The sequence below is a fragment of the Homalodisca vitripennis genome, chromosome 5, assembly GCF_021130785.1.
Source record: "Homalodisca vitripennis isolate AUS2020 chromosome 5, UT_GWSS_2.1, whole genome shotgun sequence".
Classification (NCBI taxonomy): Eukaryota; Metazoa; Arthropoda; class Insecta; order Hemiptera; family Cicadellidae; genus Homalodisca; species Homalodisca vitripennis.
In genome coordinates this window covers 50,183,445-50,255,533 of record NC_060211.1, presented here as the reverse complement: position 1 = coordinate 50,255,533, position 72,089 = coordinate 50,183,445, and the positions used below count along the sequence as shown (strand labels likewise).

At 31.1% G+C, this 72,089-nt stretch overlaps 4 protein-coding genes and 1 long non-coding RNA gene across 8 annotated transcripts in view; 2 read left to right on the top strand and 3 right to left on the bottom strand.

The window, feature by feature from the left end:
• LOC124362148 overlaps positions 1–11,939 on the top strand; it is a 13,369-nt gene extending 1,430 nt beyond the window's left edge. The window contains exons 2-7 of one of the 4 annotated variants that reach the window (XM_046816381.1): positions 628–754; positions 1,324–1,435; positions 7,946–7,998; positions 9,480–9,602; positions 9,951–10,192; positions 10,911–11,939. In XM_046816381.1, the coding sequence (XP_046672337.1) occupies positions 632–754; positions 1,324–1,435; positions 7,946–7,998; positions 9,480–9,602; positions 9,951–10,192; positions 10,911–11,310 (1,053 nt within the window). In that variant the 5' untranslated portion in view covers positions 628–631 and the 3' untranslated portion in view covers positions 11,311–11,939. Of the gene's footprint in view, positions 1–571; positions 755–1,323; positions 1,480–2,882; positions 3,125–4,379; positions 4,914–7,945; positions 7,999–9,479; positions 9,603–9,950; positions 10,193–10,910 lie in introns of those variants that run through there. The other 3 variants (XM_046816380.1, XM_046816382.1, XM_046816383.1) reach the window with 3 other exon arrangements.
• Positions 1,793–8,112, bottom strand: LOC124362149. Its single transcript, XR_006922443.1, has 2 exons — positions 7,904–8,112; positions 1,793–2,376 (listed from the first exon to the last, which is right to left on the bottom strand). It is a non-coding gene; the product is annotated as an uncharacterized LOC124362149 (long non-coding RNA).
• Positions 11,940–12,196: 257 nt separating the features above from the next.
• On the bottom strand, positions 12,197–24,490 carry LOC124363463 (heterogeneous nuclear ribonucleoprotein H2-like). The gene is made up of 9 exons (XM_046818712.1): positions 24,321–24,490; positions 23,298–23,380; positions 21,881–22,039; positions 20,389–20,532; positions 19,983–20,121; positions 18,252–18,376; positions 16,064–16,167; positions 15,982–16,032; positions 12,197–12,384 (listed from the first exon to the last, which is right to left on the bottom strand). Exons 1-9 carry the CDS (start codon positions 24,419–24,421, stop codon positions 12,217–12,219), a joined length of 1,074 nt encoding a protein of 357 aa, XP_046674668.1. The 5' UTR covers positions 24,422–24,490; the 3' UTR covers positions 12,197–12,216.
• Positions 24,491–33,024: 8,534 nt separating this feature from the next.
• On the bottom strand, positions 33,025–67,609 carry LOC124362147 (heterogeneous nuclear ribonucleoprotein H2-like). Its single transcript, XM_046816379.1, is given in 10 exon segments — positions 33,025–33,425; positions 36,780–37,002; positions 38,030–38,238; positions 40,120–40,207; positions 40,209–40,305; positions 46,546–46,684; positions 53,857–54,000; positions 61,990–62,148; positions 62,507–62,613; positions 67,473–67,609. Coding segments are annotated over 9 exon segments (1,242 nt in total). The 5' UTR covers positions 62,598–62,613; positions 67,473–67,609; the 3' UTR covers positions 33,025–33,333.
• A 2,413-nt stretch (positions 67,610–70,022) lies between these two features.
• LOC124362146 (proteasome assembly chaperone 2-like) overlaps positions 70,023–72,089 on the top strand; it is a 15,738-nt gene continuing 13,671 nt past the window's right edge. Inside the window, exon 1 of the mRNA XM_046816377.1 lies at positions 70,023–70,245. Coding sequence (XP_046672333.1) covers positions 70,195–70,245 — 51 coding nt within the window. The 5' untranslated portion in view covers positions 70,023–70,194. The remainder of the gene's footprint in view (positions 70,246–72,089) is intronic.

The window sequence follows — 72,089 nt, the reverse complement described above, 5'->3', positions numbered from 1 at the left end:
TTATATGATATAACTAACTAAATTCAAATTTTAAAACTAATATTTTAAACATTTTATCTTCAATTATTTACATTATCTCCAAGGTTATACTCTTTAAAATTAAATTAATTTATTTTTAATAGTAAAATATTAGTAGTGAACATGTTAGTAAAAATTTTTCTATATTCAATTGACATTGATAACAGAACTTAATGTTATTAAATAGCGAGAAAATATTTGTTATTTTTATTAATGTTACATTAACTTTGTAGGCTTTACTTTGTTTGTTATTTATAATCTATTTATTCCTTGTTATATTTATCCTTTTATGGCATGAAGTTTATAATTATTCTTTGTTATTTATATTTAACTTTTATTTATTGCTTGGTATTCTTTGATTGTTGTGTATATCTATATTCTTTTTTATTGCATTCAAGTTTATTTATTATATTCAAGTTAATATATTGGTTTATATATATTTATTTACTGCAAAATTGTCTGTTAATCCGCTCTATTAGACTTTCAGTAAATCTATTATGTCACAGAATGGCTGCTGATTATGTAAATACAATCACAATCACTACTGAATATCATCAGTGTTGATAACATGTTAAATTAAGTTATGATTAATTTTGTTATTGTTTACAGCAACATGAGTAATGCAAATAACCAATTAAATATTAAACACATCTACTCAAATGATATTCTACAAGAGATAAATTCAAGTGTTATAAACGAACTAAAGTCACATCTTAGGGGTTCACAGTGTTTAGTGGTAAGAATATTTTTATTTGCACATTACTAGTGCATAGTACATCATGTTAATTAATATCTTACGATGATGACTTTGTATCTTAATTTTTAATACTTGTAATGGAATGGATTCAAGAATTAATTGTATAGGATTGTAATAATAAGAGTAATATTGTTTATTATATATACTACAAATTAGTTATTAAAGACTTCATGAAACATAACTTGTGTACTCTCTGTTATGCTTTTACATTTTATATTACTTTATAAAAAGCTATTTTAAATAAAGCAAGGTAAACTGCAAAACAAAATAATTGTTGAATACAAAATATTTCTTATGTTTAATTAACTGCAATAAATTAAAGAAATACGGTGGGTGTATTTTTAAGCATACTTGCATGTGAAGTGGTCTAAAATAATTATTGCACTAATTCTTGTTCGTTTGATTTTTAAGAAGAAAATAAAAAAAGTTTCATGAATTTTCCCATTAAATATGATGCTGAAAATTTTATATTATATGTTATTATATTTGAAATCAATACAGACAGATAGAGAAGTTAAACATGACACCAGATCCATTTATTTTTGTAGGCATGTTGTTTTATTGATAACTTTATAAGATGGCTTTCCCTACCGTTTTACAAATTTGATGAGGATGAATATTGGAGTGATGCAGCTGAAGTAAAAATCTATTGTCCTGAAGGTAATATAAATTATGGCATAATAGTATCAACTGCTGAATACAAGGTAAGATGTATTTTATTTTAATTATGTAGCAGTAACTATTACATAAGAAATAATTTAAATTTTAAAATTTAGATAATGCTTTCTTATCACAATGGAACTTAAAAGAAAATTTGAACCAACTTAATAACAGCATGATCTTATGTGTGGCTAATTTACCAATGAAACAGTGATATGTTGTTCATTGTAAAGCCTCTAGACCAAAGATAATGTTGCTTAAATGAGAGTTAATTGAGTCTGATGATTACTCCTATTTAAATCTGGAGATAAATATTGGAACAATGTAACTCAGTAAAGGCAATAAGCTAATTGCAGGTAAGCAGATATGTAACCATCTTTATTAATAATCATACAATAAAAATTTCATATCAAAGGTTATATTATATGATTACAAAATGGTGTCGAAAATAATTACATTTAAAATTAATTATTGTTTATATTTTGGAAAGGTAGATTATAAGTATAGAAAAAAGAAAGTAACAATCTCTTTGTAGGTATTTTTCCAGTGAGTAAAAAAGGTTGGGTCTGTAGCCATTCTTGCAGTGCTGACTTCAGTGATTTCACAGGGAGTCTTTGATCGAAGCTCTGGTGGAAGGTGGTTGTAGATTTTCCGTCTGTTGTATGATGGTTTTCTTTCATACAGTTGAAGATGGTGATTTGGAAGGTTGTATAGGCCATCAGGTCTTGTATGATGTTAATGTATATCTCTACTTCTAAGCCATTCAAATGCAATACTAAATACTAACACGCAATACTGGACGTAAATTGCTACAACTGTTAGAATCCTCATGTTCTAGAACGGCTCTCTACAGCTCCATTCATCTGAGTCCAGCCAGAACCCTTATGGCCTTTTCTTGTAGGGTAAGTATGCTTTGAAAAATGTGTTGCTGATGTCCCACCCTATACAACAAACCCATATCTCAGGTGAGCTTCAAATAAGAATAAATATGCTGTTCTTGCAGTGTTGATGTCCCTTTTCAATCAATAGTTCCAGGGTAGATTGTATCTATTGATATAATAATAACACAACCAATGAATATGGATCACGTTCATGGCTTCAGCTGATTGGATGCATTTTGATGAATAGAATCATGAATGTGGCAACCAGTATTGCTAACATCTCAACATGTAATTTAGAGCATTACCTCCAAGCAGTGAAATGGGGTTCCAACAACAATAGTATCATTTTTATTCAATCTCTCTGTTGGTTCTGAAATTTCCTAAAAAATCTCTTAGATAACAACACAACTTTTATTGCTAAACTTTGTTCAGCAAACCAATTTTCAACTTATCAGCACTACATCAACGATTGTCATGCACCTTCATGAATTTATTTATTTCGATAAGCTTAGTTTATTGTTCAACTAAAAAAACAGCTTATACCTTAAAATGTTTTTTCTCTTCAGGATGGAAGATTATTTGTCATGCTGTATTGTGCCGATGAGAGCAATTATTTTGTTATGAAAGATGTTTTAATGGTAACTCGCGTTCTGAACTGGACAAGAAGTTTAACATTCGAGGGCGTACAAGAGGGGTTTATATCTATGTTAGAAGATGTGATTAGTTTAAAAAATACAAGTGTGATGTGCAAGTACGAGAAAAAACTGTTAGTAATGCCTGAGACATCTGCTCTCCAAGTGAAACTTGAGTAAGTATTTAACTTAAAATAAGAAAGATTTAAGTTGGATCAAAAATCAAAATTACAAATATTGTAGAAGTAATCAACTTGAATCCTATTTCGTTTCTATATTTACAACCCTGGATGTAAGTAATTTATAGTGAAGCTAAACTATGCATTTCTAATAATTCATTAAGTTTACACGTCCCTTACAAAACAAAGTCGTTAAAGATATTGTAAAATCTTATTGAGGAATATCATCAAAGGCATCGAATAACAGTCATATCTTCTCCATGCACTTCTCCATCTCTCCATCTTCTTCATATCATAAACAAGAGAAGACCCAGTTCCTATGCTAAGATAAATTGACGGATTTTTTATTTTTCTATAATTTAATTTATTTTAGAGTGTTATCAATAAAAATATTTATATTTTTTATGTTACGTAATGATTGTTCTATTGATTAGCATAAATCTGTTTGGAGTAAGTGATTTTTTTACTGCATTTATGTAACATAATCAATTCTCAGAATGTTATTAGCTTTGGAAATTCTTGTTATTTTTATTGATATCAAGTTTTAAGGAGACTGGTATGGTTATTCATAACCATTTTGCGGACTAAAACTTAAAATTTTACTGTAAATTTAAATGAAGTTCAATTTGATCAAAATTTTTAGATTAAACCTAGAATAAGTCATATTTATATTTTGAAATATATTAAGAAAGAAAGAAAATAAATTTTTTTAACTGTAACAGTAATTTTTTGAAACTTATGTTTTGTGTTACTGTTTCCCTCATAAATTAAAAACTATCAGAGCTACTACTAACAAATTGTTATAGATTATTTAGGACATGATCGTAACTGCAATTACAATCATCATTCTAAGTTCAATATAAATGTATTTTTGTTTTAATTATTCCCTTAAAAACTTTGACTCTTTGAGATAATTTAGAAAAAGTAATTTTTATCCTGATATGTGGTGCTGCCCAAACAATTTGGGTTACTTTTACTGCTTGTATATGAAAAACAAAATTTTATAAATTTGAATTAAAATTTTTGTATTATTTTTTGTTAGTTGACAACTATATATTTTTCACTTTCTCAATATATTTTTAAATATAACTTATTCTGGATTTAATCTAAAATGTTTTATCAACTTGGACTTAATTTAAATTTACAGTATCATTTTAAGTTTTAGTCTGCAAAATGGTAGCAAGTAACCGTACCGGCCCCCAATTGTGTACAGTAACTACACAATTAACGGCAATCAAATGGTACTTTTCAGATATCCACCTCCGGACATCTTTATTGGCAGACTCGAACTAAAAAGAAGCCACATCAAACTAGTAAACAATAACTGGGATGAGAAAACTGAACATTCTGATTTTCTTGTTGAAACATTGATCCGGAACAACAGAGGGGCTGCGATTTATTTACGCAATGACTCCAAGTTGCCCATATGTTGGGCTCTGCAACAACATTATGGAGGGATCGGCATGGTCAATATTACCCAATCTAACAAAACATATGGAAACAGAGAATTTCTGCAAATTTTACTCAAGTTTATGATACGATATTATACTATTGATGAAAATGTGCCATTTACTTGCCTATCGAAAGAACATGTACATTTAATAAATGTATTTGTTGAAGCAGGATTTCGCTATGTTTCGAATTTATTTTGGATAACCACTAGAGGGGTTACAGGGTATAAATATGTTTCTTATTTTCAAAAAGCTCAAATTAACTGATGATCTGGTAAAATAAAATATAAATAATTGTTTGACCAAATTCTTAAATAAAGAAATTATGATTTAAACAGAATTTGTTTATTATACACCAGTATAAAATTATTTACCAATTGACTCAAACAGAAACTCTGGAGATAAAATATACGAGGTGTGATCAAAAAGTTCCAGGACTGAATTTTTTATACATTTACTCATACAACATACAGGTTATTCGAATTTTTCTCCTTCAAAGTACTCCCCTTGGGAAGCTACACACTTTTCCCACCGGTGTTTCCACTGATCCAAGGCCCCAGAAAACTCTTCTTTTGTAAAGGTGTTTAGCAGCTCCGTCGTTTTTTCTTTAATATCGTCAACTGTGTTTGAAATCTTCGTCCTTTCAGGGGTCTCTTGAGCTTCGGGAAGAGAAAAAAGTCTGCTGGAGCCAGGTCAGGTGAGTAGGGGGCTGAGGAATGACAGTCATTGCGTTTTTTTACACAAAAGTCACGGATAACTAATGCAGAGTGAACAGGAGCATTGTCATGGTGAAGGACCCAATCACCACTTTGCCACAGCTCAGGTCTCTTCTTTCTTCTCACAGCATTACACAATTTTCTGAGGGTTTCAAGATAAACAAAACGATTAATTTTTTGACCTTGTGGAAGGAATTTATAGTAGACGACACCTTTACAGTCAAAGAAAACCGTAAGCATGACCTTCACATTTGATTTGACTTGACGTGCTTTCTTGGGTCTTGGAGACGTGCCTTTTGATGTCCATTGTGATGATTGGGCTTTTGTTTCCACATCGTAATTAAAAAACCCATGTCTCGTCTCCCGTAATGACATGATCCAAGAAGCTTTCATCGTCATTTGCCTTTTGAAGAAGTTCCTCAGAAACATGAATTCGGTGTTGTTTTTGGTCTTCAGTTAACAGTTTTGGCACAAACTTTGCTGCTGCAACACGACGCATTTGAAGTTTTTCAGTTAAAATTTCCTGAAATTACTCAAATGAAATGTTACACTCTTCTGCCATTTCACGGATTGTTAGTCGACGGTCTGATCGTACGAGAGCGTTCACTTTAGCAACATTGTCATCATTGATTGACGTTGAAGGGCATTCGGAAACGAGCATCGTCGTCTGTGGATGTTCGGCCATCTTTAAACCTCTTGAACCACTGATGGCAGCATGATCGGGTTAGACATTCTTCACAAAAAGCCTCTTGTAACATCAAAAAGGTTTCAGAAAACGTTTTGTTCAGTTTCACACAAACACGTTGCTCTTCTTTCACATTCATTTTCATTAAACAAAAAAATAGCCAAACTCTATAAAACTAATCTCAAACAAACTGTGCTAATGTTACTTCCAGTGATGTTATGATTGATCTGCAAACAGAGCTGTGTTACTGTTGAGTCAGGGAATACAATGCTGCCAACCGCAATCGCTGTGAGACATTGCATTCCCATTGTATATAAAAAGTCCTGGAACTTTTTGATCACACCTCGTATGTCTTATAAAAATTGTTAACTAGAAGAGAAAATGTGTTGAAGTAATAAAGTAATGCAATATGATACAAATAAGAGAAGTTAAAAGGTAAAATGTTGGGTCTTTGACGCTGTCTAGGGTTTCCCAGCACACTAACAGAAGTTTAGGCATTATAAGTATTTTCATACTACATTCTGAATATTTATTTTGGAGTTTTCCAGAAATACAAGTCAAGCCAGAGAAGAGGAGGAACAAGAAGTTTTTATTCAAAGTGTTAAGGTTCATTTATAAATCCCTGAAGTTAATTAATAATTCCTTGTATACCATTAATGTAACAAGTGCAGCAATAAGATTTTATGGTATTGAAATAAATATAATCCAGAGTTTTTATGTATTTTTTTAACCAAAATTTGCACAGCCGTGGAAAATATTTCTTAACTAGAAAATTATACGTAACTAAAATAAAAAGTAGAACTTTATTCAAAGTCTTGAATAGTAACTGAGCGTAAATTCCAGACAAAAACCAATATTTATGTTGAAAACCATAAACATTAAGTACAAGTAAGATCCACCCATAAGAGGAGATTTGAATTTAAGGACAATTTTAACAAATAGCTGAATATGATATAATAAGTCATATTCATCCTTTGTAACACTTAAATTAAGGTATGTGACATGTGTTTTTATGAAACAGTTTTAATACATTTACTGTTGTTAATTGTTTTCCACCCTGTACTAGAAATGCTAAAAAACTGTTATTATTCCAATTTTTAACAATGTTTTGCAGCATTGTTTAGATTAGGTTGTAGGTCAAATGAATATATGACCGGTATTTAAACAAATTAATTATGTTTAAGTAACATATGGGTTATTATAATAGTACCAGTACAACAAATATTTTTATAATATGATAATGTGTAGTTACTATTTTTTTTAAGTTGTGTAATTTTCATTATCACTTCTCTCTTGAACTGAAATTACAGCATAAAACTGAATCCCAGTTAGGTTTTTATACACAATGTTTTTTGTTATGGTCCAAAATTAAAAACTTTACTGATTCTTATCATACACATTGTTTTGATTTTTTTTATAATGCTTAATGATTACAAAACTCCTGTTATAAGACATACCAGAATTTCAAATGTAGGTGTGATGTTAATTTTTTATTCTGTTATAAACAATGGGGTTTGGTCAAGTTGGCCTCAAAATGCGCTGGGTTTTACAACTTTCCTAAATTTGTGCTAAATTGCTCACCTAACCAAGAACCCAAAGCCATAACCTCTTGTTTAGATAGCCAAAGTCATACCATTAGGCTGCAGAGATATCAATATTGAGTATTAGGTGATGTATTGATCACAATTTGTTTCCATTTAAGGTTAAATGTAGTCCTGTAAGTTAAGTTACAAGTTTAATAATTTTGTTACTGACTATATAAAATTAATGTTTAATCACTAAACAATTAAGATACAGTTTTTAATACTAAGACCCATTAGAATTAGTGCTGAGCCCTGATCACTGTGTACCAATTTAACTCTCAGAAGGAATAAAGGCATAGGCTTTTCTACTTTTAATTCTATAATAATGGTTCAATTCTCACCATTGACTGGAGATATCACATTAAAAAAGATGGATTTTTCAGATATCCCACAAGTATTTGACAACTTAAAGAGAGATTGGCCGCATTCTATTCATGTGAGTTAATTTTAAAATGTTAAATAATGAAGATAACATCTGATCAGTATTTTTATATAATACCTCTATTAAAACGTTCATATTAGAGGCTGTGATTAGATCATTGATGTTTGTCATCAAATGTATAAACCACTGTTACTTTTACTTGCTTACAATGTGCATACATCATAATTTATGAAACTTTTTTCTTTCAGTACATGCTCAAGACAATCAAATAATTATTTTCAGCTGTAGATTTATTTACAAATAGATATAATAAATCTTCCAGAACCTATCTCATTCAATTAAAGGATAAGAAAGGGCAATAACGTTACTTTTCAATACAAAAATGTTGCGTTTTACTTCATATCATTCTTTATTTACTTTTTTAATCCTTCAAGATAGTTTAACGAACACTACATGTCATCTAAACATATTACCAGCAGTAATTTTACAGATGATTTATTAAGAATCAGGGTATAGTGAAATCGTAAGTGAGTTATCTGCACATCCAAAACACTAAGTCAGGATGGCTGTATGGTCTAAGGAGTTACTCTCATAAGCGGGAGTTAGACTTGGAGTCAAGGGTTTGATTCCTGCGCTTAACGTTAGACATTTTTGTGGTCTGCTATACACTTACATGGGAGTATGGGATTCACTGGACTCTGGTAAAGCCAGCAGGAGGGCCCACCTTAAAACAGTGGCTGGCTTGAGTGGAAGTTGACTGGATCAATGTATTCTTGTATATGTGTACCAGACTCAAACACCTGTTTCTAATTTTTTGTCTTCCCTATTAAAAAACCATTCAATTTCTGTTATTTTATGTTGTAAAAGACATTTATTATTAAATCGTAATCATAATATTAGCTTTCAAGTGTTAAAATACCAATTAAACCATAACAACATCAAACCATGAAACCCTTTGTGATAAAACTACCACGTTGAAGGTTAAACTAGGAGAATGGTTTAATCCACTGAGGTACCTACATAGGACACCTCAATATGATATATTAAGTGTTATTATGCTTGTTATAGGTTTTTAACCCTATAAAAAGTCAAAATTAGAAGCATATTGTAACTAGAAAAGCTCTTACTTAGTGTTTAACTTTATTCATCCTTTTCACCCAGTCTACAAAAATGCATTTTCATCCAATGCTAAAACTTATTTCCACCTGAAACATGGTTGTACACTATCTAGCCACAAAAAAGCGATTATTTAATAATACTACAGAGAAGAATTACGTTATATTGAGCATACGCTGACAATAACATGGGAAAACCCAACATTTTAAGTTTCATTCATCAAAATGAGGTCATTACTAGAAAATTACTTTATTTATACACACACAAAATGTTACATGGTAGTGCTATCTACAAATTCCCACACAGAAATAGCTTTATCACACAAGATGTCTGTCACTCAATCCTCAAATTGATGCAAGAACTATGCTAAAGATTTTATAAAACCAATCCACTGATATTAGGCTGGTTGTTTGTTCCAGACATATTTTTTCTTACTTAATTTCATGGACTGGACAGAAAATTCAGCTGATGTTGAATTTGATTTTTACTGTCCGAATGGAGATCCAACTATAGGTAGTGTTCTCGCACAGACAAAGTTCAAGGTAAAAGTAGCAATTAACTACATATCATAGTCCACAGAGTAAGTGTTAGCGAGGGCTTCTTAGTCTATACATTAACGTATACAAACAATGCAGAGATTGGGTCTTTTTAAAATGTTCTTGAACAATAACAAAGCTTCACTACCATTCTTTCCTGTAGTTAATCTAAAATTTTTTTTAACTTGTAAGACAAAATATTGTTGATTATTTAATAGTTCCATCCTTGTGGAATTTAATTACATTAGTGTTATGTTTTGGTTTACGTATAAACTGTTCCTTACACTAAGATCCATTAAGTTAAGATAACAATCGTCATACTAAATGAATTGAATATCTTAATCAATGTTTTAGGGAAGTGATACATTTATCAACTATCACTGTGTGGATTATATCAGCTGCAAGGCGATTCACGACGGATTGAAAGAGTTTAGTGATGTCAATTGGTCACAGCCCTTAATATTCGAATCAATCCATGAAAGGCTTATTCCAGAACTGTACAAAATTATTTCTGAAAAGGGGTTGAAAATAAACAAAAATGATAGATGCTACCAGTTGTGGTTACCTCCAGCAGTGGCAAAACATGTAATGGTTGAGTATGTATGCCTTTATTTTATACAGTATAAGAAATTATAATAAAATTTATAATACTAACATCTTTAGGATACTAACCTTAGATGTTAAAACTATGATTGTACCTTAAATAAAAGCTGGTTTATTTAATTATGAGTGTTTTTTATTGTTTTTCTTGTATTTACAGGGTACAAATAAGGTTTACTATAGTTCATGTGCACAAAAACACTGCGCACAAGTAAATTTAGATTTAAAGTCATAATAAGCAGTATATATTTAATAACATGGTTGTAAAATTAGCCATAAAATTTAAATTTAAAATATTATTTATATCTTTCATAAATGTGATTAGTATTTATCATAAATATGATTAGATTACTATTTACCATAAATATGATTAGTACTTATCATAAATATGATAAATATGACTATGTTAGTACCTCATACATCCATAAAGATACTAAAGACACAATCATATTTATGATAAATACTAATCATATTTATGGTCTTATTTAAACACAATGAAAGGGGGTAGATCCATTATTTACTTTTTTTATGTTAACTATTTTTGTCACAATCTCATTATAAACTGTTATATGCAAATAAAAATAAAACAGTTTGTTATATTTTTTTGAAAATATAAATATTGTTGGTATTTATCTTATTTTAAAAATGCATAAACTCTTTGTTTAACTAACTGTAGAAAATAATATATTTATAAAATTGTGTTTTGCTTTGCAGACTGCAATCTGAACTGTACATGATGCCTCTTGATGCCAATCATACAGAAATGGTAAACAAACACTGGGAGTATTCCGGTCCAGGGACGTCGTTGATAATAAAAGAGACACTGACACACAATGGAGGGTTGGGTGTACTGTTTAGAGAAAATGACACTTTCGCTGGCTGGGCCGTGGAGCAGCACTACGGAGGTATCGGAATGCTGTACATACACCCTGAGTACAGGCGGCAAGGATACGCTACCGAGCTGGTCAAGGGAATGGTCAGCCGCCTCGTTGACCGAGAAATAGACCCATTTGCTCTTATTGAAGAACACAATCAGCCTTCAAGACTATTGTTTCAAAGGCTAAAGTTTGAAAGTATATGTATGGTACACTGGATAAGAGTTCAAACTCCATAGGATATGCCTGTAAAGTTTAATAAATGATTACTCCAATTTAAAAAAATTAAAATTTGAAAGGCTTTCTTCTTCTCGGAAACAAACTACATATCTTGCATACAATTCAGTTTCAAAGTGTTTGTAGACTTATTTAAAAAATGTATCAGAACAATAGTACTTGAGAAAACATTTTTATACATACACTATATACTTGTTAATGTTTTCTCATGCAACTGTAATGGGTAAACATTTATAATGAGTAATGGATTCAATTGGGTAACCAACCTCTTTGTTTAATGGATACATGGCGTACTCACGCTTGTATCCGTGGAAACTGGGTAATCTCATTTTCCTGCGACATACACCCATTTTACAAAACATGAGTTTTTCACAAAAGGATCAGTTTTTTAAAGGGATATGTTGCTAAAATAATAAGGTCAGTTACTCAAACAAGTCCATTCGTAGAGTGAAGTTCAGTGACACATGTTGAAACACGCACAGTAACTGTGGTCACAAGACCTTGAAATATTTGCATTTGTGCTTATTTCAACTTTAATTCATCTCCTCCGCTAGGTACTGTTCATGTAGAAGTAACAGACTTCAGTTACAACACATCTACGCTCTACTATCTTTACCTAAACTACATACTTACTTATCATAAATATCATAGATTCACACACTGAATTCTTATATTGGAAGAAACACATTCCAATAAATAAATAGTGTTGATTGAATATCAAGTAATTACAGCATTCTAAAACCAGGTATTATTCTCACAACAACCTGTGTTTTGTAAAATAATTTTCACATTTATTACATTAACCTCATTAATCATTCTAGACTTTATGAAAGCCCTTCCATTGTTTGCCATTATGGTTTAATTCGGTGTTGCAGAAGCGCTAGTTCATTTCCAAAATTGTGTTCGATTTAATTCAAGAACAGTTCAACATATCGATGGTACATGAAACTTTTGTCTTTTGACATTGCTTTAACTGCATCATCTTGAGATCCAAATTGCACATTTGCTTCACCAGTCGGCTTTCCATTCACATTATATATAATGTGGATATTGGTTGGACTGACAGGACTGAAAAACTGAAAGCAGAAAAAAATTATCATAATTTACTCAACACTTCCCATCGTTACTCAAAGTCCCATCGGTATCTCTGGTAATAACCTAAAGTAAGTCTAATTGTCCCAGAGGCTTTAGCACAATAGTATTACTCACAGTGCTGAGTTGCACAGTTTATATATATATATATATATATATATATATATATATATATATACAGGGTGTATATTATGTCTGGAAAACACCCAAATATATCCTTTAATAATTTAAATATAAATTTGAAACCTCTTACAATCGTGATAGAGGATTGGGCATCTACTTTTTGGAACAATGTTTTGTTATGTCACACCAACGGGGGACGTCCCTGCCGAGGGTATCGTGAATATTCTTAATGGAAGCCTATACCTTGTGATACATAATTTTAAAGGTAATAGCTTACTGAATTGAATGCCACAAACCGCATCTCAAAGGGAATTATTCTATCAGAAAATAGAGCAATTTAGCATGATGAAAAATTTACTGATGTTCAGTAATTTTAACATGGTTTGCACAAAAAGGTGTTACAAGCCCTTTTCCCACAATTGTAATTTTAACATTGGTTCTTGCCACAAAATGTGTTACACTAATTTTTTTAGCATTTTTTTTAAATGTTCAAATTAAATAAAAACAAAAATTTCATTTTAAGGCTGGTTCTATTAGCACAAATTTTGCCAGTTTTTATTACAGTACAATATTATGGAAATACTTATGTTATTGATTTCTTATTACAAATAAAAAATAATGTATGCTGTTAGAAAAGTCTTACAACAAACGTTTTTACCTGCATTTGGTTGTCAAAGCAATTGTTCGAAACTGTGTTCCTTCTAACGGTTTTACAATGAGCCAATCTTGTGTAAAATGATTCGACAGAGTTGCCTAACATTTCTTCAGTTATCAAAGCAATCTCCTCTATAATCCTGTTTCTTAGGTCTTCCCAAATTATGAGGCTTTCTTCTATAAACATTGGATTTTAAATGACCCCATAGGAAATAATCGATTGGTGACAAATCCGGAGATCTTGGAGGCCATTCGATTTCTCCTCTTCGGCCAATCCATTTATGAGGAAACCTTAAATCCAAATACTCTCTTACCTGTCTCCCATAATGGGGTGGAGCACCATCCTGCTGAAATCCATAACATTATCAAAGTAATTCTCCTGATGCAATTTGAATAGCTGGGATTATTTCATTTTGGAGCATATTGTAGTAAAGTTCGGCATTTAAATTTCCATTGATGAAAAAGGTCCAACAATTTTGTTACCTAAAATTCCACACCATACGTTCAGTTTTTGTGGTTGCTGTGAATGGGACTCAGTAATCCAATGTGGATTTTCACTAGCCCAGTAACGGCAATTTGTGCCTGTTAACATTGCCATTTAGGAAAAAGTTGCCTCATCAGAAAATAGTATGTTGGTCAGAAAATCTCTATTGTCATCACATTTGCGCATCACAAGTTCACAAAACTCAACTCTTCTGTCGTAATCATCCTCACTTAACTGTTGGGAACTAAATGAACTTTAAATGGTTTGTATTTATTAATTTTCAAAATCTTACTCACCAGACAAAGGGTGCATATCATGTTGCTGTGCAGCTTTTCTGAGCGATGTATGTGGGTCTTCAATAAATACTTTGCAAAACATCTAGTGCATGTTCTTCATCTGTTGCAGATTGTTATCCTACCCGACTTTGGCCGATTACGTACACTCCCTGTCCATTTCAAAAACGCTCAATAGTTTTTGATATTGTTGAAACACTTATGGGATTCCTTTCTGGGAAAGTGTCATTAAACAAATTACAAACTTTCCCGATAAGATCTTTGACGATCGCCATATCCTCGCATCATCAACAGAGTAATTCGTTCTCTTTCAGACAATTCCATTAAAATGCCAAATAAAAACTGAACTACTGTAAATTAGATTAACTTGTTGACAGCAATGCTTCAGGAGACACTGATTAACTCGACAGGAATGATATGATCTTTGTCCATTTGTAATTCCCAAGCTTAGACCTGTCTAGTGAAAGCTCCATGCTCAACAAACTGAAACCTGTATAGAACCAGATGATTAATAACACAATAATGTTTCTCATAGGCTAGTGACCTTTGTCCTATTTAAACCTTCCTGCTGACTGGAAAACACCAAGTACAGATTCATAAGTAATCAGAGAAAGTGACTCATAAGTTTTTATTCATTGTAATAAAAACTGGTAAAATTGTACTAATGAAACCAGCTTAAAAATAAATTGTTTATTTTTATTTTAATTGAACATTTAAAAAAATGCTAAAAAATTAGTGTAACACATTTTGTGGCAAGAACCAGTGTTAAAATTACATTGTTGAACATCAGTAAATTTTCAATACTAAAAATGCTCTATTTTCTGATAGAATAATTCCTTTGAGATGCGTGTTTGTGGCATTCAATTCAGTAAGCTATTACCTTTAAAAATTATGTATCACAAGTATAGGCTTCCATTAAGAATATTCACGATACCCTCGGCAGGACGTCCCCCGTTGGTGTGTGACATAACAAAACATTGTTCCAAAAAGTAGATGCCCAATCTCTATCACGATTGTAAGAGGTTTCAAATTTATATTTAAATTATTAAAGGATATATTTGGGTGTTTCCAGACATAATATACACCCTGTATATATATATAATATATATATTATATATATATATATATATATATATATATATATACCTCTATGTTAGCGCTATTGATTTATGATTGGTGATTTATATTTTTAAGAAAAAATTAGCTACCATACCACTGGTGATAGCCCTGGGCATATGATAATAAAATTATCCTCCAAGGACCATTGGTATCACTGCTGATTTACTCGTAAACATAAAACCCAGTTGTTTTATGCCCTCCAGCTGTTACAAATGGGCAGGAAACAGCAGGTAAAGTGTGAGTCATAGCTTATCTCTTGCTTTTGGCTTACTCTAGTTTTTCTGTTGGTTTAAATGATCACAACCCATGAGAGTCACAGGTGGAGCCCACTTACAACATGAAAACATGCTGCCAGATCAAAAATTTTTATTTTAAACAAATTGTCAGTTTCAAATGGTTTTAAAGTTTTTTTTAGATTAATAAAGGATAACCATGGGCTGTGTCTGCAACGACTGCTTGGAATCACTGCTGATACCCACGGGTCTGAATGACAAACATGTATAATACACCCATGGGATTCCACATATTAATTTCTAAATCAGTTCTAACACATGTTTTACACCAGTTTTAACTCCAAAGTAGGATTTCTATTAACATTTCTAAAGATTTTTGAAGTCTCTTTTGCCAGTTTCCATTTTTATAGATGTATAAATTACTTACGTACAATTTTGAATATAGAACATGTCTTCCTGCTGTTTTGTTGTAACAAGTCAAACACAATGGTATCTTTATAACAGTAGCAATACTTGAGCCAGCATTCTAGAAATCGCTATCTCTAAATATTTTTTACTGAACCTCAGTTGTCCCTTTTTATATGTTTTATTTCATGGCTCATGAGTATAGTTTATGTCTATATTATTATCTATAAAGATTTAAATAATAATCATTCATCATTCTTAGTTACTTACGTTGAAAATGTCGCTTTTATTTGCTCTGAAAGGAAGACCTCGCATGTACACAGTGTACCGGTTTCTATTATTTATTCCTTGCCAGTTTTTTCATTTGATTGCTTCTTCCAGATTTAAACCTTGGTTTTCCAGCCCCAAAGTGTTTGTTCGAAGGGTTTCTAATTTGCCTCCCAAAATCATCATGACCTGCAAATTGTTTTTTTCATATGTAAACTTTGTTGTAACAATATTACACCACTGTTGTTGTAACAATGATGTTATTAGATTTAAAGTAATTAAATAATTGTTTTACTTGTACTTATCTTGTTATACTTTTAACACGTTGACTTAATGATCCATAAATAGTTGATATATGATAGTTATAATTAAATTATAATATATTACAATATATATGTGTAGTGATGGACTAAATTTCTAACATGCAGATGTTCTACTAGCTCACACAAAAACTTAAAACTCAGATGATGTACAGGAGTTACCATGTTGTTAACAGCTGATCTTGCAATATTCTCAGTTTACTAGCACCATCATCAAACAAAAAACAAACTATACTAAAAGTAATATTATGTCTTTGTTTAGTATTTATTTAAACTCAAATGCATAAATTTTATGACAAAGTTTAATTACTACTTGAATTAATGTATCTTGAATTAACGTATAAATAACAGGAGTAATAAGAATTTAAACCTGGAATGAAATCCAAGATGAAATAAACTAATATAACAGAGTATCAAGGACACAACAGAATGTTACTAAACAGTTATCACACAGAAGGATGGACAGCTTTGGAACTTTGACCCCAAAATCAACAGGGTTCTTCCTTAGACCAAGAGGAAAGAGAACCTATGTATCAAGTTTTAAGACTCTGAACCTCTATTTCAAGAGTTATTCCTCAGACTTTAGACAAACAACAAGGATTAACAGAAAGACCTGCCTTTAAAACTATACAGGGTTGGGCAAAAGTGTGGAAACGGCTGTATATCCCTGGAATGGCATTCTCTACAAATACCAAATTCAGCACACTATAACAACTAAAAATAAGTGTGGAGAGTCCGATTGTCAATAGTTTTTATTATGTTGGTACTCATAATCCTGAAGTATAATAAAAATTCCAGCTTTACTGTTTATGTTTTCAATGGCAGCTGCTAAGGTTAGATTTGTTTTATGGACTCAGCAGTTTTAGTTTGTTAAAAAAAATGAATCAAGGAATTTGTATCAAATTTTGGGTGAAAAATTAAATAAAGTGTAACAAAGTGTGGAAAGTGTAAACAAAAGTTCTGCTGTGAGTAAAACAAGGGTTTACAAGTGGTATAACTGTTTTAAAGATGGCTGTAAAAACATTGAAGATGACAAACGCTTTGGACGCCCCAGCACATGAACAACCGATAAAAACATGAAAAAAGTGGAAGAAATTGTTAAGAAATATCACCGTATTACAATCAGAGAAGTCGCTGATTATGTTAGCCCATGCCATGATATTTTTTCAAATGTTTCGGGTATGAAACATGTGGCAGCAAAATTTGTTCTAAAATGGTTTAATTTTTAACAAAAACAGATGAGAATAGAAGTTGGTCAGGTGTCACTAAATCAACAACAATACAGAATTACTGAAATGTGTTATAACAAGTGATGAAACATGGGTTTACAGATATAACTCGTAAAATAAGGTTCAATTATCCCAATGGAAGCATTCTGGATTACCAAGACTGAAAAAGGCTCGACAAGTGCCTTTGCTGAAGTGCATCATTGATACAGCTAAAGGCACCTTTTGTTAGCATAAGATCAAGTTTGAGAAGTGTTTCGAGTATTGGAAGAACCGCTGACACAAGTGCATAATATCTAATGGGGACTATTTTGAAGGTGGCAACATTAATGTAGACGTATATACAAATACTTAAAAAATGAAAATTCCCGTTACTTTTTGAAGATACCTCGTATGCCAATAATAATAGTTCCAACTAGTCAGAAGTGTTAATCTAGAGTGTATTTCCCACTAAGAACAAACTACTGTCAAAACTCCCCAATCACATTATTTCCTTCATTCTTTTCAAAATGCTCAATCAAAAAGTCCTTGGCTACAAACAAAATCTATGTATGGTTTATAGACTATACATTAGGATGGTTTAGTCGATTTTGGGTTTGGAACATATTTGTTATGTTTAATTCATAGATGTTTAAGATAACTTCCCTGAATACAGAAAAAGTAGATTGTGATTGACAGATTAGATGCTTTTATCTTTGGTTTTAAAATAAATGATTTCTTAGCCTACCTCTATAATGGTTGACCCTGTTGGAATAATCTTCATTATAATCAGCAAGTGCTGCCATTATTGACCGTTGATTCTTTTTTGCCAATCTTATTTCACCCAAGCTGCTTCTAAAAACTTCAATATACCTGTAAAAGAATGGGTTCAATGAAAGCCACATTTGCTTTATTTATTTATAAAGTCCATATCAAACACATTAAGACACTTGTGGGATATACAGTGCATTTGGTTTATTCATGGGATTTTAACAAAAGATTATCAAATTGTTTAAGCCTACTTAAACCTGTGGATTCATTTGTCTTTTTTATTGTGCTCTTTCGGATAATTAATAATTGAACAATGTACTGAACATTTTATGGCAATGCATTGCTTAAATGTGGAAAGATTTGCCAGACATTTGATAGGAACAATCAACTGAAAAAATGATAATGGTTTCTCTGAATTTTGGTAAACAATACTAAACCAATGATTAGTCATTCTTGCTCTCAAAATAACAATTATTTTGCCAATATAATCTATGGGACAAAATTTATAGATAAATACACACACACATATATATATATATATATATATATATATATATATATATATATTGAACTGTAAAGCCTACTATAGTTCAAAAGTGTCTACTTTGTAATATTCCACTTCAGATATAAGAGGTTGAGTGAAATATCTTAACTTCCTGTTATGCATTACTCTTCAATAGACCTACATTGTTGCTATATCTCTTGACTTTACATCAAACAGTTTTCGAAATAGTTTGTGGACAAACTTACGCAGGCATCCACACAACGAATAAACTGTCAAACTGTCCTGATCTACTAATAATACTTACGATATGCCTAATTTGTGGACCACTCGACTCACTGCTTTTGTCTGTACTCTTAGTATTAGTGTTTTGAAAGTATGAATATCTGTAGATCTGATATAGTGCAGTATATCAGTAACCTCGCTTTCCAATATCATTCTATTTCCTTGTTTCAGTTTAGGAATTATACAAATATGTATATAACTAATCAGTATCATATCCCTCATCAGTGACAAATGGACGCAGTCACCCCTCAACAATTTTCTATGATAAAAAACTGCATTTAGTGTCTGGTGTATTGCTTTGCAATTTCATTTGCTATGGACACAGGTTTACTGCACTTGTTTATTCTTTCAAATTATTGTCAAGTAGTGAATGGTTTGTGAAATCTTGTTGGCGCCCAGCCTCTCTATTTCTGCCATCCCACAATTTAAAATAAAACCAATTTATAGATTTACAATTTTTTTCATTAAATAAAAGTTCAGAATGATCCAGAATAAACTAATTGATTTGAACTCATCATTGGTGGCATCTAGTTTAAAAATTTGGTATTACTAGTCAATACTATTTACATCAAACAACAGCTGATATTAAGTCATTGAAATATAAAATAGTAGGACACACCATAGCAAATTGCGTTCTGTGACTTGATCAGCTGTCAAAATTATTGCCTTTCTTTACACTTAATACATTTTCTTTCATTTGTTTTTAAAAGCACTTGTGGGTGGTATTTCGGAATAAAATATGCCTATGTTTTTCTTATATTTAAGTAATATACATGCCAAGTTTTGTCCTAATATGTCCACTAGGTTTTGTGTGATTAAATATCAAACGTCAAAATATCTTCACAAACTTTTGGGTTTATAACATTTTTATAGGATTTACAAAATAGAAGTTTTATAGAAGTTTTGTTATAATGTACATACCTGTGAAATAGTTTCTTCTTGTCCTTTTTGAGAGCTTTATCCGCAAATTCTTTATTACTAAACTGTACAAAAGCATCTCCAGTGGGTCGCCCATTGCTGTCAGTCACAATTGTGATGCCATAAGGTACTATTTCGAAACCTATGGATGATTCTCAATCAGATGATCAAACATTTATGCTGATACTATATGGAACTACCTAAAACGAATATAACACTTTCAGTACAGAAACCAATAACAAGATGAGCTGCTATGAATTTCTTAGCAAATAAATATTTCATTGAGATAATACTTGAAATGTCAAGAATAAAACACTGTATATAAATCTTTTATACATACTGCATTTTTACATAATTAAAATTAGAGCTTACGCTTTAAAATATATTAAGAGATTAAATTTGTAAGTACCCCTAAAGAAATAGGCGATGTCTTCTTCTAAACATTTAAAGGGTAAACCCCGAAGGCGCACGCATCCATCATTTAATGTGTGTATGACACTGAAGTTGCTTCTTCTGATGGCCCTTTCCATTTCTCTTCTCTCGACGTGAAATACTGAAATTTAATTAATTAATGAAGTAAATCAATGTTTTTTACGCATCTGTATCATCTATTAATAAATTACAAAGAGTGGTCAAATTATTAGAGTACAAAAAGTTTTGAGAAAAATTCAAAACCTTATTCAAGCATTTTTATATAATATCAAATCTTATAACTAATTAAATCACTATCTAAATCAGCACTTGATTTAGTGATGAGTGTATAATTAGCCATTAGATCTTGTGTTGTTGCATTCTTTTCTTTTCAATGGCCCACAAATCTTTACTTGGATTCATATATTAGAACTGACCTAAGAAGTACACTGATCTCTGTTTCATGAAGAATACTTGTCACTGTCTATTATAGAGGGAACGTAATCAATTCATCAAAATATAAACCATATTTGGATACCATTGTTTTTGCTGCGAAATTAGCTTCCTTTCCAGCACTTTTAAATACTAGTTCTAGCCTCATGGTGTTTTCAACTAATAGATTTCCTGACTCATGCACATAAATTATAATATGAACCATGCTAGCCAGATGCATTACAATCACAGGACTATTTATTAGGTTAGGCAAATATAGTAATATTAAACACTATTTTTGTAATTTACTTTTTACCAATCATCTATTGTTTAGTGGTTTAGTGCAGCCCATTCAGTATTTCTGTGCAGTGGCAGAAGTAATTTTTGTTTTTCCAAGCCCTGCAAGTCTTTAAAGAGCTGACTTCAATGGAATGACCTTAAGTTTATCTCCATAAAAACAACATGAAGCTTCAAAGACTTTTAGACTCTTATTTTTGGTCTTGGATTAAGGGAGATGTCTCATTTTAACCCTTTTCTTCGCAGTAGACACACTAACAAGAGTAGACACTCAGGATGATTATCCAACTGAATACATACTATGTAAAGGATTAAAGGTATGATCAATTTACATCCATACGATCGATTAGGACCAATCTGACTTTCAATAATATAGAAAAGAGGCACCATACTGTTGTATATTGTCTAAATATGCAGTTTTCATTTTTTTTTTTTTTTTTTTTTTTTTTTTAAATGCAGTAAGGATTGTAACACATTATATTTAACACTTTCAAACATGTAACTTATAACAAATAACAAGCAATTTAATCATATTCAATTTCTTAATTCTCCTCAGCACAGTATTTAAGTTCTAAAGATGGTCAGGACAAACAGATGTTATAAGCAGAGCGTGTTTCAGAGACATGTTTTTCTACTGAATCTATAGAGCAAAAAGTGGACACATACATATTACCTGCTTGGGACTATATTTTTTTACATACAAAATAACTTATTTTTTACTTAATGTTTAACTGTTTAGTTTTTCTATTAATACAATTTACCTTCAACAAATCTGTTCCCCATATACTCTTGGTCTTTTTTACAAGCCAGTTCCATGTCCTGTTCTGATGTCATTTCAACGTAAGCTACTCCACTGGGTCTTCCATCTCTTGTCATGATTAAGTGAATGCCGGAGGTCTCATTGTTGATGTTACACTCACCTATTGAATGAACAATCTAACATTGTTTACTATCAACGTAATCATCTAACAGTAGTTTTCTTTTCCAAATTTATTTTAAAATGATTTGTTTATTGAATCTTAAACCCTAGCTGAGTCTTTTTAGATCTAAACTGACTATGATTGATTCCACAAGATCATGTTTCCATAATTGGATGAGGAATTGTAAACATTATATATTAACTGTGACATAATAGTTTCTTAACTTGTTAATACTTGTGTAATTATTTCTCTTTTAAGTGTAACTTTTCACATAAAACACATTGGTATTGATTATTTATTTAAAGTTTGTTTTTGGTGTGTAATGTTTGATTAATCAGTTAACTTACTCATAAACAACACAGTTACTAAATCAGTTTACTTATCAGTTGTTACTTTGAGAATGTGATGGGCTGATGCCTATGTTGTGTATTTCAAAAACACGTTGAACGTTGTTTGAATAAATAACTATGTGACCGACCAATCTAGGAAAAATATTAGTAAAACTAAAATATAATTTTAAAATGCAGCCTTAATAAATATGCCTTAATTTTTAACTTGACAAAATGAAATATGCAAATATGCAGTTTAATTCTCCCTGTTAATTTACAATCAATATGTAACAAAATCAAATTTTAGAGAGCTGGCCTGCAGTGAAATAACCTTAAGTTGTAATCCCATAACAGCAATGTTCAACTTTAGACACTTTAGCAGCCTTATTTTTAGTTATAGAATTATGGGTCATATCTCATTATAAAGATAAAATTAATATGTATTCAAACACTTTATGGTTTTCAGGTAAAGTGTATACTTTTGAATGATTAAACGATGAAGTACAAAAAAGATTTATATTTTTTTCTGAATAACTAATAACAATGTTTTTTTTACAAAAAGCATTTGTATGCATATTAATTTCAACTTTCAAATGTGGTATCTTCCATCTACAATTTAAAATAAGTCCTTAAAGTGTTAAGAGATTTAAAATAATTGTTCTTATAGGGCTATATCAAGATGGCTAACAGTACAGCTAGTTTTTAGGGAAGCAAATGAAATTAATCCACCTAAAACATAAAACGATTCACCAAGATCATCTTTTAAAAATATTAAAACTCCCAGATCAAAATGCACCCATTAAGCATGTACTGGTTCAAACGTAAGGAAGGCTAATAGCACATGTTTTTCAGTGTTGCTACCACTTAGGACTTAAAATTCAAATTTAATTTTGGAAACTAATTGCTTTGAAATACTGTCCATAACTTACTAAAAAATGCTGTGATGTCTTTACTTGTTGTTGACCAAGGAAGACCCTGCACTTTGATTATGAATTCATTTTTATCATTTGTACTGCAACAAGAGGAACAACTCTTAGTTACATGCTAGCTTAGTAATTAGGAATCAATTTATGTTTGATCACCTTGAACATTTTCAACAGAATTAAAACAGGATTTATGTTTGTTGTTGAAGTTTATAACTGATGATTAATTATATAAAAGTATAGCAGGATTTTGGGCATTTACCTTTGTGTCAAAAAATAGAACACTACATTTTGAGGATTGAAATCTATAGGTCTTCAGTGTGTAAACATCCTTTTACCTTAAGAATAAGCAAGCACAAAAAAATATTTTAAACTAATCAAAGTATTGTGACAATGTCAAATTGACAAAAAAGCAAGTTCTCATAAAGAATCAATCATATACATGAAAATTCAGAAAGATTAACATGTCACTGCACAAAACAGGCAGACTATATACACACCAGAGCAGATGAGACACTAGGACAAAATCAATATCAAACCTTCCTATGACACCATGCTCATTACCTGAAATAAAGGAACAGAATGTGCAACACTTGGCAGGGGATAAATTAATAATGTATAAACGAGTTTTACAGTTTGGAGAATTTGAACTCACTACATCTTTGAGATAAAAAAAAGACCAAATGTAACTGCCTACAACACAACAACAACCTTCACGAGAATACTTGGTTTCTTGTAAATGAGTAATTTAGCATATACTCGTACATTAACCTAAACACACTTCTTTATATTCATTTTCATTATTGTTACTTATAGATTTGTTATTTATATTAGTATTATTAAATACTTATAAATTAGAATTTACATTTTAGTTATTAGTAATAAATATATTGTAATTTTTCTGTGAAATTTCTGAATTTGTTCTTAATAACCAGTTAAACTTTAAATTATGTGTAACATGGAAGAAAAAACGTATAAAATATGGGAACAAATTTAAAACTATACAAAACAATAAATTGACATACTTACCTGTTTTGATTTCCATGACATTCGTAGAAACAAAACTGAATAAAATATAATACATTAAGTATAAGGTATGCAGATGTATAAAATGTTTTATTTGACATCATAAAGTGTAGATTGAATACAACTAAAAGAAAGTGTGAGGTCTGTTATCACTAATAAGATCTAGAGGTGATTGTAATCACATTCAATTTAAAATATCAATATTACATTGTCATATTCATTGTTATAGAACAAATGTTACTTTTAGTTCACGCTTAGCACCATCGTTCCAAAACTCTCTGCATTTACATTCCCTCCATTGTCCTAATTCTCCAATAATTTGATCATAATGGGTGAGGAAATTATTTTTTTCAGTGTAGATTCAGTAAAAAAATGTGGTATAGTTGTATATTGCACTGCATTTTTGTAGTTAAATTACAACTGTAGAAAGGAAGTAAACAAAACTAGGAACGTAACTGACCTCCAAAAAAATTAAAAATGTTATCTTGATCCTCTATTCAATCTATACAACACAGACTGGGTGATTTGACATGTTACCACACAGATGGTAATTTGAGAATCATACAACACACATCTGCTTGAGTATTGATGTTAACCCTTACACTCTCACTGTCCAAGCTTCGTGTTTCTATCACTGGATGTGGAAATGTAATGGTCATTATCACATTTTGAAATATTTGAATTTAAATACATAGTTAAAATGTTTATTGACATTAAAGTGGAACATTAACCAAACGTAAAATGTATGGGGGTCAGTAAATTTAATTTACATAAAATTCCAGTTCCTGTTCTTAATAATAATTCCAAGCTACATTTACTTGCTTTAGTGCATGCATTGTGTTCGATATTTTTGTATGCTCTTCTGTTCATAATGTTAGATCTTACAATATTTTTTTTTGCTGAATAGCATCAATTTATTAATTTTCACTTTGGAGTGTTTTTCACCATTACACTTAAACATTAGTGTAAAAAAATCATGATGATCTAATTAGATGTGTTAACTTTAAAGGATGCATGGTATTAAATTTATTTTCATCCAGGTTTCAACAACCTCAAGGGTTTTAACCCTAGACCTTGTACCGTTATTTAGTTGTATTTTATATAATACATATTTTCGCAACCCTGTTACTCGTTATTGGTTAATATAAGTTACATCCGATGTTCTTGGAACTGAATTCTTGGCAGATTAATAACCTAATTGGCAGATGTATTAATTTTTTTCTCCAGTGAACTTTGTAGCTGCCAAGAAACACATCACATGCCTTGTCAGGAAGTAAAATTTATACTTTCATATTATAAATTAGCCCTTTCATGCGAGACATCTAATTTTGAATGTAATATAAAGTAAAGTTGTAAATAGTAAAGTGACTTACCTTGGTTGATATTTTATTTGGCACATTAATATTGATCTCCAAATATCAATATTAAAATATATATTGGTGATGATATTGTGTGGTGATGTCCTTCTGACGAGACCACGTTGTTGTGAATGGTTGTCTTGATAAATGGCTAATTACCGTCGTGATTTTGTTTTAGGTGAGTTCAACCGAGTCTCTTATTTCAACTTCAAGTGCTTCCAGCATTCATGTTTTAGACTTCTATTTTACTAATCTTCACTTTTTCCAACTACAGCTGCAATGTCGAGCCAATGCTGACATCCGCGCTTGTGACTCGACATTAAACGTAAAGGGAAGTCAATTTTAAAGTTTTGAATAATATTTAAGTTCATATGCAAAAATCCCATAGAACACTGGAACTGTTAGGCCTACTGCTACGATATCATTTAGTTCATTATCACTCTATTTGGCAGCAACGTGGCAATACATTATTTATTTTTAACATCTAGAAGTGGTGCTTTTGTTTATTTGCCAAAATTAAACTTTGCAAATCGAGTATTCATTACTACGACCTCAGCGATATCCAACCCCACATGTTTCTATGACGGTGCATTCCATTTCATGAGATCTGGTTGAGCATTAATGAATATTAAGAATTGGTCTTATTAGTAACCATGATGCCAACAAAAAATAGCAGAATTAATAAATCTGTAAATAAACTGAGTGCAATCATGAGATTTTAACATGTGATATAAAAATACATGGAGCCTAACTATTCCACAACATACAATAATCTTTTGGTGACTTGATGTGTAGACTTTTATTATCTAAACACTGATGAAACCCAACTATTAAGTTGGGTTTCATCTTATTGGTTTAATCTTGTGATAAGATACATTCACATTTTTGTTTATTAAAACAAAAATGTGAATGTATCTTATCACAAGATATCTTGAGAAACATTTCATTGACATATAAAAGAATGAGTCAATGATGGTGCATGTCTAACCATGGAATTTGGCTGAGCATTATTAAAGCCTATCACTCAGTAGGCTGCCGATAGAAAAACCACTCACAAAGAAATCTGCGCAGAAGCAAATATTTGAGCAGCGGGACGAAGGAGTGGGGGAAAAGCATCTCCTTGTCTGTTTTATCAGCTGTGTGGATTTTGTTTACACTGCAACTACTTACCTATTCTATAACTATATTTAAAATTTTCTGTGTAGACCTATAAAAGTGTGCAGTCCAAGCACAAAATATTAATTGAACAAACTAATGTATCCATAGACCTATCCAGGGAGCTTGTGTTTTGGAGGTTAGCCACACAGTGGCAATGGCCAGGTCAGGGGATAGAGTGAGTGCCAAGCAGTGGGGGGAATACTGAGAGAGGGTGGCATCACAGTAGCGGAGGGGTATTTACCCCACCCTGCGTGAACTAAAATTGCTGTGTCCTTTGGTAAGCGGTTTATATAACACCCTCTTTTGTCTGCCAGGGAGATGTAAAAATGTCTTTTCTGTATGATTGTCTTTCTATCTTTCAACAGGACATCTCAAGAATTAAATTAACTTTCAGACTTGAAATTTTGCAGGCAACTTCAACGAAGCCTGAAAATTGTACTATGATATTTCCTCGTTTACTCGAATCACGCCTACTTCGTGTGTTGTGTAATAGAACGAATTAACTACCATGGATTATTTAACTTACTATACTTAATACATACTTGACATGTTATGTGGCATACTCCTACTCTTTTCTAATTAACTTGTATAATCTTTTTTCATCACAATTATTTTTTTTACTACAAACATTTCTTTGTAGGACTTTAAATTTTATTTTCTTTGCTCAATTATTATCTTACAATTAAATAAATTGCATATGTAGTTTTTCCTAATAAACTTTACTAGTCTCAGAAAAAAACAAAACAATTATATATAATTTACTTTTGTTAGAAAATTATAGTTTAAAATGGTAAGAATAGAAATGTTTTAGCTATTTACACTTATTTTTATGATACTTTTTTCTATATTATTAATACATAAATTGTAGATGGTCTTGTCTTATTAGGATATACTTTTTTCATTGATGTATAAATGTGTGAATTTAAAATCAACAATCCACTACATTTATGTTCCTAGAGTTTTTGTATAAAATATCTTCAGACCCACGTAACTAAACAAAATTTTTTTATTATAAACCCCATCACTTATAATAACCATTCAGTTATGTAGGTCTGAAGATGTTTTCTTCAAAGACAAAACGCCCAAAGAATTCAGATTTACTGGAGTTTTTTTATTTTAAATTCACATTCATCTATATTTTATATATTCTGATATTTTACATACGAGATATTACTCCAAAACCTAAATGTTACTACAGTATAACTGCTTGTTTTAAAAAGGTTTTCAAATATTTTAATAACAAATTATTTGGACATTCATTCTTTTTTTTTTTAACTTAATGAAAAATAAAATGATAAATTCTCAATCTAAAGAGGATAACAATGCTTAAATTCTAGTTTTTGAAGCACCAAAGTCAATTTACAGGAGTCTGCTCTAAATGGCATTATTGATCGATTCATTGGGTTTGATGGGTTGCAATGATACATTTACTAAAAAAATACTTAGCACTATCATGACTTCTACAGTGAAGTAAGGCATTTTTATAGCTTTCACCCTTTGGTACTTGCACCATAAATCTTGGAAGAAGTAGGAAATAAAAATAATCACAAACACAACCTTATGCACCAATGCATTTCTCACGCATACATCACGTGCAGTCTATGTGCTTACTCCACAGACCAATGCTGATTGATCACACTCTGTCCTGTACTAAAAATTGTACTATTATATTTCCTCATTTTAATCGAATCACGCCTACTTTGTGTGTTGTGTAATAGAACGAATTAACTACCATGGATTATTTAACTATACTTAATACATACATGTCATTCTTGATCAAAGCAATCTACATAGTTAAATTATCACAAAGTTAAATTATGAATAGATTAGTTTAAGACTATATTTTAATTACATACAGGCCAAATATATTACTACGTTAGCCATATTACCTACATGTAATATCCAAGAGAAAGAAATAAACTTGTTCAATGAATCTTTACAAAGAAGAAAACAAACTAGGTCACTTGATTAACCCTTTGAGTGCCACAGCTCTAAAAATTTTTCACATTGTAAGAGTGCCAGGTGAAAATTATGGGGTATATGCAAGAAGTGCCAGGAATTTTTCAGCAAAAACGTGAGACTTTGGTTTTAAAACACTGTAAAAAATTGGTTTATCAACATATTTTCATGATTTTTTATTTAATTTGTTGGTAAACGACTGTTCTAATTTACCTATCATAAAAACAGTACACAAAGAACTGTACAAATTTTAAATTTTATAAAAATCGATAGGCTTTAAAAAATGTTTCAAACACTTTTTTAAGTTTGAGATAAAAAAAACAAACTAATTTTTGTTTTATCTAGTTAGAAATATTTTTATGTTATACAGCATTAAAAAACAATCAAAATTCATATGTAATAACATAATTCTGAATTAAAACCTTCTTGAAAAAAATACAATGATAAATTGTTGGTTATGCCATATTTGGTTACAATGCTGTGTAAAAAATTGGTTTACCAACATATTTTGATGATTTTTTTTGTGAAAGAACAAACAGAACTTATATAATATATAACATTATATTTGAAATAAAAACTACCTGAAAATAATATCTAACAATTACAAATCGTTTGTAAGAAATAATTAGATTTTTCTTCTCTAAGCAACAATGTTTCTAACAATAATATTACATTTTTTTACTTCAATTCCTAATATATCGTGTAAGAAGTGTAAAACAAGTAGCTTCCAAAAATGTTCTAATATCACTATCTTCCATTTTTCGGGTTGAAAATACAAAATGCAGCACTAAAAACTTGAAAACTCTCAAGCAAGATAAACAACAACGACACACAACACACACACGGCCACTGCGATCGTCGTTTCATCAAAACAGCTGAACATAAAACAAAAACGGTACTTTGGGATTATACCGACCACACCAGTACGAAGAAACACAAAAATATAAATTTATAGAAACAAACATGATAAAACGAAAAAAAACAACTCTTTAATTACAAAATTACAAGCATTTCCAGGTATTGTGATCGGTATTGTTGTCGCTGTTATCTTATCTTTCTCGAGAATCCCGATTACGGCAGGCCGCTCGGCATCACATGATTATATAAGTTTTTTGCACGGTACATAATTGCCTTTCAATTACAATTCAATTTATATTTCTGATCAGCCCCTCTAGAATTTGATATTTTACTGATAGGTACTATCTCGAGGGATGTTTTTCTTTCGTTGACATCAGCGCGGGCTTCGGCAGCACCTTCGGAGACACTCGCATTTTGAATGGCGGAGTGTGATCAAGAATAAAAACGAGTTTTGAGTGTTTTTTTCAATAAAGAGTTTAGTTTTTGTTTGGTAATGTTTGTTTTTTATTGAATTTTTGTTTGGAGAAATGTAGGGGGTAAAACAAGGAAGTACAAACAAAGCGACGCACCAGCTGATACGGGCGGTGAGACTCTGCAATCACATTATCTACTAGACCGCTCGACTTTGACCTCTGTCTGAGGATGGGGAGGGGTTTGCGATATGACAATTCCTGTTTTATATTGACGAAAATATTGTTCTAGCTAATCTAGTAATCAGTAGAAGCAAAATGTCAAATAACGATTCATGTCTGGGTGTGGTCGATATAACCCCAAAGTACCACAAAAACAAGCACGTCATCTGCCCGCAGTACAAAGGAAAATTTTTTTTGTACGCTTTGGATATCCATGAAGCTTTTGGATGTAGTGTAGTAAATAAACCAGTAAATATAAATACGAAGTCTCCCGTTACTATTGTATAATAAATTAAATATACAGAAGTCTCCCGTTATGGGAGACCCTGGCACTATAAGGGTTAAGTATAGCCTACAGGGTGTCCTTACACCACCTGTAGAGTATATGCATGGAAACAAACAAATTGAGATTAATTATTATTTGAACTGAAATCATATATTTTGGCCCATACAAAATTTAGATGAATTATTACCAATTCCCAAACATGCATCTAATTAGAATATCTTAAGACGAATTTTGAAACATTTTTGTTCGACAGCCCTTATTTTAGGCTTAAATATTTAATTTAAATACACTGAAGAAATAATACTTAAAAATATTTAACCAGATTATTCAGAAATAGTTGAATTTCTTCGAACATTTGCCACATTATTTGACATTTTGAATTCCCAGAGCTTTAGATCTAAGTACAGCAAACAGATTTTGTACCCAGTTAATTATGAAAAAATTTTGATTTTCTCCTGAAGACACAATAAATAATTCAAATCTAAAAGAAAAATGGTCAATCAATACTTTCTTCGGAAAGAAAAACTGTATTCCTTGCCCTTATCATATGCATTCAAAGTACATTGGAAGTATGTTGTGAATATGCCAAGTAGATAGTGACCTTTCTTAAAGTACTCGTTTACAAATGTTTAATAAACACAACAATTACATTTCATACAAAAAGGCTTTTGAAATTGAAATTAAATGAGTTTTTATAGTAGAAAGATTCCTGTTTAGATAGCTTAGTTGATTGTTCATTAACTAGAAACTGTTTATTCTTACACCATTTACCTTATTACAGCATAAATATGAACTAATGTGTTACTTTGATTGGAAGTAACTATATCTTTAAAGCCCACATGTGAGGCTCTCATGATAACTGTAGTTACCAGTAAATCAAGAAGCGCCCGACTCATGAGTGAAAACTCTCTCATACAATCTAAAACTTTGACCGAACTATACCAGCTAATTAAAAAAAATGTAATTCAGACAATTAAACAATTTGAATACAAATTCCACTGTTTAAACTTATCTCCAAAAAACTAAAAATGTAGCAGCCTTCCTACTTCCTGCCAGGTATGTAACGTAGTGCAGACGTATATGCTATGTAAATACGTCCTTTGGTTCCATTAATTTTGTTTTATATTATATAATTTTAGGAAAGTTTTCCATTGTAATACGTTATTTTTCAATTACAATTAAGTTTTATACAATTTGGTTTGTTTGTGTATCATCGAATGGGCTTGAAGAAAGTTCTTTGTTTGAAGTTTACTTTTGACAATGTAAGGATTGTGAAGGAAACCGGATTTTTCTGGACATTCTCCATTGTTCAGTGATAAAAAAAATAAAAAAAAGGAACGATGGCAAATGTATGGAAAAATCCTGTTTCCTTCACTTCAAGATAATATAGTCAAAATAGGCTAAAAGATTTTTCACTATAAATATGTGCCCTAAAAATTGAAAAAAATTTAAGTACATAAATATTATGTAAATAAAAATTTGTTTCACTGCACATTTTTTAATGTTCAAACATAGGTTTTAAAGATAATGTTTAAAATGGATGTTCTTTCTGATCTTATACTTTTAGGAAGAAACAATGTTTCAGCACGATGGTACGACAGTGCATTTCATCTGGGTAGGGCACAAAGATTTTGCAAGTTGCTGGATGTGGACTGGACATGGCAGGCTATTGCACTGGTCAGCAAGATCATGTGAAGTTTACTCCAATTTTTTCTTGGGGTAGAATGAAAATTAGTATACAAAACCCGAGTCCCAAACAGAGGGAGGAACTGGTTGGTCGGATTGTTGTTAAACAGATTGCTTATTGGAAATTAGCCAATTTTAGCACAGAGCTCTAAGGGTTAAACTTAAAATATTTGGAACATTGTAAACTAGCACCAGTTATAATAAAAATATATTTTATAAAATTAAAAATTGTTCGTGAATATACACAATGGAATCGCGTGATATATGTACATAAATAGGATGATTTTTTACTTATATTAACTCAACAACTTTTCATTGACAAAATACAACAAAAACATGTCTTTGAGATCGGTTTTTTTAGCATACATTCATGAACAAATGCATCAACAAACTCATGGCAAATGATGCCTGGGTTATTGTATACATCACATGAAAAATATTTGCAATTTATTTTGAAGCACCCTACATTTTACTATGAAAATATCTTCTGTTTAACCACAGTTAAATACGACGGATCGTACTACTGTTCTTGACAAAGACTCATACGAAATAATGGTACACAAAGGTTATTGTTTAGTTGGATTACATTTAACAAAAATTTGGAATCAAGTTTGTAATCTTAATTATAAACACACGTTGAAGATAGTAATGCATGGAACTATCTTAATAAAGATGAGCAGTTACTGACATGCTGAAAAATCAATATCTCTTATTACTTACTGAACAATTCTCTTAAAATAAGTTACATAGTGACATTAAAACAAAGTAAGTAAGTATTTTATACATCTTTTATTTGTGAGATTTGAGAATCTAACAATCATTTCAAAGTAAAAAAAGAATTAAAATTAAATCTCTATGAAATTAAAGTAATACCACAAATTATCTATAATTGCTTACAAAATAGGCTTATGAATGGTTACGATAAACACGAAGATACAGCAGATAATGTTATGAAATTATAATTACACAGAATTCACTGACACCCTGATCTCGCTGTATTAAACACTTCAATCAACATAAATAGTGAAAGGTTTAAGTATTATTCAGTCATATCAGTCATTTGAAACACGTTATCACACTCAGAAAGAACTGTACTTGAAGCCCAGGTTGTTTCCACTTCCCATGTTGTTAGAGTAACTACCACCACCACCTCGGAATTTGTTGCTCAAACCTGAAACAATAACATACATATAATCAGTCTTGAGAAGTTAAATAAAATACTTCAGAATCTGGAGTACTTTAGAGAAGTACAAAAGATAGTCCTTAAAAAATCACAACTTAAATTACGTTACTTAAAAATACACAATTCAATTTTAATTAATGTTTGAACCCAATTCTTTTTATTGTCAAGAGAAAAAAAACTGTTCACAATCGTTTATATGTCTTGGTAGAAAATAGACAGACTGGAATTACAGTGGACTCTCGAATAAATGTATTCTAATTAATTAAATTAATTCTCCCAATATAACAAATGTTTTTTTTTTCAAATGTAAGCAACAATCAATTGTTTTAATATTTTATTGCAACTGTGGTAAACTTATTTTTTAGGATCCTAGGAGAGAGCATCAAAGTCAGCATTTCTGTCCTTGGCACAGTGTTAATATTGGGTACTGTACCAAATGACTGTTTTGAGTGTTATTATCACTGTTGTTTTAACTAATTTTTTGAGTATGCAATGGCAGATAAAACAATGCGAATTGCTACGAAATTTTACTTTAACCGTAAAAATGTATATAACATAAGTTACCTTGACCTTGTCATGTAATGTAACAATAAAATAAGTGATTGATTGAATTTCTTCTTATATGCTATTCACATGAAAAATCAAGAGAAAAACATAAACCCTTTAGTACATAGTGTGTATCCATTTATACATAATCATGACAGCTTATAATATCAGTTGTACGACACTCAGTATATGCTGCCAAGTAAGGAGTTGAAGAAAATAGAGATTAAGTTCAAATATATCGTTATATAGATGATCCCATTCAGCTACTAGAATCCCTTAGTGAATTTTGACCTCAATATAACAAATCTTGTTTTTAAGAATTTCACGATATGATATATTTTTTCTTTGGCCCTTGAGATTCATTATATAGAGATTCCACTACAATGTAATATTCTTTGACATAATCAACCCATTGGCCTAGTAGTTTTTCTGGTGCTGCATGGACCTGAACTAGCAATTAATTTTGCTGAAAGTGTAAAGGTTCCGTATAAGTTTTATAGAAACCTAACTAAATAATTTATTACCATGGTTATTTTACCATCATGTTTCTAAGAAACTAAGCTACATTTTACAAATATAAAATTAATTTTTATTTAGTTTTAAATTTACTTATAATGTTAATTATAACAAAAATGTTAAGTTTTTTATGTAAAAAATACTTTGGTTTTATTTTATTTTTTCACTATTAAAATGATTTATTATCTAAAAACTGAATATATATATTATTGTTCAGTAACTCTTTGTCATGAAAAATAAATTATATTAAAATTTTTATTTGAACATTTATTATTATTAAAAAAAAAATTATAATTGAGTACTCATCAAGTGCAGTTTTTCCATCAGTTTGCATGGGTTGCAGATTTTGTAGCATTTACACACAATTTGCATATAAAAGCACAGAATTACACTAAAAAAATACACTGTAAAAATAAAATAAATAAAAAAATAAAACTTCACAAACTAACGACAAACGACGTTGTTTCTATTTTGCAGGCTAGCCTTTAGCCTTGCAACAAAACAAAATTTTACTGAATATCACAAATAAATATTTAAATGGATTTTATAAAACTACTGTAATAAACTTTCAATAATATTGTTAGAAGTGCTAGCCGTAATTTTAGACATAACATAATCCTAGTATCAACACAAAATAAGCAATGGTAATAGATTATTATTGAAAAAAGTAATATTTTTCTGCCATAGTTGGCACATCTGAACTCACCAAGAACTCAAAAGGTCTGCAGAAAGCATATTGGCATACCATCTAACGGGAAAAACTATATAAATACTTTAAATAGTACATCGCAACGTCACCAGATCGTGCTGCGCACATGACCAGGTTCAGCCCGTGCATCACTGCACGTGGTATATACGTGAGTCTAGGCCAATGGGTTAAGTAAAACAATGGCATTAATCAAATGAGAGTAACATATTAATTAAAACCTTTGTTAAAACATGTCATAAAACGTACAAGCTAAAGTCAAAATCTTTAAATAGAAACCCCTAGCAAGTGATACATATGTTAAAAGTATTATAAAAAGAAGAAGAATGGCAAAACTAGAGGTCCCTAATGTTCAAAATACAGTCTCACATTTTGAAAGATTTTAGGTGTGATGATATGGCAGGCGTCTTCGATCCTTGTTCTTAATTCATTGAGTTGGGCCAGTTTTTATTGATGAAAACTTAACTGGTGTTAAAGTACAAGTCATGTTACAAAACGGCATTGTTCCAGCAATAAATGAGTTGGTACAAGATGCTTACGAGCTTGTATTTCAACAAGACGGTGCTCCACTACATTACAATGTGCTTGTCCCTACATTCTTAGATCAAACGTTTCCGGACAGATGGATAGGTCGATGAGGTGCTATGGTAGAGTGGTTCACCTGACCTTTCACCTCTCGATTTTTTTCTTTTGGGGATTTCTCAAAAGTAAGGTTTATGACACAAAGCCAGCAAACCATGATCTCCTTGATGAATTAAGGACAAGGACCGAAGACACCTGCCATATCATTACACCTGAAATCTTATAAAATGTGAGATCCAGGCTTTACGTTGCCTAGAAGTACATGGTAGCCATTTCGAGCATCTCATCTGAGTGAAATTGAGGTGAGATTTCAACATTTTTTACAATTTTTTCATCACAAAATTATCCTAAACTAATAAGATTTTATAAAACAATGTAAACTTTAATTGGCCACCGAATTTCATACAGCAACATTACAGATATATAGTTTTTCCCATTCATTTTTTAAATAATACCTTTACAATGTGTTACTTGCCAAAGGACTCTGTTTCAAAATTTGGAATTACCCCATTTGGGGGGCGGGGGACACAATTTTTAAAACATAAAGTTTGTCTTATAAACATGCCCTAAAGTAAATTAGTTCATCTCTATTCATAAGAAAGTTAATGGAGGGAAGGGGGGGACTCTTAAGACACCCAGTATATATATTTTTGCAAATCAATTCATTAATTTTTCACCTGATTGGCAGAACAAAGACTTAATGAATTGGTTGATAACAATTACAATGCTCACGTAAATAAACCATTCACTTATTACTTATAAAAATTAAAATACAACAGAAATTTATCATAGTGGTTTGGCTTGAACATTTAGTTTTAATCTGTAACAAGATCAATATCAACTAATAAAAATATTAAAAAATTTATAAATCCAATATCAGGCATTTGTTTGTAAGTTTCAGGTTGAAATAAAACATACAAAGATTTAATATTCCGTTCTACAATAACATTTAATAAAAAACGAACCCTGAGAGAAATACCCAAAACACTTACCAGAATTGAAACCTCCAGAGCTACCACCACCATATCCACCAGAGTTGCCAGGAGTTGAGTTTAGGAAAAGTTCAATGTAGCGATGCTGCATATGGCTCTTGTCTTTGGACATAGCTCTTAGGGCATCTTCGTGTGTGGAGAACTCCACATCCGCCTCACCAGACGGCCTTCCATTGTCATCGTAGACAATGCGAATATTGACGGGATTAACAGGCCTGAAGAACTACAACAAACCATTTTCTTATTGAAAAGGTACTTGGTTAAGTTCAAATTTAAATATAAAACATTTAATTAAAAATTGTATTAATTAATTATAGCTATTGATAAATCCATGTTAAACAACAAACATTTTTATATACAATTTGAGACCACATATGCTCAAGAGTCTACTTTCCATTAGAGTTGTTCATTTCTACACAACAATGTTTTAAACTGGCAAATTAGTGTAAGCAAAATTTATAAATTTATAAAGTTGCTGAAACAAACGTTATTATATGTTTAAAATTTTATAAATACTAGACAAAAATAACAGCACAACCAGTATACATTTTTTTTTTATTTAATGAATTAAGAGATTATAGATTTGATTTCATTGGTTCGATAAAAAAGTATAATACTCTGACAATGTAAAAATACATTTCTTGGAAAACATTACATCCATAGTATATGATACTAAATATATCCATACATAGGTCTTAAATTACTTGTACGTAAATGATAAAGAAAAAAAAATTTGGTAAATCTTTAGTTATGTACTAAGTTATGTAAATAGTATGTAGTGTAATGTGTTATGTAATATACACCTTCAATTTTCAATGTTAATATTTTATCAACGAGTATCCAAAAATCAATACATTTTTCAATTGATCAAAAAAAACTAAGTACCAAGTTTTATGCCTGGACAAATCTATCAAGAGTCATCACACAGAAGGATGAACTGCTCTTTGACCTTTAGACCCCAAAAACAACAACAAGGTTCATCCTTGGGCCAAGAATAGCATGTAGGTAACAAAGTTTCAAGACTCACAGAAAACAGACAACACAATTTTAAGACTGCCCTGTAGGGTCCTTGATAATGTTTGAACATATAATTTAAGTTGGACATGATATACCAATTGAAGATAATGTCTGTAAATGCTTAATAGTAATTACTAAGCTATAAAATTATATATTTAGGTTAATCTAGAAAAAGAAAATTCCCCAGGTAGTTAGACTAAAAAATTGTTTAAAAAAAGATTTTATAAACTTACATCAGCAATGTCTGTCTGGTTAGCGCGGAAAGGTAGGCCTCGCATGTGGATGCTATGTTGTCCGCCACCGTTCCAACCACCGGAGTTGTTCATACCTCCACCGTACATGCTTCCAGACTTCATTCCTCGACCTTGCATTCCTCTAGGACCACTGCCATTGCTCCATGGACCATTCCCTTCCCATGGGCCATCATCAAAGTCCCCATAGCCTGATTTAGACAAATCAGTCAGTTCAAAAACTATGTATATTTTATCAGTCACTCGATGTATACAGTCATTGTGATTAATCAGTCATTATATATAATGTCTGGTTATAATGCGTAATGACCAAATTTTCTAGTCAAAATGATAAATTAATGACTAAACCATTCATTATACATAATAGCTGACGTGATTTGGCTAAAGGAAAATCACTTTTACCAGACATTATGAACAATAGTTCAAACTCAAATTGGCCAAAGTAATAATTTCAGGATGGAGGGTGGGGGGGGGAGAAGTGAAATGATAAAACAGTATTGTGAAGTGAAGTAACTAATCCAACCTAACCTAATCTACAGTTGAATAAGCAAAAATTAAAATGGATGATTAAATCATTTTGACCAAAATCACTAGCACAAATACATAATAGCTGGATTAATTACTTTCGCTGTGACAATAAGAGAATAAAAGCATCAACTTTTTGGGGCCGGCTGTTAACTATAAATCAAGCACAGTATTTCCCTGATATTGTCAATACTTTTTTGAACTTTCCGCAACTATTGATGAAGTACTATTGTGCTTGAGTTATTCGATACTTGGACTTCTACTCGTGTTATAATAATACTACTGTGATCTTTATTCTCAATAAAAAAGGCACTGAAAATTATAAAGAATACACTAACTCAGATGATGTCTACAATTTGTGTTATTTGTTGGTCTTAATGTAAATTCTATTGACGATGAAGAACTATTACACGAATTGAACGATTCTGATTGTGTGTACACTGTACTGTACTGTAATATTACTATACAAAATATACAACAAATTATTGAGGAATACCAGGATAGCGATGCTCAATCGAATCAGAGTGAAATTTCTTCGGAAACTTAGTGGTAAATAGAAGTAATCTAAACCACAAAAGTGAAGTATCTGGATTAGAAACTTTAGATGGTAATAAATGAAAAAAGTTGGAGAGAAATGTGGAAGAAATAGAATAAGGCATGTAAGTATAGAAGTAGGCTTAGAGTTCAAACTAGTAGACTAAGAGCCTAGCCTAACAGCCAGACATGTTACTCAATGAAGCCATCGGCCTGGACCCCCCCCCCCCCCGCAGTCTAAACAAAATCGAAAATTTCAAATTACCTGTTATGTGAGTAAAAAAGACGAATCCAAAAGACCCTAGTGCTTTTTTTTACCTGAATTCATGCAGGTGGTTTTTTTTAAACCTTTAAAATATTAACTTATATAGAATTCATAACAACTTTTCTTACATACAAGTTTTAAGTTATGAAGGTTAACATTCCCTTTTCATACTCATCAGAATTTTTTTGCTTATCATTGTTCTTAGTATAATATTTTTTAAAGAAAACTTATAGAATTCAGATTTCAAAGTTTATGACATTTAAATATGAAAAGTTTTAAAACAAGTCTCAGTAAATTTGGACAAAATCATTTGTATATTTATTTAACAAAGAATGGCCAAATTAAAATACATGGCCATTATACCAAATAAATTGTTACTTTTCTTAAATACATATATAAACTCTAATTTATATCTGTGGGCAATTTGTTCGCTTTGCACATATCAATAATAGTGTCTACAGTAAAAACACATTACATTACAATTTTTTTTCAAATGCACTAAAATGTGTTAAGACTTCCTTTAGAAAAATATTACACAGTTCAATAATTACTTTTAATTATGAAAAATGTACGATAATATTAAATGTTTCTGGAATGTAGATAATTAGAAGAGTGGAGTGGTAAACATTGCATCCACTTTAAATCACATTTCATATTCTAAGGATTTGTCTACTAGTTCTGGAGTATGATGTACATACACATTAAAAGATTTAACAATAAGTATGTTTTTTAACAATAAATAACAAACCTTTGAAATTTCTTGATGGTCTTGCTATTGGTCCCATGTTTCCTCCATAGCGGTTCATCCCACCAAACCTATCACTACGGTCGTACGGGAGAGGGTCGCTGGTTGAAGCCTCCAGGGACTAGAGGGCGCATTTTAGGCCCAGCCAACCTTATTTCAGCTAAGCTACTTCTGAATATTTCAATGTACCTATGGAAAATATGTACTCAATAACATTAAGAAATATTTACAAATAACATCAAAGAAAAATATAAATAAAGACATTCTTAATGCCTTAATTTGAATCATTTACTCACTCAAACATTTCATATATAGTACAATTATAAATTTTATTCTCATATCATCAAAACATATATCCGGATTTTAATGGAGAATGTTTAAAATTGATAAATACACATTTAGATCAAAACACGTACTGTTACTAAAGAACACGTTCCTCACGAAACTAATACGTTGAATAAAGTAATCCATCTCTGGTTTGCTTACTTACATGTTAAATTGCCTGTAAGAAGAAAATTATTTTACATGGAGAGGAGAATATATTATTGTGTTAGTATTGTTTGTATCTCAACTGTTCTTTTTTGTGTTTAGATGAATCATACAAATTGAACTACTAAGATACCATATCATTTTAGTTATAAGTATGCGTTTTCTGTTATACTCCTAGTGGTTCATTAAGAAAACTGGAATTATATAACATTCCAAACAAAAATCCGTATTATTTAATTTAAAATCTGATTTTAAAATAACTCTAAAATTAATTAAATAACAGTGGTCAACAGAGATGTTTGAAACAAACGTAAGGTGTGAATACAGTTAAATATTACCGTAAGGTATGCCATGATTATTTTCCCTTAGTAACATGGGTGTTTGGATGTGAGCTGCAGAATTAAATGTCAGATATTATTAAGTGATTACACTAATTTATAAAACTCACAGTTTATACTTCTGAAACTTCAACGTAATTACTTTGTACACTAACAGAAGTCGATAGTTGAAGCTTTCAAGGCTACTAGATTCTAGATTCACTGAGAGGTATATCCATACGCACTACCTCACAAAAAGACACCTTGTGATATAAATAAATCTGATATCAGCCAAAAAAATATTAGGTTTTTAACACCAAACCAGGACAGAGAATTGTGAACTATGTGTGATACTGTCAAACACTTGAATTAGATTTCTATTTCCTTGTATTTTTAAATATGATCATTATTTCATTAACATTAATATCAGTCAAAAAAGAAAGACCAATTTAAACAATTAATTAACTAAAAATGTATATTTTACTTATCTAATACGCAATATATTTGTTTGCTTTATCTTGCTACCTACTACACTTCGGTCAAGTGTTTGAATTATATGTTAACTATTTATTGTTCCATCATTATAGGTGATGATTATTTTTGTTTATGTTTGTGGATGAATTTAATACACGTCTTATGAAATTACTACAATAATCGTTGAGTGTTATTGAGTTTCAATGCAAAGAATCACAAATTTCATTATTTCTAAAGTGAAAACATTTTGCACAGATTTTTTAGAAATGTAGTATTTATTTACACCAGCATAATAAGCAAAATTTTATTTTAGTTTAGTAAGTTTAACCCTGGATCTGTCAAACAACTAGTGTGGCAAGTCGCTTAAAAATATTTCTCCAATGTCAGACAATTCGTCACTCGTAGTTTTTTTACAGTCATCTTTATAATCAAACTTTTACTATTGAAAATCAGATTTAATTAGGACAAATTGTATATCAGATTAATTGGAATATTTCAATAATTGGAGAACAAGATTTTCCAAACATATAACCACTGAATGCAATTTTTTATAGAGTTAACTGTTCATTTGTCACAGCTCTAGACCCCTACAAACTGTCACAGAACCAATAACGCCATGAAAGAACATTGGCACAAGTGAGTCCAATTTCAAATGTAATTTTTAATTTTTAGTTCTTTATACATTAGTTTTTAAAAGCAACACAAATTAACAAGAGAATTTCTGACACAATTAACCGACCCTATTTTACTATTCAAGATTCAAGATCGATAATGAGATCAATTCCAAACAATCTTCTTGTGTCCGTTATTCGGTAATTTAACAATATAATCTGAATACTGATTAATACTTAGAGAATCCAATATAAATATTTTAAAGTAATACCCACTTGTTTACTATTGATCTATTTTAATTGTTTTATGACTACCTGTAATTAAATCACTGTAAACCAGTGCAAAGTAAGAAATTATTTCATTTCAAGCCTTTTTACAACGTTTTGAAAGAAGAATAGCTACATAAGTCGTCTTATAAAAAAACAAAACAAAACATTTCTATTTTGTAGAAGATCACTCTACAAAATTCGAACAACTACCTCATGTAAAGTTGTGTCCATCTACACGATTATTTGTAGTCTACACACTAAACATAAATAAATGATGAAAAATGAGATAATTTGGATGCATGTATAATATAGCAAGTCAAAGTAAATAGTTATTTTGTTTTTCTTTATTACTATTTACCTTAAATTTCAAATTAGAGAATTGCCTACTCTGCAAATTATAAATACGATGTTAACCCTCCCAGCGTCCCGTATAAACCACCTTGAACGTCCAGCATCATTTAGCCGTTTTGCAGACATTCAGATAAAAATTTGCAAAAAATACAAATATGGAAATAATTATACACTATAGCATACCATTGTAATCAGTAATAAATTCTTAGTAAGAAAATATTAAATAATTTACTCACCAAAAATATGTGTTGAAACTTAGAGCTTATAAATCAAAAAATTAAAAAAGAAAAAAGAAAATTTATCAACTTTTCACTTAGATAACCATCACTTTTTTATTGTTATTAAAAAATCCAAAAATAGCAATTATGTTCAATAAATAATGTAGAAAAAGAAGATGTTTAAATATTTACATAAAACCTTATACTGACAACACTATTTACAATATACCGAACTTGGTACACTCTTTTTTTTCTTCGAAAAATCTTAGTCCGAAGAGCAGCTGGGGGAGGCTTGCCTCTTTCTTTTCCTCCCTTTAGCAGAAGGGGCCTCCAAAAGTGATCCAAATAAGGGTAGCAATGTTTGTGGATGCCACAGTTGCACTCTGGGCACCAAATATGTGCTTTTCTTGTTGCATACAACGCAAATCCGATCATTCTTGTTTGGGTAAGTGAGTGAGCTTGTGAGAAGTATCACCTCCTGGACCTGGGTTTGTGGTATTGGTAGAACAGTATCATTTTCTGCCAGTGTCTCAATGATGTCTACAATAAAATTCCTTCTATCCATTGGTTGGTCACTGTTATTTGCATACAAAAGAAAGGCATTGAATAGAGCCATGTCGATAAAATTTAGAAAGAGTTTTCTTCCAGTACTTTTGGGTAGGACGTGTAACAAGATAAATGATAAATCGACTTGTCAGAGTTGTCTACTCCTCCCATAGCTTGGTTGTAATTATGTATAACAACTGGTTTGACACCTTCTTGGCCTTTTTTGCTTCTGATAATTTTATCTTCAGCATGCCCTGCAGTAGTAATAAGAAAAACCGGTTTTTCGGGTTAGACGTCTGTCGAAATCCAACAAAAAGTAATTCACCTTTTCTGAAATATACACTTTCTCTAGCTTTTAATTTCTGTTCAATGCCTTGTTTGCAAATAAATTTAGATCTTTTATTTATTGTACCAGTGATAAAAGTTGAAAACGGTTCAAAAGCTTCTCAGCAAGAGGGATTTTGGTATAAAAATTATCTGTGAATAAGTGGTGACCCTTATCCAACAAACCTGCTTTTTGCATGATTTCTAATATAACTTTTTCAGTAAAAGGTGCCGGGTTTTCCTTTTTTAAAAAATCACTACCGCTATAAAGCTCAAAATGTAAAATGTAACTGGTTTTGCTATCACATACTTCAAATTTTTTTTATTCCGTAGCGGGCATGTTTTTTTATTGGGCATATATTGTATGAAGACACAACGGTTTTTCATTCCCACTACGGATTCATCAATACAAACATTTTGATAAGCAGTAAAGTAGGCTTTGAATTTTTTATTTAGATGGTCTAATAAAAATCTAATTTTCATCCAGGGATCATAATTGGGTTGTCCACGACGGAGAGTTGGCGCCATTGTCAGATGTAGGTTAGAGTTGATAAGCATGAAATTTATTGTTATGACATTACTTTATGGAAAAAAGGTATTGTCTGTGAGGCCCTAGTGTCCCAATAGGCTTGTAGATTCTTCTGTCTAATCAAACCCATATTCAAAATACAAGCGAAAAACTTTTTTATGTCTGACACAGTTATATCAACCCATCTTGTAAATCTAGAATGCGTTGGCATTGTTCCAGAATCTCTCTTTGTTTTAATTTTGTTCTGGGCATAGTAGTTAGTGTGTCTGACTATGTGGGTTCCATACAGCATTGGTAAAAAAATAAGTAAAAGTACTCAATAGGTTTACTATTTCGTGGTGGCACATTCTTTACTCCTGGCTGTCTAACCTGAACCTATTTCCAACATTACATTCTGGTTCGGTTGAGTAAGTCCTAACCATTCACTTGATTGTGGAGGTGGTAATGGTATTGATGTATTTCCGTTATTGGTATTAGTTCTACTGCCGTTGTCTGAATCACCTGAGTCTGATGAAGAAATGTTGTCAAGGTCCGGTTCGTATTCCTCGCCGCTGCCCGATGAGTAGTCTTGTAGTGATACATTGTCTGGCCATTCTTCAGCTTCTAAATCACTATCAATGTCCCCATCTTCTTCGTGAATCAATTCTCTCAAATCACTTGATCTACCAAAAAAATCTTCTGCCATTTGCACTAAATAAAGAACAAAACAATAACACAGTAACGCACCGTAAACAAAGGCGACCCGCTCGAGAACTAACGCACCGTACACAAAGGCGACCCGCTCGAGACTAACCAGCTGGCACACAACAAAAGGGGAGAAAGTTTTGGGTCAGTGTTGCCAAAATACCTAAACAAAATTATCGTATTGGGTATCAAAATACTCGTGCATTTACGGCCTTTCCAACGATATATCGATCAGGCCTACCAGACACGGCTAGCTCATTCAGGAGTTGTTCTTTTTCCGCACGTGTTTAATTCGCCGGAATTCGGTGTGGGACGCTACACGCGCTTATTTAATTCGCCGGAATTCCGGCGCGGGACGCTTGGAGGGTTAAACAAGTTTTTTCTGTTGTGATATCTGTCAAATTATTCTTAATATAAATGTGATCAATACTTGTAATGTTTAAAAAGCTACACACATTTCTTTTATTTCAACCATTCTCTTTAAAATTTAATTTAATTTAGTCAACATACAAGTTTTATCAATATTAAAAAGTTAATGTATTAATAAATTTTGTTTATTTCTATAGTTATTTTAAATTATAAAAATGAAGTATTTCCGAATGTAACACTGGTTTCAAATGTTACATATTTTGTTCCAGAATAACTTTAGTTCTTTATTTAGACTTTCGGTGGGTTCTACTGGTATTATACACAGTAACTTGTTTATAAAGTGGAGTGTCTAGAATCAAATTTTAAACTTATACATTTTTATTGTGAGCAAAATATTAATGCATTTCTAAAAATATTCTAAAAAAATACAATTCTAAAAGTTTCATGGAGTAATAGTTTGTAGAATGGGATTTTAATTTAATACATGCAACTGAGTCAAATTGTAATAAAAGAAATATCAAAATATGAATTCAAATATATATTTATTTATTTATTTACAAAATATATTTTGTTCAATGTTCATGATTGAGTATTAGCGAAGTTTACTATTGCTGATTGTACAAACAGGTATTGATATTTGGCATCAACATTTAATGATACAGTTCTCACTAAATCTTTACTTGTATTACTGATATCAAGAATCAGTATCAAAAATTGAAATATCTTTCATTTATAACAACCTCAATAATAAAATAAAATAATATAATAATAATACAAAATTAGGGGTTTATACAAAATTTAGAAGTTTATAATCTAACTCTGTGTATGAATTTCATTCATTTAATAACGTTCAGTTCTACATAACCAATGCTTTTACTATAGATTTTATTATGAACACATCCTTCTTAGAATTCTTAATTAACCATTTTAAACAGCTATTGTAATGTTTTACCTCTTTTTTTTACTTACCTTCACATTAATACAATTTTTAAGCTTACAAAAAGAACATTCAAATTGCAAAGTTGATCATAATTATAATTCTATTTTCTAAAATCCTTCCAAATAAAAATACTACACACAAAATAAATACTTACAGACTACTGTGTGCTGGTTATCATTGTAATGAAATTGAAATGCCATGCAACAGGCTTATTAGCCTACCTACCTTATAACTGTGAAATACGGTAGTATTAAGCTAAAGAGAGGATTCGACCCACAAAGTAAGTCCCTCCCTCCCTGAGCCCCACCTGTGTCCTATTTTTTCCTTGTGTTTCTGCAGAGCTTTTTCTGCCACGTCTTTGTTTATAAACTGTACGTAAGCCTCCCCAGTACTCCTCCCATTGTAGTCAGTCGGAAGTATAATGCCATTGGGTACTATCTCCAACCCTACCCAACCAATCAGATGCCACACAGTCAGTTTAATCCCAAACAATAATTCAAATACAATAATTATACATAAAAATAAAATACCCAATATTACAACACTATAATCTCAAATTCTACGTCATTCAAACATTTCCTGAAAAACAAATTCAGCTGAAGTTCATTTACTACATTTATTACAGGGCTCCCATCAAAAAAAGATATATGTTGTATAATAGTTCTATTTGCGTACAGTAAACAGTAATCAAAGCTTGAGACATTCGTTATTGATCAAGTACAGTAACAAATCTTTGTTTTGTTCGGTATTGTCTGTGTTTTTCAAGGAGTCAAACATCTTCAGACAGCAATATTATGATATTTATAAAATAATCACAACATGAAAGGGTATATAACATTGCTGCCTAAAGAGCTCAACTCCACCAAAGTTAATTTGTTGTAATAGTTTTAACTAAAACAACTAAGACATGTTGCCCTTTTCAGAGAATTAGGATAATAGTACAGTTCGGTAATATCACTGATTAAATTAGGCAGAAACTTATTTAATTTGTATACCCTGATTTTAAATTTTATAAAAGAAAAACTTATCTAATTTAGTTGTAGTCATAAATTGAATACATTATTTTTAAGAAGTTTTTAGTATAAAAGTAAATGTAAACTTAGTTTGTCAAAATCATGAATAAAATTTCAAAATAGGTATTATTGAAGTTTACCTTTTTAACCGAAACTTTAAAGTTGTTCTGGCTTTGTCTCGTACCGTTTTAATTAACTATATTTTTATGTGCCAAGGAATTTTGACATATTTTTGTATTTCTTACTTTTGTAACCCTTTATTTTCAGTTTTTGGTAAACATTCTAAAATGAACAGACTTTTTCTTTTTGACAATTTTTATTACTTCTAAACACAACAAAACTGTTAATAAGCTCAATAATCTTAATTTAATAGCAATATCTTGAAATATATACTAGAAAGGGAATTATAATGTGAAACTTGATGCAAGTCAACATTTCATAATGTAAGAATAGATTTTAAGGGCGCAAGGAAAATGATTAACTTTCCCCTGTTGAATTACTGTAATACACTCCTGGGCTAAATGAATTATTTTAATCAGCGTATTCAAACAAAACTTTTATGTGTTATAAATTATTTTTAAGTTTTAAAATAGGGTAATATTATTAGCTATACAGGTTTATATAAACTTTTCTATGTAGACTTCTGCTTTAGGTTATTTTAAATATCTGTATTATACATGACTTGTGTCGATGCTTTCATAAGTTTATGACAGTAAACATATTTTTATTCTTACTGAAACCAAATTCTGATTTGCATTTTTCTATAAGAATACAACAAGTACATTAAATCCATGAAAAAGTGTTATATCATGTTGTAGGAGCTCTAGCATGTTGCAAATAGTGCAAATAATTATAGTAATATAACACCACAAGAAGAAAGAATTGTAATAGTAAGCTAATACATTTTTTGTCAATGGAGCACGATACCAAGCTTGTGATATATTTCTACAAGAGAGCAGCACAAAGCAGAGTAACAATCATTTTACAAGGAACATTACTGCAAATAGACTAAATTATAAGTATGGAAAACCGACATAAGACAATAGCACAAATTAACATATTGCCAATTGCAACAATCATAAGATATACTACAGATATACAATGGTTTTTGTAGCTCAAAAATTATATAACCACGAGACTACTGGTAATTCAAAGTTAAAAATGAAAGTAGAACAAGAGTTTTGTATTTTTCTACCCATACTCATGACCACAAAATAACAAGTCTTTCTTTGATCAAAGTATGTTGTCTTATTCACTCAAATTGGAAACATGTTTGTGTACCAGATCGTTATTAAAATAATTCCCGAGAATTGGATGTAACATTACTTGTTGATATTAGTTTTGCAGCGAGTCCCAAAATTCAATATTTAAAGGATTTTAAAATTTAATACGTTTTTATTGTTTTCAAACTATCAATTCCTTATTTGTTTCTTTCTTTTATATTCAAGTATTTAAAATAATTGTTTACAATTACCCAATTGTACGGGAATAAACCGTACAAGCAATTTTCTTAGTTGACTATTGAAGAGCAGGAGACCTTTCACATTGTACGGTTACAACACGGGCACGATTTGTACCCGTGTTGCAGCTGGCCAATGCCACTGGAGCAACATTGTAAAGCTTTATTTTAAAATTTTCTTGATATTGTAAATTACCTTCTGTTGGGAGCCCTGTCTTCTTGTAAACATTTAAAACATTATCAAACCAACCACCATATATATTCCCCAATGAAAGCACAATTTCAAATTTTCTAAACAAAGTGGTGATATTAAAAGTAAGACAGCTCAAAATTCCAGTGTGTCATTCAAACATTTTACTATTCAGCTTGGACTTTTATGATTTCATAATCTTAACCAACTCAAGCCTACACTAATTACGCAACAGAAAGCACCAGAAACAACAAGAAAGTAATAAATGTGATTTTATGAAACAGTGACGTGTGTAGAACAGAAGAGTGAATAGAGGCCACTCATTATCACCTTTAAAGACAAAAAAAAACTAATACAAAAAGCAGGTTGGTGTTAGTAATATCATGAATGCGCCCTCAAGCAATAAATATTAAACAAGATATCCGCAATTAATTTATCATAGAGTTCCAATTGTAAGAAGGGAAACTAATGAAATCTGTAACCTAAACATAATCTAACTGGATATAGTTTATCGGTACCCAATAGATTATAAATAATAATGACCGTTAATATATTTCCCAACATGTAACAAATTAAAAATTGAATTACTTCCTATAATTTTTAAGGTACAAAAGAGAAGTTGACAATAAGATAGTAAGTTAATTTAAATATTTCCCATGGCCATTAAAAAATTATAAAAAAATAGGTAATTTAAATAGTAAATAAACAAAAAGCATTGTTCCTTATGTTTGAAAATATGGATTATTAAAATTATCGTATTATAGTTTTGATCAAATAAATATCAACTTGAAAACCAATAAAAAAAAACGCAAAGGGATTAGTTTTAAGGGATTTTATATTTAACCATTGGATCACATGTTTTTTAATTTGTCAGAGTTTTACTGGTGGTAGATTATTGAGTTTTGTCCTTTTGCTTGGACTATCTGATAAAACTTTATTTAACCTTATTGTGGCCTAAATCTGAAGTATAAGGCAAAGAAACTATATTGAAATGGCTATTCACTGTGGTTATTGTTAGCCCTTGAAAAAATATACATTATGCTCTTGGACATTCCTGTGATTGTTGAGTGTTACAATTTTTATGAATATGTAATTTTAGCATTATTTTGCATTAAAAACCAATTGGCATTTTTTCCAACTACCATAATGAATTCCAACAGTACTGATCGGCTGGTACACTCCTGATTCTAACGAGAATTTGATTTTCAATAAAATACGAACCACATAAGTAGGCTGTGCGAGACATAGGCAGCTGTAGAGAAACACTCTTGAGTTTTACTTCACAAGAACAATGTTAATCTTCAAACACCTTTTCTACTCTATTTTTGTTCATAGAAGGGAGATGTCTCTTTTAAAGATATGATGAATACGGATCCATGTTTTTTTACTTTTTTTAATTTAGTTTATTTTTATTTTTGTTGTACAGTGTATACTTTTCAAAGATTTAAGCAATAATGTTCAAAAATTTCTTTTCTGAATAATCAATAAAAATAGAAAAAAAAATATATATATATAGTTATGAGACATCTTCCTAAGTTCTTCGACTAAAAATAAGGTCATAAAATCTTTTTTTAAGTTTAATATTGTTCTTATGGGGCTAAAATCCAGACGGCCACCAGGCCAGTACAGCCACTTCTTAGTACGAATGGTACACAACCATAACATTTGGCATGTACATTCTCTAGTTGGTTTTAAGTTGCTCTTTACTAAGTTTTTATATAAGGCCAACAGTAGGTCTCCGATATAGCTGTCCGTTGTGGGCAACATGGCCCATGCATTTCCTGAATCGAAGTTGAGGATGACTTGTTGCTAACAACATCCCATTAAATTTAAGGTGCTTTTTAATTTGCTAAATTGATCTAAAATTAATACATCTCTAGACCAAATACTATTTCGGTTATAAAATATACAGTATATATTTTACAATACAGTATTAACATACCTCTTTGACCTTAACTTTTTTTGTTGTGAAAGTATATCTAGCGGATGTCATGTAACATTCACTGCTGAGTAACATTTAGGATACTGAGATAACGTTGTCATCTTCCATCATAAATATCTAAAATGTATAAATTAAGTTAAATTTTTCCCCCAGAGTGAGCTATTTCAACCCAGACTAGGCCCCCATTGTTAGGTTTAATCTAACAAGCAGTTAGCATTGACAAATTGAAGTGAGATGTTAAGAGTTATACTCCTTGGGTGCTAGCTATTCTGAAAGGTCAATGATCTGTTGTGCAGCAATGATTTACTCATAATCGGAGAACACAGATCGAGGAGGGGTTAATTACATTTGTTCTAGCCCATGTACCGATCACTATTTGTCATTTCTTTTTTAATATATATATATATATATGAGTTTAAATACTTTGTTTTGTGTAATTTGTTGACTGAAGTTATTTAATATAAGATAAAGCAGATTCAAGCAGTGCCACTGCACCGAATGTATGGTACCATATGTACAAAAAGTCTAGTTTAGTTTATGGATTATTAGTATTTTGTGTAGTTTGTTATTGCAAAGCCTTATATTATATTATTTGTTAATACTGGTTTTTTTTATTGCCTGACTTTTAGCTCTGCTATAAATTTGTTTCAGAATAACAAACTGGAATCCAGAAAACAAAATATTTTCCACAACTGCATTATACCAATGTATGTAATTAATGTGTGATGGACTTATGTAAAATAGGCAAAAATTTGCATGTGAGTGGCTTTGGGGTTGCATACTACTCAGATGTAATTGTTTAGTTCGTCACTAGTTTGGTATTACACTTCTAATACTTATAATGATCAAGACTTCCAAAGCTAAGAATTAACGTGATATTGAGCTGAAGATTAAAATATTGCTTCATGGTTAACAGTTCATTGAGAAATTTTATATTGGTTATTACTTTCATTATCACATGCAAATTTATGACATTCAAAAAGCTGGTATACATTATTACAAGTTTTAATACGATATTAATCTTTCTTTTATTCCTATTTGAGTTTGCTTATAAAAGACACAAACTACAAGTATTTTATTTCTTTGTAGTAATTATGCATTTTAACTTTTTCATTTTTATATAAGCTGATATACTCCTTGATCATGGGTATAGTTTTTCATGGTCGTTATATACTGTATCTTAAAAACTTTCAAACATTTACAACCGATGATAATTTGTATAATAAAATTGCTGACCTAAAGTATAATCCATATTTACAATAAAATAAAATAATTAATATAACACTTTAAGAAGATAATTCCAAGAATCCCTTATTTATCACTATAAATAAGAGTAAATGAGAGTTGCTCTTTCCTTCATCTTACAAATCTATAATATATGAAAGGCAGGATGTACCAGTCTCCAAGCATTTACTACATACATAAAGTAGAAAAGTCATATGTGATCGTTTATAACTGTTTTAAAATTAATACAATTTCAACTAATTATCAAGCAGACCCCGATTTCACTTTATTAAATGTGCAGACTCGGAATTCTTTCACACTCGACCATTTCATTAAAATATGACTTGGGCCAATGTTTGAACATATTGCAAAATCTTTTCATGTCTACAGGAAACATTTCTATACACATTACTTATTTTTGTCTGCAGGAATCACTTCTATACGCACTACTTATTTTGATAATGGCACTGCTGTATGTGTCCCTCAAATGAAACACACTGCTGCAACATTGTAGCTATGAAGTAGCCCTAATCTGAATTATTTGGACTGAATCTTTTATTATTAGTAATTGAACTTTTATTAACTAGTGCTGAGAACAATCATGAACTCTGCCTTAACATATATATCTTTTGTTTCTTCTGTGAAATTACGTACGAATAACATTGCTAATATATTAACGTTTTGTTGTTTTTGACTTTATTGTTGGTTAAAAAATTATTTGCCCTCGAGTTTCAAGTAAAAATCTTTGAAGAGGGTTTATGAATTATGTTGAAACAAACAATACAATGAGCTTATTAAATTATATTTTATGTAGTAAAACAAAAATATAGTTATAAAATAATTTAAACTATCAATAAGTTGAGCATTCCCTCATTTTATTACTGTAAACTTAATATTTAGCAGAAGTGCTTCAGTCTTAATGTGTTATGTTTATATAGTATCCTTAAATATTCTGAAATTAAAAAAATTCCTGTGTTAATTTATTTTTTTTTTTAACTTTATTAAAGCAGTAACTGATGAATGTTTTGATTTTTGAAACATCAATATCACTGTTTATCACTGTTATCAATTTAATAACTATACACAAAACATAATTTTAAAATCAATTCTGAATTAAGTGCTAGTGAAACACATTTTTCACTTACAAAACAACTGAGGTACAATTGTATTTGTCTTTATATAGATGATATGCATATTCAAGTAATCATGACTTACAATTGCATTGTACATTTTATATTTGATCATATAAGAGGCTAGGACTCTCTGAGTTCAAGGCATCGATATGGAGGGTATGAAAAACCATGTTTATCATAGCCTACAAGGAAATTGTCACCCAGAATATTAAATACCAGGGTTATTTGCAAAGGAATTGTTATGCACTAAATAGAGATCAGTTTAAGTTATGAATGATTATTTATAAAAATCATTTTATCGAAAATAAAATAATCCTCAATGATCATACAACCTACACAGTTTAAAGTTTAAGAAAGCATAAATAATTTCAACAGTAAAATTGAAAATTTTGACAAAAAATGTAAATGAACATATTATGGGCAGTTAATTTTCACAGATTAACAACAGTATTTTTTAGCTATAACATACAATATAACTATAAGCACTATTAAATATAAACTAAACAAGTTAGCCAATCTATAATTTTACAACAACCTGAGGACAGATAAATTTTTAACCAACACAGTAAATTGACATTATAGTTAGATTAATTAGATGTCCCAAATAATCAACTCCATGCACTATTTTAATACATATAGTATTTTATACTTGTCTACCTGCAAAGAAATTTGCAATTTCTTCTTTGGAGCAACCAAAAGGCAAACCTCGGAGGCGAACGCATCCATCATCCATGGCATGTTCTACATTAAGTCCACTCCTTTTTACAACCCAGTCCATTTCTGATCTCTTTGCACGAAAAACTAAAAACAAACAATGAAATTGTTATGTAAATCAAAATAAATAACAAGCGATTCGTAGCTTAGAGTGGGAGATTCCCACAGCAAAGAATTTTCTACCAGGTCTTCTAGCAGTAGTCAGTAGTAACGATTGTATAGGATCCATCCATAGGGGGCGGCATCATAGCCAATACATAAAACAGCATCCCAAGTATTCTTCAGATAAGTGACTTGTCATTGGGTAGCCAATAATGGGGGCATCATAACCCATGCATTAAACAGACGCCCATGTATTCTTCAAATAAGTGACTGTAATGGGGTTGCCAATAATGGGGGGCACCATAGCCGATACATTAACTGTTTTAGTGCCACACCATTTTTTGTAAACAGAATCCAAAGAACTCTTTAGATAAGTGACTGTTATTGGGTTTCTAATAATGGAGAAATAATAAGCATCATAAGCAAAAGCATTAAACAGAAAAGTGACTGTAATTTGGTTCTAATAAGGCCATCATAGCCAATGTATTAAACGTTTTAGTGCCTCACCAATTTTTGCAGTTCACTGCTCAGAAATGCCAGCTCCGTTTGGAGTGTTTTTTATAAATGTGGAAACAAAATAAAAGACTTTCTTTTTTTAACTTTGAACTTAAACATATAACATATTTTATCAATAGAAACATTTTTTATTTGAAATAGACTTAATTTTGAGTAATCTGGTCACATTTTATTCAGTTTTTAACACAAATAAATGTATAACTAACGATTTATATGACAAATTACCTGTTATTTTTATCTTGAATTTACACACAGTTTACTCTTAAGGACTTATGTTTAATAGCTGTTGTTTCAAGACTCACTGTTTCCTCTAGAGCTGTCATGATGATTTGGTTCATGTATTAGACTTGAGGCATTTGAAGGCCTAATGTACTGGGTATGTCAGGATTAAAAATGGGATCAGCATTCAAATCATGTTACTCTCAGTAAACCTATCTTCAAAATTCACACCACAAAATTCACTTTTACTAAGAAACTCATCGTCGTCTATATTATGTTGGATTAAATTTTCACTAATAGGTAAATGACTCATGTTTTCAAAGTTAAACACCCACTAAGTAAATCAATGTAAACATGAAGATAGACAGACAACAATGGAAAGAGGTGAGTACAGTAACATACAACAATCTAATGAATGCTCTCAACAGCTGGCAATGGACAATTGGCGGGAGTAGATGGTTTGTCTTTCAAAATAATAAAGAGAAATCAATTTTTATCAGATGTTGAATAGTTATTCATTTAAACCCATATCTTGTGAAGGATATTACCAGATTCCAGCTCTATTGAACAGTATTTGTAGTTGGGACAAAATAAATCCTGGATGTCCGTTTGAACGGACGTTGCCAGTAAGGTGTTAAACAGAATCCTAACTATTCTTCAGATAGATGACTGTAATTGGGTTGCCAATAACAGGGGCATCATAGCCAATACATTAAACAGAATCCCAAGTATTCTTCAGATAAGAGACTAAAATTGGGTTACCAATTATATGGGTATCGTAGCCGATACATTAACCCTTTGGACACCAACACCTAAGGCTGCCGCCCTACCCATCACGCTAGCGCCCGAACCAACTGTACTAGCCGAAACCGCCAGCCCTGTTTTGACGTTTTTGTAACCTATTACGCTTTGCTCTGTATTATCCTTAGTTTTTATGTTAATTGAATGTTTATTTTTTTATTTGTAGGAAATTATATGCGCTATCAAATAGTGTTATTATAAATAGCATTTAGAATGGAACTACATTGTTTATGATGTGGTAATACCTAACTAAAACATTTGTTTACATAAAAATTTCACTTCAGGCCAAAATATCGGTACGAAAAAAAAATTTTTTTACCTATCGGTGATATTTTTATTCGTTACAGATATTATACCTAAGACTGCTCACAAAAATTCAGAACTGAAAGTTAAAAAATATTTTCACAAAAAATTTTTTTAATTATTGTTTAAAATGTTTAATTTGTTAAAATGTACTATAACTAGAATTAATTTTACAGTAGGAAATACGTTTGTACATACTTACATAGTATTAAAATGATAGCATCTTCTCACTACTATAAGTCTATATCATAGATTTTCTTCAAAAAAAAAAAAAAATAAGAAAAATCTTTGTCAACAAAATAATTATTTACAAATAATATATATACATTTGTCCCCGTCACTTCTAACATGTGTGTTTAGGGAAACACAATGGGTGGACAGTAAACTGAACAAAATTGATTACACATAGTCTTATTTACTTCTAAAATAGTCCTAAACAGTTTAAACAGACTTTTCAAGTTAAAAAATAACTTTTAAAAGATGTTTTTCTCGAACGGCTGATCAATCGGACGTTGGCGCTTTTCGCCCGGACCTCAGCGGTCCGATCGATCAAACGTTGGCGTTCTTCGACTAGAACTCGGCGGTCCGATCAACCGGACGTTGGCGTCCAAAGGGTTAAACAGAATCCCAAATATTCGTCATAAAATTACTTGTCATTGGGTTGCCGGTAATGGGGGCATCATAACCAAAATACAATTCTTACAAAGGTTTATGCTGTCTACAGTGATAGGTCAGTAAAGGCTGGAAGGAGAGAAAATGGGGCTCTTAACTCACTGACGTGGTTTGACGTATGGATGTGGCACGTCACAACCACATTAGGCGGTTTGACGTTCATACGCCAACCATCAGTCTATCATGTGGTTACATCTTGCGGAAAACTCGCAAACTATTTCAACCAACTAATAATGTGAGAACCTTGTGGATAGAACAAGAAACACGTGTTGCTGCTCTGTTTCTGTTCTCGTTATTTTATTTGTATGAACAATAATGGAAACATTGGCTTAGAGTTAGGGCACGGGGATAGCATGAAAACACGACATATAATTTAGGCCATAACAGGCTTAACAATAGAAATGAAGCCATGCTTCAAAGATTACCACACCAAAATAAAGCTGGTAATAGATATGTTAACATGCATGTAAAACAATTTTATAATAAAATATTTACTCATTATGTAAAAAAAAAATCATGAGTATTTGACCAAATTTAGCCAAGACGTTGCATTTTTACTAAACTTTTAAGTTATCGTACCAGATTAGTTCAAAAAAGTACCCCCGTAGAGATTATCATGTACACTATAGGCTAAGTACCATGTCAAAGGGTTAATTCTGTGAAACATGCAATAGGAATCCTGCATTACACCCTAGGTTTCTTTCCAAAAGTATCGTACCGAAAAATATTTCTGTATATTATATGCGTTTTGTGTTAAGGATAAGAGTACACAGTGCAAATATTAACTGTTACAGCATATTCAGGTAGAACTTCAAAAAACGCAATTTCAAAAAACTTTAAAGTACACTACATTACCTACAAAGTATTATTTGTTAGTCTTATTTTAGGCCGAACTTCAATTATTTCAAACTGGGAAATCAATATTTATATATAAACAGATTGAAAAGAGTTAAATTAAGTATTCATCTTGTAAAAAAGTCTGGAAGATTAAAACGAATATATCTAATAAAATAATCTTCCATTTTTATTTATAGCATCATTGCACAATTTTATTCAATTTTTACCTTGTCACGGGTATTGGTTATTACTCAAATTTAAAGATATTAGAAAAGTTTAAATATAAAAGTTCATAGTAACATTCAGAAAAAAAGGTTTGTTAGTCTTTCTCAGTTGCATTAGATACAAACTAAACATAGTCATACGTTTATAAAGATAAAATTATTAAATTTATAAAGTTACCAGAAAGAGAATTGGCTATTTGTCAGTAAATATATAACTGACACATGGAAAAGTACCTCCAAAATAAACCTTTTTTTTACTCTGTAAGTAATTTCTATACCTGTGATATGAATTCATTAACACGTTTGCTACCGACTCTAAAATTGGACTTTTAAAATTGACCGATGTCACATATTTGTGACACACCGATTCATACCATAGACCAACGTCACACATGTGTGACTCTCGGGGCACAAACTATAGCCCGACGTCACGTATTTGTGACACACGTATTGTATTACTAAATGTGTTTTGGTTGCCAGTCGGTCTACTTTTCCAACTATATTATTGCATGTTGGTCAGTGGGAATGTCCGTCACATATACCGGTCGCATGGTCTGAGCGTGGGATTTTTATTTTTGTTATGCGGGAATCGTATTGGCAAACCTGGGAATCGTATTGGCAAACCTGGTTTTCTGTGTAATATTTCCAATCCTCGTGTGTTGTCTAACCTTTAACAGTGGAAGATTTATATGTGCTTTTGTAGTTAAAACTGAACTGCTTTTTGTTTTATCGTGTGATGGGTGAAAGAAAGAGACCTTTTATGTCTGTGAGCGAAATCGATCGTGAAATGGACGAAGATGACAGTGATGAATTATTTAGTTCTGACGGTGCCTATAAGTATGTTCCTGACTCAGACATTCCAAGTTCATCTAGTGATGAGGGTGAGCATTTTTGACCTAATAAATATGTACTTTGACTTGGGCCTAAACCCAAATAGCCCTTTAGCAAATGACATAGAGGTTCAATTCGAAGAAGTACATGATGATGTAATGAATCTTGAAAACATTTCCAATGATCCAAACTTGTTGTTTGTTGTTTCAAACATCCATGATGATTATCAGAGTAAACAAGGTGTTTGGACTGACACAAAGAATGAACCTCAGGTCCACAATTTTACTGGGCAAGAACAGATACACATTCAATCGACAGATCCTGTTGAAATATTTTTAAATATATTTGATGAAGATCTGTTAAAGAAAATTGTAGCTTGGATAAATACTCGTGCCTTATTTGTTCAGGGAACTCCTACTACTCAAACTCAAACTCAAATTTCTTTATTGACAAAACACAATATGGTGTCATACAATGGCGTCATGTACAAAATAGGATTGTTCCATTCAACAAATAAAAAATAATACTAAAGTAGTCATATTTTAAGAATAACAAGGTACGGTACATGACCATAACAATAACTTAAACATGATCATAGGTGACCTTTCACCTTAGACTACTACTATCGTTGAGGAAGTCCCTGACTCTGTAGTGGCACTTCACCTCCAACAAGTTCTTTACCCCTTTAGCAAACGATTTCCCGTCACCTTCTGCCTTAAGGGTTTCGGGAAGAGCATTGAACAACCGTATACCACTAAACCGCAATTGCCTTTCAAAGAAACTGGTCTTGTGTGGAGGGATCTGAAGGTTATTGGAATGTCTGAGATGGTAAGTGTTGGAGTTGTGGGATCTTCTGAACAGGAGGGGATTTTTATGGATATAAGTGAGACAACTATGGATGTAAATTGATGGAAATGTGAGGATTTTGCGTTCCTTGAAAAGAGGTCTGCAGGATGATCGGCTAGGTTTGCTGAAGACAGCTCTCAATGCCCTCTTTTGAAGTTTAAAAATAAACCCCGTGCGCGTGTTTTCACCACCCCCCAAATCCCGACTGCATATGACAAGTACGGATAAACTAACCCGTAATATGCAGCCAGTGTCACTCGAGTGTCAGCGATCTTTGAGAGATTCCGTATTACGAAAATAGCCGAACTAAGCTTTCTGCAAACGAACTCAATGTGGTCATGGAATTTGAGCCTGCTGTCAATATGAACGCCGAGGAATTCCAAGCATTCAAACATGCGATGGTGGAAGCCTGTAAATTTAGAGGAATTCAAGAAATTTTTAGGCCTCTCCATACTGATGGGAAACTTGCACTTCCCTTCCATGAAGCACTGCTGGTCAACTTGTGAGCTTTATGACCACCCCATCTTTGGTAAAACCATGTCCAGAAATAGGTTTGGGGAAAACATACTTAGATGTTTATGTTTTTTATAACCCTAATGTTGATTCTGCAGATGACAAACTGCATAAAATAAAAAATGTACTGCAGCATCTTTTGACGAATTTCACAAGAGCCTACAGTCCTGGGAAGAATCTGTCACTTGATGAGGCCATGGTATTGTGGCGGGGAAGATTGTCTTTTAGACAATATATCAAAAACAATTGCCCACAAATATGGCATTAAGCTTTATGAGCTTTGCACTCCAGATGGATATATTTTTATTATTCTCGTATACACAAGCAAAGGTACGATATCAGATCCCGTAAAAGGACATTCCTTTGAATGTTGTTACTCGCTTGATGCAGGAATTACATAAGTAAGGGCCATGCATTGTTCATTGACAACTTTTACAACAGCGTGGACCTTGCAGAGCACTTGATGCAGTGCAAAACCAATGTTTGTGGTACTTTACAAGCAAATCGAGCAGGAAATCCGCAGCAGGTCATCACGGCAAAACTGAAGAAGGGTGAATGTATAAGTCGCCAAAAAGGAAGTGTAACCGTTATGAAATGGAAGGACAAACGCAATGTTTTGACAATTTCCACAACCCATGGACCCGGAACAGAAGAAGTAATTAACAAAAGAGGTGAAACCATAACCAAACCCTCAATGGTACTTGCATATAACAAGAACATGAGTGGCATTGATCGCTGTGATCAAATGATTTCATATTATAGTACTCCAAGGAAGTCACTTCGTTGGTATGTCAAAATATTTTTCCACCTCCTTGATGCATCTCTCTGGAATAGCAAGTACATTCTATGCAAGAACCGGGGAAGTAAGATAACCTATTTGGATTTAAGAAACACAATCATAGCACACTTCCTTCAAGTACAGCCAACGCCACAACGCCCTGTTCGACCTAGGCCTAATGAACAGCACAGACTCGTGAAGGGGAACCGAAGAGTAAGGTGTCGTCAGTGCTTCAAGACTCAGAAGAAGAAGAAAGCAACGATTTACTATTGTGAAGTTTGCACAGATAACAGTGACAACAAAATTGGACTTTGCGCAGCCCCATGTTTTGGAGATTGGCATAAGGAGTAATCAAGAACTAAAAACTTGTTCTTTTTTATTTATCTTGTTTAGCCTATATATGTAGTTTGTAAAATAAACAAAAGTTTTTTTGTACAATATCGTTTTTATTCAAACAACAAAAATAAAATAAAGATGGCAATATAAATGTGTAATAGATTTTCTAAATACACATTTCTCTTGACAGTCACACATATGTGACGGTCGGTCTGCAGCAGATTATCACAACGCTGTGGCCCGACGTCACGCATGCGTGACGTAAAAAAAAAAAAACCTTAGAACTAAAAAAAAATGGTTAATATAGTAAATTAAGCATTTTTTAATTGACATAAATTTGAAATATAAATGAGTTTTAACAAAAAAAGAGTTTCAGTCTGAGGTTATGATAGTTTACTTTTGCACTGGTCTGTAGTGAAACTACACGTTTCGTATTTGGTCCACTAGAAAAACCCATGCGTCACACATACGTGACGCTCGGTAGCGAACGTGTTAACTGTTATCCATGTTTATAGTTAACAACAATATTTTGACAACATGTAGAATTTTGTTATGTATATAGTTATATTTTTTTATTTTAATATATTACAAGATCTCTTACACTTAAGTGAAAATGTTTGATTAAGTATATAAATGTTCTGAATTGTAAATGATATGATAATAATAGGTTGGAGCATTATATAGATATAAATTATATAAAAACTTGACTTTATTTTAAAGGCACAATATGTAAAATTATTCTTATTGACAACCAACATATCTCTCCATCTCTCATTAAATATATATATAGAAATTTAAAATAGTTGAGAATAAATTGAAATCATAGAAACTTTCACACACCTTGAGTACAGAATAAAATTATGTGTATAAGAATTCTAATTCTATTAACTTTTAACTTTTATTTATATATTTAACTTATATTTTATTCAGGATACATTTTTAAAAGACACCAGTTTTATTATCTATATACTCTTTAAAAGAAATATGAACTATATTACTAAAGTCTACCACATGATTAAATCTAGTTCCACGATTATTTAAAATGATGCTAAATAAAGACAATGAGGGCTTGTGTTATAACTATTGTCGTCAGCCTACCTTCAATATACCTATGACCCATATGTTCCCTGTCTTTCTTACAAGCCAACTCCATATCTTCTTCTGTTTCCATTTCAACATAAGCTTCTCCACTAGGCCTTCCTTCCCTTGACATGGTCATCTGAACACCTAACTTCCCATTCTTTATATTGCACCCACCTGAAATATAAGTACAGAACAGTTAATTCATTAACCAATGAGCACCACAGGATGTATAATTTCAATTGAGTGAGAATTTTATGTATATATAACAGAAAATACCTACAACATTTCAAAGTTTAATATAACAGAAGACCTCCAGGTTATTTATACTGTACTAAAAGATGAATTTATTTCAATGTTTTTCTGAATAGTGATATTACTAAAAGTAACGTGGACAAATAAATTGGATAGTCTTTAGGAGTGGTATTTTGAAGAATAACCGTAAAAACTAATCAATAACGCTTGTTCCAAACAAATACATATTGATACAGTACTCTGTTGTAAAAATATATTTAATCAAACAACAAATGCTTACCGAAAAATTTCATAATTTCTTCAACCGTAGTAGACCATGGGAGTCCTCGCATCTTAATGACACAACCCTCTTCATCATGATCTCCCGACATGATTTACTTTCTGAAACTGAAGAAACATATCTTTTAAAAGTTGTTTAAAAAACATCTTGTCCTAAAAACATAACACAGATCTTACAATGATTTATTTGAGTGCACCAATGTTAAAGATTAAGAATGCCACTGAATCAAGCTTTGTGTCTTCAGTTATAAGGACATTTTAGGAATGCAACAAAACTGTTAAAATTAAATTAAATAGCCTCATTGAAATGGGAGCCACGCCCTCAACTGTCATCTTTGCAGAAGTCTCGTTTAGCCCTTACCTTTGTCTCTAGCAACCGCAGTAAACGAACTGAAATTAATCACAATTTCTTAATTCTACAACCTTCTTCTCTCTAGCACTCTCAAAGTGCTTTAAAACTCAACTTTTCTATTAATATTAGTAAGTTTTTAATATAATAAATACAAATAATTAAACATATGTTGTTCAACATCAAAGTAAAAATCAATTATGTGGACGGAATTTATCAATAGAAGACAACTGTATTTCAGAAAAATTAAAAGAATGGAAAGGATTAAGTATTTATTTATTCAACAGAAGAATATGAAAGTCCAGTTATTTTAACATAAACATTTTTGACAGTTTTAGTTTATTGAAATATTTGACATATAATTATGGCAAATGTCAAAAATCCTATTATACTTTCAAGTGATCAATTTTCAATAACAAACATTAACAACAAAGGCAGAATAAAATATACATAAATCCATTAGGTAGTATATTATCTATTATACTGGTGACGTTGACTACCCTGACCTGGCTGGCTAGAGTTGATTTCAGAGTGCCAACATCCAACCACTTAAACAATCTCTTCTTCCGTGTCTGCAGTTCAACGTAATATTTGTACAATAGTTGCATGTCAATGCTACATATAACATGCTACATGTCAGTTTGCTTTGTAGTGTTTCACGTTGTGTGTTGTTGTGAGTCTTAGTGATATCTTACTAAGTTTTTTTACAAATCTTGCCGACAAATACTCAAAGCAAATGTTATTGTAATGTATTCTAAATGTGAATTTAACTGTTTGTAAATAATCAGAACTTTAGTTTCTTACTGAATGAAGTAAAGGCAAATGCAAACAATGTGAGGTTATCCGTGTGTTTTGTTTTGTATTTACACTCGCTTTGTTCTTTCTTCTTGTCTTTCCGTTGATTTTCTTTTATATTCTTTATTTATTATTTTCTGGGTGATAAAATCAAAAGTGATGCAATTCGCGACTGCAAGTATGCTCACAAAAAAACAAGGAAGCAACTGGCAAAGCTGGAAGGAAGGAAACATCCTGGTGGTGCCCAGACTGTACAGTGCCACTTTGTGTACCATTGTGTTTTAAAAATTACACTAAGGCGAATTACCTGAACTAACAAGCTATGTAGCAAAAACTATTTTTGTATTTTTTACATAACATTCAATATCATGTAATAATTTTATTTTGAAAATAAACCTTATTTTTGTATACATTTAAAAAAAAGTATGTTTCTCTACCTTTAAAATGATATACAGTATGAGTTTATAACATACATAATTACTGTAATAACACAGAATTTTTTAAAAGCATCATAAAACCCTCAGGGAGCCACGCCGAAACATGTATTAAGGGCCCAGGGTACAAAGTGTTAATTTAATTGTTAAGTTTTTATCATTGCTTATAGTTTATGTTTATTGTTATATTTATAGTTTTCTTTTGTTATGGATTAGTTGTTTTTATTCTTGTTTGTTATATTGTGTAGCCTATTTACTTTACTTTTTTGAGCTGGTTACAATTACCAGTGGTAATTGTCAAATTAACAGCCGGACTGTCAGAATACGAGTTTCGCGTTATTAACCTATTACTATTGTCCTCTTGAACTATAAAGTTTCAATGAGTGGAAATGTCAAATAACAAAGCTAAAGAACATTAAAAGTGGAATTACTTTCTGCGTGCGTAATGATATTTCATTGTTCTACGGGCGTCACATGGCCTCGTTATGATCATAAATCAACCTACTATAGACTGTTGAAGATGGAGCTTGTATTGGCTATTATTAACTTAATCACTACATAGAACACCAAGCAATACTTAAAACTTTCATTTCTGTGAGGCCTTTCTATCGAAAGGCCAAGGCTATCTTCGTCAGACACATCACGAAACTGTTGACGAAGCCAACCGATACGATATCTTCGGATACGTAAAATAACAATAATAAAGGAATTTGACCTAAATAAAAGAGGTTTTTGTTAATTTAAACCTTCTAAGAATAAAAGTTCATATCTGGTAGACAAAGGGCTAACATCCGTCACCGAAGGCTAACATGAAAAACATCCCTTGAGATAGTACCTAGATCGGTAAAGATTCAAATTCAATTGGTCTGATCATGAAATCTGGCCATTACTGCTTTATAGGAAATTTATACAACTTGAAAAAACAAACAAATATTGTAAATTCACCTAAGCACAACTTCCTACTACCTTGCAAGAAATTAGTTCCACTTTTAATAATATAAAATTAATTATTTGTCCTTTTCATATGCTAAATCCTATTATTCTTTTGTTCAATAGGACAATAGCAATAGGTTAGAAACACGAATCTCGTTTCCAGTGAATAAAAATAAATTCTAAAATAATGCATACAAATTGATTTAAACTTTCAACAAACCAATAGTGTAAAGAAACAAAAGTTTAATACAGAAGGAAAATTAATGTAACCGTAACTAATAATGTCTACGTTATGTAACAAAACCACACTAACTTACCACATGATAGTTTCCAAACACATAAAAATAGCTTTTCTTGATTTCAAGACTACACAACAAACTTATACTCTCACTCTGAAAAATCATGATTAGGCCTACTAATTACAAAGGAATAAATTAATTTCCTAATATTTTAACTCCTCACGTAATCCACTATCAAACAAGCAAAAATCGTACAAAACTAATAACTGTATTAGAGTTAACGCGCTGTGGTTGAGTAACTCCTCACGTAATCCACTATCAAACAAGCAAAAATCGTACAAAACTAATAACTGTATTAGAGTTAACGCGCTGTGGTTGAGTAATATAAGTAAATGCCACCATTGAAGAGACTGCACAGAACAGTGGATTCATAACTAAACTGTTCTGACCACAGAACACTCAGATAAGCTATCGAGATCAGATAACGGTAAAACAGTTAACAATGCACAGTACAATGCAGTTAACAACAAAATGCACAGTACACAAACAGAACCTCAAATTTACATTTCAATTATTAAGTTATTTGTGATTACCACTCTCTAAAACCATATATATTATTGTTCAGGAGGATGAGCAGAATACGTTTAGGTAGCAGTATAAGAGGCCACTGCCACAATCGTATCATTATAATAGATTTTAAATATCAATATTATTGAATACAACGTTCACCTATAGATATTCACAATTAATCATTGCCAGCTATTGTTATTTCGTTTATGTATTGAGAAAGTTAATGACAACGAGAAGAACAATGGCAATGATGATGCAGATGTCGGCTAAAAATGTATTTTTAAACATTAAGCAGTTTTTTAAATACAAACTTTGTAAATCCACTAACTTTTGCAAACACCCAAACTATAGAATCTAATTGGAGAGGTACAGAAAAATTTTTTAAAACAGGTCTTAGAAGTGACTACACTGCTGATCATCTTGCAGAATATATACGTATCGATGAGTAGTAATGAATATTAGTGATGATCCAATTATGATTTTTACATGCTATCACACATGTATACCCTGTGAAGTAACTCAAGAGTAGTTTAAATACAGTTTAATTATTTCACACAATCTGAAATAAATAGATTTCTATTACATGTAAAAGTATAGATTCTCTATAATACAATTTTAAAAACCTAAAACTTAAATCACTTCCGACATTATCGTTCAAAGGCTGCGCAGTATAATAAGCAACCATAAAAACAATGGATGATGATTATTGAATGATTTGAATCATCGATATTCATGACTATCCAAATAACTGAAAGCAAACTGTCAAAGACTAAAAACAAAACGTTGGACCAAATAACATAATAAATATTTCAAAGAACAATTTAGTTTTCTGCTCTTAATACCATGTTTTTCTACAATGTCATTTGGTCTGACATTTTGCCTTCAGTATTTCTAGATGGTTAGATGGTCATGAATATCAATGATCATGATCCGATTGTGGCAGTGACCATATTATTGTGACAGTATTATACTGCAGCCCGTTTATAACATTGAAATAGGCTATTCCGGCTGTATACCCCCCTGATACCTTAGAAATATATATAGGCCTAGCTTAGATGCTATTTTATTCATCACTAAATTATTACTTTTAAAAATATAAAAATAGCCAAACTATACTGTACGTTATAATATCCATAACATAATTTTGTTTCAGTAGTTATATCAAGGACTCATTTACTCATGAATATCGACAATTCAATAATCATGAATATCAATTATTATATTGTAGTGGTTACTGCTTGTAATACTGCAACCATATATACTTCAGGCAAAAGATCATGTCTGAAATATCAAAACATTGATCATTAAAAATAGCCTATTTATGTCTGGTAGATTCCAGAACATGAAGGTAACCAAAGAATGTTTCACCAAATAACAGATAAAGCTAACTAGTATTGAACCCACAGAGTGTTTATTGTGAGAAAAGAGAACTATTGTTACAAACAGTAATTTTAATACAAAATATATTCTAAATGATAGTGCTTGGGTTTAGAAAGACAGCCTATAAATATAAATATAATACAAACCAAGTGATTAGTGTAAGATTATATCATAATTTCTTGAAAAATTGAGACTATCCTAAATACAAAAAAAGATGGATAAGAATAATATAAAATACAGTATTCAACATATTTAAATTTACATTACCTTTCACTATAATAAGAACAATGGCGTCGTTAACAAACTATGAAAGAACAACTCTCGGGCAGCTTTGTCGCGTCGTCGAACTTTTCGCATTGCACGCCGGTCTCCAGACCAAATAATCAGTGTAGCAAACGTTGATGTTCTTTAAACATAACATTCCCATATCAAAATTTAGAAGATTGAAGCTTTTTTGAACATGAAATTTATTTTAAAAGTATAAAATGCAGATTGTTGGTTTCATTTCCACATGTAAAGAATTGGATTATCAACACTAGATATATTAAAATATGTCTACATCAATCAATTACGTGGGTTGGTGTTACCTTAAACATATAGATGAGTAGTGCGACATCCCTACTGACGGTTTTTCCTGTTAAAGTCTCTAAAGTAATTTGTAACAATAATTTTTAGAGAAACATCTCCAAGATGTTGAAAGACCAGGAGGCGAAGTTTCTAGTGTTTAATATTCCTTTAAATTGATATGGCATACCACGGATATGAGCACCAACTCGGTTTTGTTTTTATATTAAATAGCACTTTATTTTAATTATTTATATGAATCTATATTTAAAACCAAAAATACGCATTACCATTATAATACCAAATATAAAAAACGTAATAAAAAATATATCTCTAAGGCGTAATTATTATTAGTAGATAATACATTCAATTAAAAGTAACGTCATAAATTATTGCTTAGAAAAACTATTCAAATTAACAAGCTATTGCGTTCAAATAATACACTTGTATTATTTGTTATTGTTCGTTAAACACTTGTAATTAACAATAAGTTATTTAAAACTATAATTTCAAAAATTATTCATAATCTGATGAATAATCTTTTGTAGTTTTCAAATTAAAAATGTAATAACGGTTTTATACTGTAATTTCTCTTAGAGAGAGCATATAAATAGTTCATTAAATAAAGTGTGTTTTCTTAGATTTAAGGTGATTTAGAATACAAATTATTTAACCAAAAGCTTGCCAGATATTTTGTGGACTCATTTAATTTTATTTTGTGGGAAGATGTCAAAGCTTTAGTCGATAAGAGATTTTTGTCAATATTTTATTTTATCTTGAAATCCTGGACATATGTATAATTCTCTGTAGTTTTGAGTGAGTTCACCGCGATATTTAACACAGACATGTTTAGTTTTTTCTTACTGCAGGCTGAAATTAAAAAAAGCTCTTCTGAAATGGTGTCAGAAAGTGTTAACTATGGCATTGATGATTTCAGATTGTGGTAAATACTGTTACGGATAAGCTTACAATTTAATCCTGAGACAAAGTGGACATGTTGCTTATTATGTTCTTGAATATTATTATACACTAATACAACCAGACTTGGGTTAATACCTTTTTGCGCCCTAGACAATACTTTTGAATTACACATTTTGTAACACATTTCTTACTATCAATTTCTAGTTGTGTCGTTAAAGTTTATAATTGTATGATTGCTCAAAATTTGCCTGTAAACTTCTAATAGACAATGGTCCTCATTTTGATCTCTACAGTTAAGTTATCATTGTCAATTATGGATAATAATATATTCAATCTGAAGTTGTCTCGTTCGGAAAAGCATACTTCGCCGGAGGATTTTATTATGTGCCTTCTCAACCACACCGATTGTTGCATTACAAAGTGAATCTGCTCTCATGCCATTAGGTCTAATACAACAGTTGCTAACAGATAGACTCGTATACAAAAACATCACTGAAAAAAATCATCCGGTCTACAACAGTATTAGTTTCTCAAACTACTTTTTCTACATTCACCATACAGGCCACGCACAAAATCTCCACTATATATAAACTCATTCAACAACATAGTGCACAATATTCCCAATAATATTATCTCTATTGACAATAATACAATTTAATGGGATTTCGATCTTCCCCTGTTTATTACTGATAACATAGTTAAATGTGTATCCACCTTAGACAATGAAAAACAAAGTAAAATAGATACTAATACAGTATATTTGAACCAATTAGTAAATGAAAAGCCCTAAATTTTGATCATTGTTTACAAATATAATTTACAGACCATCAAAGACTGATACAGGTGTTGGTTTTGCCTTAAATGCAACATGGGAGTTGATGAAGCAATAGACCATATAATTATTGACTATCCCCAATACGATTATGCCAGAAAGCATATCATCCAAATCAAACAAAAATTCCATAATAATATACCTTTAGTAACAGAAATTTTAGTTATAAAGAACTTAAATTATTATTGAGAAATTTGCAATCTTTTAAACACAATACAAAAAAAAACGCATACAAAATAAATACGTAATCGTATCATGGGATTCTTCATCCGTGGTCCTCCTCTTCGTATTAGGAATGCCATATTGACACATGACGAGAAGATCTCTTCAATTAACATTATTCCCTCTCCCAATACCATTAGCTTCTTTGTTTTTCCCCACTGGACTAATAATACTCTAAAACGTACATGCTCGTATCTAATAAAGTCAATAAATACAACAAATAGGCATCCATAAATAAAAGAAAAAAAACAACACACATTTGGGCTAAATGATCACTTCATAGCCTTAAAAAAAGTTACTCATTCTACTGTTTACTTTACTTACTAGTCAAAATAACAATAGTCACGAACGAAAACTAACCTTAATAAGTTAAGTGTCCTAATGGTATTTTAGTTCTCACTCATAAATAGTAAAATAACAAAACGAATTTTACTTAACAGGAAGAAAATAATGGATGTGTTTGAGTCTTTAAATCATTTTAAAAATTACACTTTAATTGTTGTAAGTATAACTTACTTTAAGGTTAATTTGAACTATAACTAACTCATCTGCACCAACTCTACACATATTTTGATATTCTAAACACAATTTTTTCTATAAGTAACTTCTATTAAATAATAAAAGATAGTTAAATTTTGAAATATCCACAAAATAACACTAAAAGATGTTTCAATGTTTCTCTCTCGATTTCAATATGTTTGTTGTTGCGTTTTCTTTATCATTAAAAAAAAATTTTCCCTGTCGCCTTTCTTAATTTTTCAGGTAGATTTTAATAAGGCTGCACTCGTTATTTGATTGCTACTAACGAATGGTTTGATTGTTTTTATTCGAAGGATAATTTGATATTACAATTTATTTATCAGTATATGATTTAAACTTATTACTAGTTGTAGTAATTTTAATTTAAACAATAAGAAGTAACTAATATTTTGAGAATTTGAAAATGGCGATAAATATGAGGAAAATAGGGTAGGGTACGATAAGCGGACCCTGTTTTTTATATCAAAATTGGCAAACGATATTACTTAATCATAACCATCGGTATAATCAATCGATACTGATTAATTATTTTGAATTATTAACTTAAATATTCTATATCAACAGCTGTAAACACTTTAAAATAATACACGTAGGGTAATATTTAAATTTTACATAAGTAATTTTAATTATTAAAAATGGCAGTCAATTTTAGAAAACTACATGGCATTGCTTTGAAAGATGATAAGACAAATAAAATATATTCTTTTTGTGGCTTCAACATGTTAGACTCGTACTGAAAACCCCATTAGGGTAGGGTCCAATAAGCGGACCCGGTTTTTTTATATCGAAGAATATAATCATCGATACCTAATATTCGCATATCGAATCATAGACTATCAATCGATATAAAAATAATAACAATCATATGTTTAAATTAAAATGTGAATTTAATTATAACAAATAATAAATGAACATAACCAAAATCAGGGAAACTCATAACTTTAACTAAATGAAACAGAACGAAAACGTTTTTACTAAAGTTGTGTCCACCATTACCTTCTTTTTTTGCATCTGAAGACTACCATGTTAGCTCCTCTGACAGTTACATTTGTTACCTTTCCACAAATATCACATAATGGATTCTTAGGTACTAACCCAACATCCTGAAGCCATAAAAAACATATTTTATCGTCTTTTAAAGCAATTTCGTGAAGCTTCCTAAGATTGACGGCCATTTTAATACACAATGTTACGTGAAATTTAAAATATTACCTTGTATTATTTGAAAGTGTTTACAGCTGTTCATATAGATTATTTAAGTTGTTAAAAATAATTCATCAGTATCGATTGATTATATCGATGGTTATGATTAAGTAATATCGTTTGCCAATTTCGATATAAAAAACCGGGTCCGCTTATTGGACCGTACCCCCCCATTATGTGAAATTTGTGGGAAAAAAACAACTGTAACTGTGAGAGGTCGTCTTCAGTTTTCCTAATTTTTGTTATAATAATTTGTTTGATCACTATAAATATTAAATTCATATTTAAATTTAAAGCATATTTGATTGTTATTGAGGACTATAGATACTTTTATATCGATTGATAGTCTAGGATTTGAGATGTGAATATTAGGTATCGAAGACTACATTCTTCGATACAAAAAACCGGGTCCGCTTATCGTACCCTACCCGGAAAATATGTTAGATATTTCTCACAAGTGTTGAGATTTGTTTAAGTGGCTTCAACATGTGGGTTTGGCTCCTGGTAACACATGAGGAGAATTCTTTCCTCCATATCCCCATATCACAAAAAGCAGTTACTCATTGATATCAAGCTGGGAAAGTTATAAATATTGTAAGGTT

Coding starts and splice junctions, on each gene's coding strand:
- LOC124363463 (XM_046818712.1), bottom strand. CDS start 24,421: ATGATGTCAAATAAAACATTTTATACATCTGCATACCTTATACTTAAT. Junction 20,533..21,880: donor GGGGAACAGATTTGTTGAAG/GTAAATTGTATT, acceptor ATTAAATTTCAG/TATTTCACGTCGAGAGAAGA. Junction 16,168..18,251: donor CAGGGTCAACCATTATAGAG/GTAGGCTAAGAA, acceptor AACAATTTGCAG/GTCATGATGATTTTGGGAGG.